General features: G+C 40.5%; 2 protein-coding genes across 10 annotated transcripts in view; both read right to left on the bottom strand.

The window, feature by feature from the left end:
- Positions 1 to 12370: 12370 nt before the first annotated feature.
- Positions 12371 to 60686, bottom strand: UMPS (uridine monophosphate synthetase). 2 transcript variants are annotated; one of them, XM_065942948.1, is made up of 6 exons: positions 60558 to 60686; positions 41207 to 41360; positions 38726 to 39397; positions 36538 to 36713; positions 34606 to 34720; positions 12371 to 12900 (listed from the first exon to the last, which is right to left on the bottom strand). In XM_065942948.1, the coding sequence occupies exons 2-6, from the start codon at positions 41238 to 41240 to the stop codon at positions 12731 to 12733; spliced, it is 1167 nt and encodes a 388-aa protein (XP_065799020.1). In that variant the 5' UTR covers positions 41241 to 41360; positions 60558 to 60686; the 3' UTR covers positions 12371 to 12730. The 2 variants fall into 2 exon arrangements, with proteins under 2 accessions (XP_065799020.1, XP_065799019.1); XM_065942947.1 differs by having other exon boundaries at positions 60442 to 60662.
- Positions 60687 to 62301: 1615 nt separating this feature from the next.
- The window catches only part of KALRN (kalirin RhoGEF kinase), a 678650-nt gene continuing 668862 nt past the window's right edge, over positions 62302 to 72089 (bottom strand). For all 8 annotated transcript variants that reach the window (XM_065943374.1, XM_065943379.1, XM_065943376.1 and 5 more), the window contains 2 exons: positions 69548 to 69686; positions 62302 to 69003 (listed from right to left, as the gene is read on the bottom strand). In XM_065943374.1, the coding sequence (XP_065799446.1) occupies positions 68458 to 69003; positions 69548 to 69686 (685 nt within the window). In that variant the 3' untranslated portion in view covers positions 62302 to 68457. The remainder of the gene's footprint in view (positions 69004 to 69547; positions 69687 to 72089) is intronic.

Genomic DNA, 72089 nt, shown 5'->3' with positions numbered 1-72089 from the left:
GCTAAGGAGCTGAAGGTCTCTTCTGAAACTTCTTCCTGCTGGACAGAGGCTCCAGTCCCTACCCTGCCCTAGAGGTGTAGAAGTCCTTCACGTAACTGTTTCAGGAACCTCTAGGGAACTGAATCATTTTCTTCTGTAATGGACTGAATTCCTTGAGCCATCATGATCCTTACTTCAAACTACTGGAACCTGAAAGATGCAAACTTAACCAAAAGGTTAAACAAGGGCTAAAAAGAACAACAACAATAGCCATTAAAGAGCCTAGAAAGGGAAGGAGCCAGGTGAATTTTGGACTTCCTTAGCTGTTGGCCAGACAAAGTTATTAATAAAATTGTCTGCCAAAATTATGAAGCCACTCTGTCTGAGCGTATATTTCCTTAACATTAACTTTCATCTGTCCTGTCCCATTGATCCAAATGCAGCAGGAAGTATTAGTTATTGTGCAAACTCTTCTCTGTTCTGCCAGAAGGCAGTCAAGGGCAGGATGATTGTCAAGAACCACATCATCCAAGGTAACAAGAGAGCTCCCAAGTCCCATTAAGGCTTCAACTTGGAGCCAGCCCGCTACATCATTTTACTTATCGGTTGTTGGTGCCTGCCTTTTGAATAGGTGTCTCAGGTCTTTCACTGGCTCACAGGTATACTGTTCTTCTCTTGTGATCCGAGGGGTTTCTGGAGGTAAAAACTTTAGTCTGGACAAATGTGCACAGCTGGATATCCCTTGCAGAGAAGGACATGGCAACCCACTCCAGTATTCTTGCCTAGAGAATCCCATGGACGGGGGGCCTGATGGGCTGCTGTCCATGGGGTCGCACAGAGTCGGCCATGACTGAAACGACTTAGCATGCATGCATGCATTGGAGAAGGAAATGGCAACCCACTCCAGTCTTCTTGTCTGGAGAATCCCAGGGATGGAGGAGCCTGGTGGGCCACCATCTGTGGGGTCACACAGAGTCGGACACAACTGAAGCGACTTAGCAGCAGCAGATATCCCTTGCAGTTTGACAGCAGTGGGGGTGGTTAAAAGTACTTTATAGGGACGCTTCCACTTTGGCAATAGCTAATCTTCAGGAGACCCCTCTTTCTAGGTTTAAAGAACTTGGTCCCTGGGTTTATTTGTGCAGAAACTCCTCCTCCTCTGTATTTTAGTGGGAGTTGGAAGTGTCTTGTGGGCATAGTCCCGGACTGCCTTCTGAACTTGTCCTAGATTAATAATCTATCTCAGGGCCTGATTCACATCCCCATCCAGTGGGATGGCAGTAGTAAGACAAGGTCTCAGACCACGCCTGGGGGTGACATGGACCCTGAAGAGTGCAACAGGAAGCAAGTTGGTCCGGGGTTCATGAGTTTCTTGGCAGAGGTTTGCTAAGGTTTTCTTTAAAGTACAGTTCATTTTCTCTATTTTCCCTGAGGACTAGAGATGTCAAGAGGTATGTGGCTCATAGTCTATCCCTAGGGCTGTTGTGAGCCCCTGTGTGATTTTTGCTATAAGAGAAGACCTGCTATCACTCTGGAGGGACTTTGGAAGTCCAAACTAAGGAATTATTATCTTTTAAAAGGGACTTGCCAGGGCTTTCCTGGTGGTTCAGTGTTAAAGAATCCACCTGCCAATGTGGGAGACACAGCTTCAATCCCTGATCTGGGAAGATCCTACATGACTTGGAGGAACTAAACCTGTGCACGACAACTCTTGAGCCTGTGCTCTGGAGCCACAGCTGCTGAAGCCTGTGTGCCTGGAGCCTGTTCTCAATGAGAAAAGCTGCCACAGTGAGAAGGCCGCCCACCACCACTAGAGAGTAGTCCTTGCTCTCCACACCTAGAGTGAAGTCCATGCAGCAACGAAGACCCAGCACAGCCAAAAATAAATAATTTTTTTTTAAAGGGACTTACTGACTTCCATAGCCTTTTCAAGTGAGGTGGGGAAGGTTTCAAACTATTCTGTGAAAGTATCAACAAACACCAGAAGATATATATATACTGGTTGTGGGGGCATGTGAATGAAATCTAACTGCCAGTCTTCCCCCAGATATGTCCCTTGGCATTGAATTGCCCTGACTTACAAACAGCAGATTGGATAGGTCTGTGGGTTATTACGGGCACATAAATCATAGGAAGCGTTACTTGTTTTACTGTTCTTTTAAGCCTCTTCCCTTCCCTTAAGCTTTTTGCATCAAGTCCCATAGTGCGTCCCTCCCATAGTGGCTGGCATCATGTAAGCTCTTAGTGAATTTCCGTTGTTGAGTTTCAGGGATTAGAAGCTTATCCTTCTCTTTATACCAACCTGTGCTTCTCTTCTCATAACCCCATTTTTACCATTTTCTTTTTCCTGTGGGAAATACTAGGGAAGGCCAGGGAGTTCAGGGGGATTGATCACTAGAGCTATAACTTGTTCAGCTTCCTGCAAATTGTCTGTTTTGCAATTTGATCACCTTTGCTATTCCCTTGGCTCACAAAAGATCCATCCCTCTGATACATCCCACTGTAGGGTTACAGAAGCTACACTGCTTCTGAAACAGCCAGATCCAAATCTTTGTGTTTCATGGGGGAATTTCTAGCAGTTAATGTTCCTCTTTATTTCCAAATGGGAGTATGAATCTGTAACATGGGATACCCATCATTTAGAGTCTGTAAAAATATTTAATTTCTTATCTTTCCCTAATGCAAAGTTCTTGTTAGTGCAATTAGCTCAGCCTTCTGGGCTGATGTCTAGGTTGGCAGGCCCTTGGCTTCTATGACTTCATCTAGGCTAACTATGGCCTACTCTTTGGGTTCCCATTTCTACAAAACTGTGCCTGTCATTAAACCATTTGACCTCAAGACTGTCAAGAGGCTCATCTAGAAGGTCAGACCTGCAGGAGGAAGTTTGTTCTAGGGTCTCCGTAGAAGTCTCCTCTCTTGACTGCTGGAAGCAGAGCTGCCGGGTTAGGATCTTGCACACTTTTAAGGTAATGTTTGGGGTGTCCATCAGGAAGGCTTGATATCTTACTAACCTTCTTCCAGTCAACCAATGATGGCCTTTGACTTACAGCCCAGATTGTACCTGATCAGGGGTTAGCACATCTAAGTGTTGTCCCAGGGTGAGTTGGGAAGCCTCATTAACCAACAGGGTTGTGGCTGCTACTACACACAAGCAGCGTGACCAGCGCAGGGCCACTGAGTCCAGTCATTCGAAAAGTAAGGGTCTATCTGGTCCCAGTTTTGGGGTCAGGACTCCAGTACTAGCCCTGTCCGCTTGTGGATGTGTCGCTAAAGGGCTTGTGTGGATTTGGAAGCCCTCAAGCTGGTGCTCAACTCAACTCAGTCTTCAGTCTTAGAGGCCCGCTGGTGATCTTTATTCCATCAAAGTTGTTCATTTCTCCTCCTCTTAGAGCCTCATATGGGTTTTGCTCTAAGGTCATAATGGAATCCAGATAAAACAGCCACCCTTCCCAAGAAAGCCTTGGAGTTGCCTCTTTGCGGTTGGAAATGATAATGCACTAATTGCTGGTTTTTGATCAATGGCCAGGGCTCATGCCTCTGGGGTCAAAACAAATCCTAAATATTGAACCCCCTGCTGTGAGATCTGAGCCTTGTTTTGAGAGACTTTATATTCCCTTTTATACCAGAAAATTTAGGACCCTAAGAATATTTTGACCTAAATCTTGTTTGGTCTCACTACTTATAAATAAATCAACAGATTTATCAACAGATTGTAGCAGAGTTCCCTTGCTAATGCATTTCCAGAAAAATGGAAATTGTCTTGAAAACCCTCCGGAATCGCTGTCTAGTATATTGGATAGCCTCCAGGGTGTCAGGGTCCCTCCTTTCAAAGGCAAAAAGGTATTGAGAGTCTGGATGCAGGGGAATACAGAAAAATGCATCTTTGAGGACCAAAACACTGGGCGCTCCCTGGCACTTGGATGAGGAGGGTGAATGGATTTCTGGCACCTGTGGGTGAATAGGGATGACTGGCCCATTCACTGTTTGTAAGTCTTGCACAAACTGATGCTCCTATTAGACTTGTAAACAGGGAGGATCGAGGTGTTACAAGGGAATTGGCAGAATGTAATGAGTCTGTGTTTTAGGAATTTGCTGAATGGCAGTTGGACTCCCCTCAGGGCCTCAGGCTTTTAAACGGTATTCTCTTGGATAGCAGCCAGCCTGACTGGCCTGTAATGGTACCTCATTGTGGTTTTGATTTGCATTTCTCTGATAATGAGGGATGTTGAGCATCTTTTCATGTGTTTGTTATCCATCTGTATGTCTTCTTTGGAGAAATGTCTGTTTAGTTCTTTGGCCCATTTTTTGATTGGGTCATTTATTTTTCTGGAATTGAGCTGGAGAGGGTGTGGAGAAAAGGGAACCCTCTTACACTGTGGTGGGAATGCAAACTAGTACAGCCACTATAGAAAACAGTGTGGAGATTTCTTAAAAAAACTGGAAATAGAACTGCCATATAACCCAGCAATACCACTTCTGGGCATACACACTGAGGAAACCAGATCTGAAAGAGACACGTGCACCCCAATGTTCATCGCAGCACTGTTTATAATAGCCAGGACATGGAAGCAACCTAGATGCCCATCAGCAGATGAATGGATAAGGAAGCTGTGGTACATATACACCATGGAATATTAAAAAGAATTCATTTGAATCAGTTCTAAATGAGATGGATGAAACTGGAGCCCATTATACAGAGTGAAGTAAGCCAGAAAGATAAAGAACATTACAGTATACTAACACATATATATGGAATTTAGAAAGATGGTAACGATAACCCTATATGCAAAACAGAAAAAGAGACACAGAAGTACAGAACAGACTTTTGAACTCTGTGGGAGAAGGTGAGGGTGGGATGTTTCGAAAGAACAGCATGTATATTATCTATGGTGAAACAGATCACCAGCCCAGGTGGGATGCATGAGTCAAGTGCTCGGGCCTGGTGGGCTGGGAAGACCCAGAGGAATCGGGTGGAGAGGGAGGTGGGAGGGGGGATTGGGATGGGGAATACGTGTAACTCTATGGCTGATTCATATCAATGTATGACAAAACCCACTGAAAAAAAAAAAAACACTATAAAAGTAAATAAATAAATAAATAAAGGGTATTCTCTGTTCCAGGGGTATTTTTCCCGAGGCCCTAACCTTATTTTTATTAGGAGAACTTATCTTGCCCTTCCTGGCACCAAAGTATCCCAAACTGCAGGGTCTACTTGTTCTCTGTTTCATGGGAGATATTTTGATGCCCAATAGGTAGGTCATCTGGGGTTACTAATAGATGTGTTCTCAGTTCAGATGTTTTACCTCCTTGGACTTCACCCTGCCCTAAGAATATACTAGTTCCTAACAGATCTCTCCCAAGGAGGGGGACAGGGCATTCTAGCATATACAAAAAGGCATGAGTAATAATAATGGACCCAACTCCTCAGGCAAGGAAGAGATGTAAATCGCCCTCCCTTTGGCTGTCAACTCCTGCCACAGTACACTCCATGGATGGAGAGGGAGCTGGCTGGTCAAGTCAGAACACAGCAGGCACGTCAGTGTCTACAGGAAATTCAGTTCTTCTGCCTGCCACATCGAGGGTGACCCGAAGCTCCCCTGGGATAATGAGGATGGATCGAGTGGAATCTGGAGCCGGGCACCACTTGGGTCCCATCAGTTGGTGTTCGAGAATCTCTCATCCAGGGGATTCACAAGGAACTGGGGCCAGTCAGGGTTGCCCCTCGGGCATCCCGGAGGAGGGCGCTCAGGCCATTTTCCCTTCCAGCGGCACCCTTTCTGACAAAGATACACAATGGATTTGGGCCCAGGCAGATCCTTGGTGGTCTGTCCAGCCTTCTCAGCCCCCTAGGGTGCTCTCGAGGTGAATCAGAGCAGCCAGAAACTGTTTCATTAGCCTCTTATCCTTATTGTCCATTAAGTCTTGGTGGTTACAGACTTTGAAGGCCTCCTCTACCAAGGCTGACAATGGGGTTTGAGCCCAGCCTCAAGCTTCTGTAATTTTCTCCAGATACCTGGAGTAGCTCAATTGTAAAATGCCTGGCCAATAGTTTCCTCCCTTTGGCAGACTCGGGGTCTGTATTGGTGCATGTCCCGAATGCCTCTTTCACCCAGCTGAGGAAGACTGCCGGGTTTTCACCTTCTTCTGGTGTAACCTCTCAGACCTCATCATGGTTTACAGGCTTCGCCATGTGCCTTTTCATTCCTTTTGATAGATAAGTAATGTCTCACCCTAGCCTGGCCTCACACAGTCCTCTAGTCCCAGTGAATCATGTTCTGGGATTGCATCCCCACCTGCCTGATGAGTTGGGTGTGTGGATTGGTGGCCAGGAAGCCATCTGTTCCCTGGCCTTTGTGAGTATACTGTCCTTTTCATCCCTGGTGCAACAATGGACCAGAATAACCATGATGTCCTGCCAGGTGAAAGAGACTGCCAACCCCTGCCTGACAAATTCATCCCTAAACTCGTCAGGGTTCTCTGAGAACCTAGCAAACCTCTCCTTACAGATGAACCCAGTTAAGTTTAAGATCTCTCTTTGGGATGTTCTAGGGGCCACTTGAAGCACCCCAAAGTTAACTGGAAGTCAAGAGAATTTCAGTTAGATTTTTTAAAAAAACTTCCACACAATGATTTTATTTTCTATTATTTTTTAAAATAGTAATTATTTGGCTGTGCCAGTTCTTAGTTGCAGCACACGGGATCTTCAATCTTCATTGCAACATGCAGGATCTTTAGTTGCGGCTGACCAGAGATTGACGTTTCCTGACCAGAGATTGAAACTAGGTCCCGGCATTGGGAGTGCAGAATCTTAGCTACTGGACCACCAGGGAAGTCCTTCAATTAGAATTTAATATTTGGGAAGTCTGTCAAAATTTTTTAAAAGTTTCAAAACACCTGGTCAGGTAGGAATTAGGTTTCTGTGAAACAATACTTATTCATTGAGCTAAGGTGTGGGGGAAAAAACAAAAGTAAATGTAGATCACTTAAAGGCACAGGAACTCAATGTTATCAAAAGCAGCATTCCAGGACAACGTTGTTCTCTTATGAGAGAAACCAAATCCAGTCTTGCATCAGCCTACTCATAATAAAATCCATTTACCTCATTAAATTTAATCCAACCTTTGAAAATTCTGACCACATACAAAATTCTTTTCTCAATGTTCCTCTTCCTCAAACCCGCAACTTTCTATAGCCATACTTTCCCCATTCAGAATAGCCAGCTCTAGGACAAAATCACCCTTTTCCCTTTCAACAAAATATATTTGCATTCTCATACCTTCTTTTCTGAAAACACACATCCTACTTTCCTAAAGCAACATGAACTGTTCTCTACATTAGCGTACATCTCAAGGTGGCAGCAGCATTAGTTTCTTTCTCTTTGTCAGGAAGACAAAGTAGGTAAATTTAGAATAGACCTGCTTAGCAATTAATGTTCCAATATTTTATCTTATTTGAAATGATCTGGATATTCAGTGAATTCCTGTCATTTAGCTTAATTTTTAAATTTACCAAAATTTGGACTGTTTTACATGGGTGTTTCCAAGACATAATTATTCCTGTACAGTTTACCAAAACCAATACGTGGGACTCTCACCCACTAGTACACCACTATATAGAAATCTGCTGCGTCAGCCCGTTCCCAGTGAACTTCTCTTGGTGGTCGGAAAAGAAAGGCGAGAATATTGGGACAATCGGACTTCAAGTAGTGACACAATATGAGGTTTGAAGCTCTATCACTCATAAGTCTTTGGTCAGGGAGAGCCCCTGGACCAAGGTCTACATGGTGTGAGGCCAGCCTCTCCCACCTCTGCTTGTCACTATCAAGGGAGCCATTACTGCAGAGAGAGCAAGTCTCACAAGTTGGGAGGAGCGATGCTGTAGCTGCCGACGTCCAGGGTCTCAGAAGCATGGGACAGAGGGGGGAGAGGACAGACAAAAGACACGGAAGAGAGATTTCAGGAGACGGGAAGGGAAAAAGGACAAAGGGGAGGGGAGAAGTGTTGCCTGGATGAGGGCAGGAGCCCAGACTTACCGAACATGGTGACACCGAAAGAAGAGGTTCGGTTGGTCACTTGTCACCCACGGAGAAGCTGCGTTCGGTGTTCCCAGAGGTGCCCAGATCCTCTCCCCAGAAGGGGACAAGCCCCACGCTGGGCACCACAAAATATGTTACCAGCTAGGGTTCTTGACCTTCTGAATCAATAGAAATTATTCAGAGGCCAGACAAGAAATTCAGGCAAGGCTTTGTTGAGGTACCTGCTGCAGCAGGGGCAAGTGAGAACAATCAACAGGCTCTCTGGCTTGCTTGCTTCCGGGTGGGGTGTGATGGAGGGTGAGGGCAGGCATGTGTCCAGGGGTCGAGCTTGTTTGCCCACCCCTTAGGTGGCATTGTGTGCAGGGGCCAGGCACAGGTCCCTGCTTTAGCTCCTGACCCCCTGCTTTTTTGCTCCAGGCTCTTCAAAAGTGGCAGGTGGGTTTTTTGGTCCCTTTGTATCTTTTGTCCATAATTTGCTCCAACTGCACATGTGCTCAGTCCCATACAGTTTCTTGGTTTCTTTGTATTTTGTTGCTTGAGGAGAGCTGTGTCTGGGTGCAGATATTGTAGCACTGCAGCAAAGGGTCCCACGTCCCAGTCTTTGCAGTGGAAGGAAAGACTAGCTATGTGTCTCAGGATGGTATGGAAGTACCTTTGAACCTTTAGTAAGTTCCTTAATGACTGGGATGATGTATATTGGGTTCACTCTGTGTTCAATAAATTGAGTCTTTTCGACCCCATGGACTGTATAGTCCATAGAATTATCCAGGCCAGAATACTGGAGTGGGTAACCTTTCCCTTCTGCAGGGGATCTTCCCAACCCAGGGATTGAACCCAGGTCTCCCACATTGCAGGTGGATTCTTAACCAGCTGAGCCACAAGGGAAGCCCAGGTTAAATGATAGAAGAATCTTATATAGTATATATCTGCATGTTGACAGAAAAGGGAGGAAAGTTGAATATATCTACTTTACAGAAAGTGTAAGAAAAAAATTACCAAACTGAAGGGTAAGGACAGGGATTCTAATTCTTACTGCCTGTAATTGGCTCTTCTGTAACCTTGGAGTGGGTAGCCGTTTCTTCTCCATGGGATCTTCCCAACACAGGGATTGAACTCAGGTCTCCTACACTGCAGGCGGTTTCTTTACCATCTGAGCCACCAGGGAAGCCCAATCATTTTCCAGTGGGCTTCAACTTTATCTGTGAAATGGGGTGATCAAATTAGATGACCTCTAGAGAGCTTTCAAACTCAAGTTTCCTAAGATTCTGGGATATATATAGTCACTGCATCAGAGGCTGACTGGTCCCAATATTGCCAGATTTCTCACCCACCCCCACCAACCTGTGCACTCCCAGCCTCCCCCAAAGAGCCTTTTCATGAATCAGAGCATTGAGGTGCACCATGAATGCTCACAGCCAGGCTGCCACAGCTAGATGGATCGTGTGGCTGACCTCAGGATTCCTGGTTGTGATGGGCCTTTCTCAAGCCCAGCTGGATTCCTTCCCTTTCAAGGGATTATTCCTCTAGATGCTTATAAAATTTTCTATCCTTGAGATTCAGTCATATTGCCAGGATGTGCCCACGTGTATACCTTTGTCCAAACACCCGCCTGGGACTTAGTGGGCCCTTTGCTTCTGCAGACGCAAGTATTTTTTTGTAACTGTGGAAAATCTCCTCAATTATGTCTGTAATTATATTCTGTCCTTCCATTGTCTTTTCCTCTTTATATTCGTGAATCTGTTCTCTAAGCCTCTCATCTGCTCCCTCATTATTTCCATTTCTTTGTCCCTTTGTTTTGAATTTTGGTATGTCTTCCACTTGATCTTCCTGCCCACAGATAGTAGTTCTCAACATTATCATACCATCTTGAAATTTTTCCACCTAATGTTCACATTCAAATCAAAATAGAAGTCTTCATTTCAGCATGCCCCCCCCCCAGGGCCCCCCAACACACACAAACTGTCATCCTGTTCCTGTTATCCTGCAGTGGGTCTGCTTTCTGTGGCAGCCCCCTTTCCCCAGAAGGCCCAATGCTCACATTCATTCAGAAGCACTTGCTGGGCCTGCTCCAGATGCAGTTACTGCACTGAGCAGGTCAAATCCCTGTGCTCTTAGAGCTACACCTATCACAGGTGGTTCTCTTTGCTTTCCTTCCCTGGTTGCTGCATTTCCTCAGGTACTTTCTTTCATCCCCTTGCACCACCCCCATCCCCCATCACTTGACCACCAGCACTTGACCCTCATGTAGCAGTAGACCTACCGTTGGTAGGAGGCCCACAGACTCCATCTGTGGGCCAGCATTGCAGTGACCAGAACGGGCTGTCAGAAACCTCGGCTCCTCCCAAGCAAGGGCCATCCAGCTGGTGCTCTGACGTACACGCACACACACGAGCATGCGTCCTAGTCCTGAGCCTCCCCAGTCTTGCTCCGTGTGTCCACCCACCTCAGAGGAGACAATGCCCCGTACCTGTCCTCTCCTCTCGGGATCCTGACAGACTGTGCTGGTGCTTCTGGGCCTTGCCTACATGGACCTAGCAGCATTAGGTTCAGAGGTAGGTGAGTGGGAGCTGCGTGTCCCCGGGCTGCCGTCCTCACCCTCTGGTGCCCGTCTTCCAGAGACTGATGACGATCCACATCAGTGTGAGGGAGCTGGGTCTGAGCCCCAGGCCTGTGTTGCTCACAAGCTGGTTGTGAACAGTGTCTGTACGCCTGTAGCTCTAAACTGAGGAGAGGACCGGGGTTCTGAGGCTCCTGCATCTCTACACATCCGCTGCCCGTTGAATGTAGGAGGAGGCCAGTGCTCATACCCTCCACCCCCGTTCCTCTTAGATGTTGTTCTGGGCGCCCTGTGAGGACTTACCACAGTCTTCACCACTGTCAAGTGTTTTCAATACTCCTTGACCACAAAAGGGCTGAACTATCAAAAATGCCTCTAAAATACTTCTAGGCTGAATAGCCTCCTCATAGTTCCTGGACAGCCAAATTCCTTGTCTTATCTTAGTCAATTTGTGCTTCAGAGTTTTATGATTCCAGAAGGTCTGTGCTGGGCTTAGTCTTGAGAAACATCAAAATCACCTTAAGTACCTGTTACAAATGCAGATTTCCAGGCCCCACCTCCTGTCTGCTAAAACAATCTCTGATGGGGGGGCCCAGGTGGTTCTTTGATGCTCCTGAATTCCCTTCATCACCCCTGAGAAGGGGCCTGAGTGAACTCTAGTACCAGAACTGCTTATGGCAGGAGTGGGTTTCTCAGCAGGAGGTGGAGACCCCAAGACCATCTTATTGCAGAATAAAAATGTGACAAACCAGGGCGGTGATGCTCTAAGTGTGGTTCCTGCACCAGCATTAGCATTGCCTGAGAACTTGTTAGAAATGCAAACTTCCATGTCCTGTCCTAGAACTACCCAGAGTCAGAAACATTGGAGCTGGGCCAGCATCTGACTGAATGAGATTCTACGTGATTCTGATGCATGCTGAAGTGCAAGAATCTCAGCACATACTGTAAAGGCCTCTCAGCCTTGAGGTCACCAAGACTTTGAAGACAATTCCTAACTTTTAGCTCCTCCAGAGTAGCCCTGAGGTCACACCTCTTCCATTTGCTTCCAACCTTATTCTGTGATCATTTCCCTTTCCCAGAGGAGACTTCTCTGTAGCTGCAGCACTGGGACCCAAAGCTGAACTGGACTTTAGGGCAGAGGCGATTAAGTGTAGACTCTAAGATAAACCTTAAATGTGTAATGGGGCCATTTCAAAATGATCATCTGAGCCCACATCATGCACTCCCCTCTAAGATGCTTCCTGAACAGACCAATTTCTTTGGAGGACAGGGATCATCCAGAAACTGAGAATTTCTAGGAAAAAGTGCAGTTGTGGCCAGAATAAGAGGGCTGCCTAACTGCCGCATGTGTGAAGAAAGGTGGACGCGCCCAGCCCTACCACCGTGGTAACCCAGGTGGTTGTCACTACAACTTCAACTCTGTTGCTGGGCTCCTTTCTGTCTGTTTCTGAATCTGAAGGCTGACATCCCTCTCTAGCAATGCTCTTTGAGACAATCACGTGGGATCCTCTGACAAACTTCCAAGTGAAACCTCAGACCTCTTGACACTTGTCTTTTTAAATAAATGAAAGAGCAGCTGCTCCATTTGTAATAAAGAAAGAGAGAAGCCCTCTCTCCATGTTGAAATGAAAGTCAGATACTGGCTTCAGGGGCTCATCTCCAGCTTCCCTAGCAGGCCCTCTCCAGTGAGTGAGCAGCAGCAGTGCTGGGAGCTAGCACCATTTAGACACCTGGACTATTACTTTTAGGCAGAATGGCTAATATACCACATTAGACACAGAATAAAGGACACAGAAATGTTGTACTAGTTTTAGGCTCTTCATGACCTAAAATTTGTCTTATGGCAGTTAAAAGAATCAAAAGGTCTGATCTGGAGAGGGCGGGGGGCACAGTCCTCAAATGTGACATTCTAACAGAATAGGGTTTGATTGCCTAACCAACATCAGTCTCAGTAAAAGAAATCTTGAACTGATTATAGTGACAGTGCAGTGATCATAAGTCATTAAATATTTCCTGCAGACCGTGGTAACTCCAGTTCCACACAGGACCCATGGAAAAATCCAAGCAGGATTAAAGGCTGCTTATTGTTTCAAGCCAGTAGCATCTCAGGAGTCCATGTATCTGTCTTCAGAGCCATCCCAAAAGCATATCCAAGAGGCTCAAAAAGCAAGTCTACTCAAGTAAGCTTCCCAAGCAGCTTTTCTGTACATCTCGGCTGCTTCCAGATGATTAGCTGATGCTATTATGCCCCGGCCCACAATGATGATATCAGAGCCTCGTTTGCCGATGACTTCTTGTGGGCTGTGGTACTGCTGGCCGAGATTATCACCTACAAACACACAGAAGTCTGTTTAATACAGAAAATGAAAAAACCTGTCACGTCACCTTTCTGAGAAGTATCTAACCTGATTTAAATAAGAATATGCTCTTGTTCACCATGCCCCTTCTACACAGCAACTGAATAAAGGCAGGTGAAGAGACTCTTAAACTGGTCAGAGACCTCCACAGTGGAAACAGGCTCACTAATTCCTTTTTGATGTCTAATTTTAGAGCATTTACACTTTAACAGTGTCAAAAAAAATTATTTTGCCCCAAAATGTTCAATAGTAAATATAATGCAGCAAAAATTGCCTCACAGTTGAAGACTATTTAGTATATATTTTAGAATCACTGTGCCACGCTTTTGGAAAAGTCCTCATAAGGCATCTGGCCTGACCACAACCACGTGCGAGAAGCTTTCCCTGCAACTCTACCAAATGCTTAGATTATGTACAGATCCTCATTCTTAATTCTGGCTCTTTTTTTAAGAATTTTTTTTTTTTTTTACTGAAGTGTAACTGACACACGACATTAGTTTCAGGCGTACATCATGATTCAGTATTTGGATACATTATACATTATGAATGTATACATTATATACATTATGAATGTATTTGAACATTCAGTATTTGGATACATCATCACAGTAAGTCTAGTTAACATCTGGTACCTTATATAACCACAGAATTTTTTTTTTTTCCTTGTGATAAGAACTTTTAAGATTTACAACTTTCACCTTAGCAACATTCAAATAGCAACAAATTTGGCATGCTGTACATTACATCCTCATGACTTACTCTGTAACTTCAAGTCTCTACCCTTTGACTCCCTTCATCCATCCCACCCTACAACTCTGGGAGCAACCAATCTGTTTTGTCTATGAGCTTGTTCCTTTGGTTTTTAGCTTACATACATAAGCGATCATATAGTATTTGTTTTTCTCTGACTTATTTCACTTAGCATAGTACCCTCAAGGGTATCCATCCATATTATCACAAATCGTAAGGTTTCATTTTTTTAAAATAGCCGAGTCATATTCCATTGTGTGTATATACTACATCTGCTCATCTGCTCACCCATCAATGGGCACTTAGTCTGTTTCCATATCTTGGCTGTGGTAAATATTGCCGTGAACATGGGGGTGCAGATATTTCTTCGAGTTAGTGTTTTTGTTTTCTTTGGATAAATACCCAGAAGTGGAGCTACTGGATCATATGGTAGTTCTATTTTTAATTTTTTGAGGAACCTCCATACTGTTTTCCATAGGAGCTGCCCCAATTTACATCCTCATATACAGTGCACAAGAGTGCCCTTTTCTCCACATCCTCACCAACACTTTTTATTTCTTGTGATAGTGGGCATCCTTGTTTCATTTCTGATCATAGAGAAAAAGCTTTGATAGTAGTCATTCTAACAAGTAGGAGGTGGCATCTCATTGTGGTTTTGTTTTGCATTTTCCTGATGATTAGTGATGCTGAGCATCTTTTCATGCATTTTTGGGCCATTTGTATTTTTTGAAAACTGTCCAGATCCTTTGCCAATTAAAAAAATATTTACTTATTATTTTTATTTATTTGGCTGTGCTGGGTCTTGGTTGGGGCATGTGGGATTTAGTTCCCTGACCAGGGATCAAACCTGGGCCCCCTGCTTTGGGAGCATGCAGTCTTGGCCACTGGACCACCAGGGAAGTCCCCTTTGCCAATTTTTTAATCTGCTTGTTCTGTTGTTCTTATTGAGCTGTATGAGTTCTTTATATTTGTACACTAACCCCTTATCAGACATGATTTGGAAATATGTTCTGTCATTCAGTAAGTGAAAGTGTTAGTTGCTCAGTTGTATCCAGCTCTTTGTGACCTCAAGGACTATAGCCTGCCAGGCTCCTCTGTCCATGGGATTCTCCAGGCAAGAATACAGAGTGGATTGCCATTTCCTTCTCCAGAGGATCTTCCTTCCCAACCTAAGGATCAAACCCAGGTCTCTTGCACTGCAGGCAAACTCTTTTACCGTATGAGCCACCAGGGAGACAATCATTCAGTAAGTTGCCTTTTTGCTGGTTTCCTTTGCTGTGTGGAAGCTTGTAAACTTGAAGAAGTCCCACTTGTTCATTTCTGCTTTTGTTGTTTTGGAGTCTGATTTTTAAAAAATCATTGAGAAGAGTGATGTAGCAATGATTACCACATATGTTTTATTCTAGTAACTTTATGGATTTAGATTTTACATTCATGGCTTTAATCCATTTTGAATTAAGCTTTGTTTATGGTATAAGATAGTGGTCCAGTTTCATTCTCTTGCATGTGGCTAACCAGTTTTCCCAACACCACTTTACTGAAGAGGCTGTCCTATCCCCATTGTATATTCTTGGCTCTTTTAAAAAATTAATTGGCCATATATGTGTGGGTTAATTTCTGGGCTATTTTGTTCCATTGATCTAGGTGTCTGTTTTTACATTTTTAATATAATTTGAAATCAGGGAGTATGATGCCTCCAGTTTTATTATTCTTTCTCCAGACTGCTCTGGCTATTTGAAACCTTTTGTGATTCCAAAGAAATTTTAGGACTCTGTTCTATTTCTATGAAAAGTGCTATTGAACTCTTAATAGGGATTACACTGAATCTATAGTTTGCTTTGGGTAATCCAGACATCTTTACAAGATTCTTCTAGTATATGAGCATGAAATACCTTTCCATTTCTTTGTGTGTGCTCACTGTCATTGAAAAATTATTTGTCTTATGGTTTTTAGTGTACAGATCTTTCACCTCCTTGGTTAAATTTACTTGTATTTTTTCTGATGCAATTGTAAATGGGATTGTTTTCTTAATTTCTGATTGTTAGTCTGTAAAAATGCAACAGCTTTTTGACCTTGTATCCTGTAAACTAACTGAATTTGTGTATTAGTTCTAACAGTTTTTTTGAGTCTATAGGGTTTCCTATATATAGTAATATGTCTTCTACAAATAGTGACAGTTTTACTACTTCCATTACAATTGGCATACTTTTTGTTATACTTTTTCTTGACTGACTTCTCTGGCTAGGATCTCCAAAATTAACTTGAATAAAAGTGGCAAAAGTTGGCATTGCTGTTGTGTTTTTGATTTTAGAGGAAAACCTTTCACCTTTTTTGGTTGGCTGTGGTCTTAATTATGTTGAGGTAAGTTCTCTCTATAGCCACTTTGTTAAGAGTCTTTCTCATAAATGGATGTTGAATTTTGTCAAATACTTTTTCTGCATCTATTGAGTCTCTCTCCTTCCTTCTGTTGTTTTCTTCCACTTGCACATGAGTTTCTTTAGTGGTATGCTTAGATTCCTTTCTCTTCATCTTCTGCCTATCTGCTATAGGATTGTGCTTTCCATGTGGTTTATATACTCTATTTTCAGTCGATAACTTAAGTTTGACTGCATTCTAAATCTCTACATGTTCATTCCCTCCATAAAGTTTTATGTTTTTGATGCCACATTTTACATTTTTTGTCTTATATGTTCTTTAATTAATTCTATAGTTGTAATTATTTTCACTACTTTTGCCTCAACCTTTTAAGTGGTTGATCCACTGCTGCTGCTGCTGCTGCTGCTGCGTCACTTCAGTCGTGTCCAACTCTCTGCAACCCCATAGATGGCAGCCCACCAGGCTCCCCCATCCCTGGGATTCTCCAGGCAGAAACACTGGAGTGGGTTGCCATTTCCTTCTCCAATGCATGAAAGTGAAAAGTGAAAGTGAAGTTGCTTAGTCATGTCTGATTCTTAGCGACCCCATGAACTGCAGCCTACCAGGCTCCTCCGTCCATGGGATTTTCCAGGCAAGAGTACTGGAGTGGGGTACCACTGCCTTCTCTGGGTTGATCCACTCACTACCTTGACTATATATTTGCTTTTTCAGTGAAACTTATTCTTTCCTAAGTTTTCTTGTACTAATTAGCACCCTTTCTTTTCAGCCTAAAGAAGTCCTTTTAACATTTCTTGTAAAGCCAGTGTAGCAATGCTTGAAACTCATTTAGACTTGCTAATCTGTAAAAATCTTCAATTCTGAATAACTCTGCTGGGTAGAATTCTTTCTTACAAGTTTTTTTTTCTTCACACTTCTGCTATATTATGCTACTGCTTTCTGATCTGCAAAGTTTCTGCTGAAAAATCTGCTGATAGTCTCATGGGGGGGTCACTTGTATATAAGAAGTTTTTCTTTTGCCGCTTATAAGATTCTCTCCTTATCTTTTAGCTTTTGGTGTTTTTAATTATAACATGTCTTGATGTGGGTCTCTCTGGGCTCATCTCATCTGGAACACTCTGGGCTTTCTGTGTCTGGATGTCCATTTCCTTCCCTCGAACAGGGAAGTTTTCAGCCGTTATTTCATCAAGTAAGTTTCTAGCCTTTTCTCTATCTTTTCTTCTTGGGACTCCTAAAATGAAAATGTCAGTCTGCTTGATGCATCCCATAAGTCTTTTAGGCTATCTTTACTTTTTTCTTTTTTTGGTTTCTGTCCTGATTGGGTTAAGTTCCACTGTGTTTCCCTCAAGTTCCTTTGCTTCACCTAGTCTACTACTGAACCACTCTAATGTATTTTTCAATTATGTTATGGTATTCCTCAGCTCTGTGACTAGTATTTTCCAACTCTCTTGAGGTTGAGTTTGGGGAGCATCTTTATGACCATTACTTTGAACTCATTATTAGGTAAATTACTTATCTCCATTTTCATTAAGGTTTTTTCCCCTGAGGCTTTTATCTTGTTCTTTCATTTGGAACACATGCCTCTGTTTCTTCATTCAGCTTTTCTCTGGATTGGTTTCTATGCATTAGATGAAACAACTGTCTCTCCCAGTCTTGAAGGAATAGCCTCATGTATGAGATGAACCTTGGCATTCAACCCTACCCTAGCTCCTGGTTGTTTCTCAAATCTTCTGATTGTCAAAGCAGCCTATTATATTTGTAATAGCTCCCAGTAACTGAGGGTGTGCCAAGACTTATCAGTGTCCCAGAGAGAAGGGGGTTTCAGTTAAACACCTAGATACATTCTCTGATTGCCATGGCTAGGACTTTCAAATCTATGTTGAATAAAAGTGGCAAGAGTAGACATCCTTGTCTTATTCCTTATCTTAGAGGAAATGATTTCAGCTTTTCACTGCTGTGATTTTGTCATATATGGCCTTTAATATGTGGAAGTAGGTTCCCTCTATGCCCACTTTCTAGAGTCTTCATCATAAATGGGTGTTGAATTTTGTCAAAAGCTTTTTCCACATCTATTGAGATGATCATATGGCTTTTATTCTCAATTGGTTGACGTGTTATATTACACTGATTGATTTGTGGATACTGAAAAACCCTTGCATCCCTCGAATAAATCCCACTTGATTGTGGTGTATGATCCTTTTAATGTATGCTTGGGTTCAGTTTGCTAGTATTTTGTTAAAGATTTTTGTGCCTATATTCATCAGGATACTGACCTGTAATCTTTTTTTTTTTTTTTTGTGGTATCTTTGTCTGATTTTGGTATCAGGGTGATTGGCAGCCTCACAAAATGAATCTGGGAGTGTTCCTTCCTCTGCAGTTTTTTGGAATAGTTTCAGAAGGACAGGTAACTTTTTCTAAATTTGATAGAACTCAACTATGCAGCCAAGCCATCTGATCATGGAATTTTGTTGGGAGTTTTTTTACTCAGCTTTAATTTTAGTATTTGTGATTGGTCTTTCATATTTTCTATTTCTTACTTGTTCAGTCCTGGGAGCTTGTACCTTTCTAAAAATCTGTCCATTTCTTTTAGAGTGTCCATTTCATTGGCATATAATTGCTTGTAGTAGTCTCTCATAATCCTTTGAATTTCTGTGGTGTCTGTAGTAACTTCTGTTTTCTTTTGTATCCATTCAAGCAGTCTGTGTTTTCTGGTTGGAGCATTTAATCCATTTACACTTACACTTTAATTATTGATATGTATGTTCACACTGCCATTTTGTTAATTGCTTTGGATTTGTTTTTGTTCGCAGGCCTTCTTTTGTGATTTGATGACTATCTTTAGTGTCTGGATTCCTTTTTCTTTCTTTTTCTTTTTTCTTTTGTGTGTGTATCTACTGTAGATTTTCGGTTTGCCATTAACATGAGGTTTTATATAGCTCTCTCTCTCTCTCTATATATATATACACACACACTCACAAATTAAGTTGTTAGCCTCAATTTCAAATGCATTTCTAATATCTTACATTTGAACTCTTTTCATGATTGCTGGTTTTGATATCAGATTTGTATATGGATGATTTCCTATCTTTATGTGTGCCTTTATTGGTGAATTTTCCCACTCATAATTTTCTTGTTTCTAGTTGGGGCCTTTTCTTTTCCATCTAGAGAAGTTCCTTTAGCATTTGTTGTAAAGCTGTTTTGATGGTGCTGAATACTGCAAAGCTTTTGATTTCTCTAATGTGAATAAGTGCCTTTCTGTTTATTCTTGGTTGTAGGTTTTTAATCTTTCATCATTTTAAATGTATCATGCCACTCCCTTCTGGCCTGCAGAATTTCTGCTGAAAAGTCAGCTGATAACCTTATGGGGATTCCCTTTTATGCTATTTGTTGCTTTTAATATTTTCTCTTTCTCTTTAGTTTGATTAATGTCTCTCAGTGTGTTCCTCCTTGGGTTTATCCTGTATGGGGCTCTGTGCTTCCTGGACTTGAGTATCTCCTTTCCCATTTTGGGAAAGTTTTTGGACATTCTCTCTTAAAATGTTTTCTAAGGTCCTTTCTTCCTCTGGGACCACTATAATGTGAATGCTGGTGCATATAATGTTGTTCCAGAGGTCTCCGTCCTCGTATCTCTTCATTTTTCTTTCTTCTCTTCTACAGCAATGATTTCCACTAATTTGTTTTTCAGTTTGTTCATTTGTTCTACTGCCTCATTTACCTGCTACTGATTTCTATGTATTTTTCATCTGTTTGTTCTTCAAAGCTGCTGCTTCTTTTTGGCTATTCCATGCATCTTAATTCCCCAACCAGGGATCGAACCCATGACCCCTGCATTGGAAGCACAGAGTCTAAATTACTGGACCACCAGGGAAGTCTCCTAGCTCTTTATTAAACATGTCTTGTATCAGTTTGTGCCTCCATTCTTTTTGAGGTATTGGATCATCTTTACTTTGATATTCTCTGAATTGATATACTCTGAATTCTTTTTGAAGTAGACTGCCTATCTTCACTTCACTTAGTTGTTCCTAGGTTTTGTTCCTTCGTCTGGAATGTATTTCTTAGCTATCTGATTTTGTCTGATTTTCTGTGTTTGTGGTCTGTTTTCTTCAGACTGCAGGACTGTAGTTCTTGCTTCTGGTGTCCATTCTGAGGTTGGGTGAGGTTGCTCCAGGTGTTGTGCAAGTTTTCTCATGGGAGGGATGGGCGCCTGCCCACTGGTGGGTGGAGATATCTCGAGAAGTACGTTTACAGGTAGCTGTGGAGTCAGGAGGACTTTAAGCAGCCTGTTCGCTGATGAGTGAGTCTCTACCCTACAGGTTGTTTGGCCTGAGGCGTCCCAGCACTGGAGCCTACAGGCTGTTGGCGCCAGGCCTTGCCAAAATGGTGACCTCTGGGAGAGCTCACACTGATTAATATTGGCCACTAGTTAACTTGCCCCCACAGTGAGCCACAGCCAACCTGCACCTTCTCCCAGGGACCCTCCAAGATCCACACGTAGGTCTGTCCCAGGCTCTTATGGAGTCATTGCTTTCCTCTGGGTCCAAGTGCATGTAAAACCTTGTGTGTGCCCCCCAAGAGTGGAGTTTCTGTTTCCCCAGTCTTATGGAGCTGCTGCATTCCACTGACCCCTGCAGTGGAACTTCAGAATTGAAACCACTGGACCACCAGGGAAGTCCTCCAGCTCTTTACTAAACATTTCTTGTATCAGTTTGTGCCCCCATTCATAGCCAAATGCTTTGGGGGTTCCTTGTCTAGCATCAGGAAAAGGAGGGGGGAGCTTCATGTGGGGGTCAGAACTCACTCCTATGGGAAAACCTCTGTGATATAATTATTTTTCAATCTGTGGGTCACCCACCTGGCAGGTATGAGACTTAATTATAAGCGCCCCTCCTACAGTCTATTTGTGGCTCCTTCTTTATCTTCGGGTGTAGAACATCTTTTTTGTTAGGTTCAAGTCTTTTTGTTGTTGACGGCTGTTCAGCAGTTAGTTGTGATTCTGATGTTTTTGTGAGAGGTGAGCTCAAGTCCTTCTACTTTACCACTTTGTCTCCACCCCTGACAAAATCTTTTGAAGTTTGCAGATATATAATCCTGCGGGGACTACATGCATTAAGTCCTGCTGGCCCCAGATAAGTTCTTTATTAGGTGATAACAGCTGCAATGAGGCACAAGGAGAGCACAAAGATGGTGTCCACCAGATTTTGCTCACCTGAAAACACCCTCTTTAACACAAAGGCTGAGCTCCTGGGTCTGCTGCCTGTTGCTGTGCCCTGGAGGCGGTGGCTATTTAAGAACTCACTCTCCAAAAAAAATAAAAATAAAAATAAACTAAAGAACTCACTCTCTGTTAATGAGAGTTCAGTGAAACCTGCAAGGGTAACCCTCACGGGTCACAAGAGCCAGCCCATGCAAATGTGTCCCTCAGTGGAAGCTGTAAAAACCAGGGTCCCAATCAGGGGTGTAGTTCCTTTTGGGGAGATAACAGTGAGCTGGAATGTGGCAGAGAGACAGCACAATGATTGTGTCCACAGCCTCTTTTCCCTGAGAGGACTTCCACAGGGCCACTACATATCTGCCCCACAGGCCAAAAGCCCCTGGACAAGCAAACAGGCCTCTCTCACACACCCTCTTTGTGGGTGCTGTCTGTGCAGTGTTGGGGGGTGCCAAGTACTGTCCCTACAGCTGTTATTATCATGGGACCAAACATAAGAACTCCTGACCTTCAGAGCCCAGTAATCAAGGGGTGTCCCTTGGGCAGCAGCTGCAAAAATCAGGGGATCAGACACACATGTAAGCGCTCCTTCCAGGAGATAATGGTGTTCATCGGCAGTTCAGCAAAGGGATAGTGTGAAGATGGTGCCCACTGGTCTCCATCCCTGGAGGGAATTCTCACAAGCTCTTGGAGGTATGTGTTAAATTAGATGCCAACCCCTTAGATCAACTCTTAAATATCAGCAATGAGCCTTTACTTCAAGTCTGAGGATGGGCTGCTTCTGAGTTGGGCCCTGAGCCAGGTGAGTCTCAGATCACTAGTCTTGTGAGTCTCGTGGAGACGAGCCCAGTTGGGTTTCAGAGCTAGATGTTTTTGGGGCTCATCTCTCAAGTTCAAGTTTTTTAAAAGTTGGGATGCCTGATGTGTAGTTCAAACCCTTTGCTCCTCAGGAAAAGCTCTGGGTTTTGAGTTCCATTTTGAATCTGGGTCTCATACCAGCAGTGAGGACCCAATATCAAGATGGTTTTTCTTGTTTGCTTAATGTACAGTGCTCAGCCAGCTCTTAGGTTTTATCAAGAGGAAACTGTTACACAGGTAGCTACAGACTCAGCGTGTCTGGGAGAAGGTTGGCTCAGGATTAGCCTACACTGCCATCTTGAACCAGAACCCCATTTTTATCTTCCTTTTAAATTCTGCTGTTCCAGAAGCCTTCTGATAAGTGGCATATCATTATCTTTCAAATCCAAGATGCTTTAAAAATCTCACATCCTAACTGTACTATCTACTCAAAAAACTATGGCAGCTTCCAATAAATATTACTAATAATTAACAAGCCGAGTACTCTAAGCCAAGACATTGTGCTAAGTGCTTTACACACATTATCTCATTTAAGACTCTCAACAACTGAGGTGCAGAGTTGTTATCCACATTTTACAGATCAAGAAAATGAGACCTAAACAAGGGAAGTGATTTGTCTAAAGATACTGGAAGGGCTAGGAATCCAAATCCAACCAACTCGTAAAATGTTTAGCACAAATATAGCTTAAAAATTGTCAAGTACTTTCTTATCTAGTTGCTAAATTGTGTCCACCTCTTCTGCCACTGGCTGGACTGCAGTCCTCCAGGCTCCTCTGTCCATGGGATTTCCCAGGCAAGAATTCTAGTGCAGGTGGCCATTTCCTTCTCCAGGGGAATCTTCCTGACCTAGGGATCGACGTGTTTGGCAGGTGAATTCATTACCACTCACCCACCTGAGAAGTCCATCAAGTTACTAGAGCAACTCTTCACTCAGTTGTGTCTGACTCTTTGAGACCCCAGGGACTGCAGCATGCAAGGCCTCCCTGTGCATCACCAACTCTTGGAATTTGCTCAAATTCTGTCTATTGAGTCGGTGATGCCACCCAACCATCTCATCCTCTGTCGTCCCCTTCTCCTCCCGCCTTCAATCTTTCCCAGCATCAGGATCTTTTCCAATGAGTCAGTTCTTCACATCAGTCCTTCCAATGAATATCCAGGACTGATTTTCTTTAGGATGGACCCTTTCCTTGCAGCAAAGGGACTCTCAAGAGTCCTTTCCAACACCAAAGTTCAAAGCATCAATTCTTCGTTGCTCAGCTTTCTTTATGGTCCAACTCTCACATCCATACATGACTACTGGAAAAACCATAGCTTTGACTAGATGGACCTTTGCTGGCAATGTCTCTGCTTTTTAATATGCTGTCTAGGTTGGTCATAGCTTTTCTTCCAAGGAACAAGCGTCTTTTAATTTCATGGCTGCAGTCACTATTTGGGGGGACTCAAAAATTACTGCAGATAAAAGTCTCTGTTTCCCCATCTATTTGCCATGAAGTGATGAGACCAAATGCCATGATCTTAGTTTTCTGAATGCCGAGTTTTAAGCCAACTTTTTCACTCTCCTCTTTCACTTTCATCAAGAGGCTTTTTAGTTCTTCTTCACTTTCTGCCATAAGGGTGGTGTCATCTGCATATCTGAGGTTATTGATATTTCTCCTGGCAGTCTTGATTCCAGCTTGTGCTTCCTCCAGCCCAGCATTTCTCATGATGTACTCTGCATATAAATTAAATAAGCAGGGTGACAATATACAGCCTTGATGTATTCCTTTTCCTATTTGGAACCAGTCTGTTGTTTCATGTCCGGTTCTAACTATTGCTTCTTGACTTGCATACGGATTTCTCAGGAGCCAGGTCAGGTGGTCTGATATTCCCATCTCTTTCAGAATTTTCCACAATTTGTGGTGATCCACAGAGTCAAAGGCTTTGGCATAGTCAATAAAGCAGAAGTAGATGTTTTTCTGGAACTCTCTTGCTTTTTCGATGATCCAGCGGATGTTGGCAATTTGATCTCTGGTTCCTCTGTCTTTTCTAAATCCAGCTTAAACATCTGGAAGTTCACAGTTCATGTACTGTTGAAGCCAGGCTTGGAGAATTTTGAGTATTACTTTACTAGCGTGTGAGATGAGTGAAATTGTGCGGTAGTTTGAGCATTCTTTGGGATTGGAATGAAAACTGACCTTTTCCAGTCCTGTGGCCACTGCTGAGTTTTCCAAATTTGTTGGCATATTGAGTGCAGCACTTTCACAGCATCATCTTTCAGGATTTGAAATAGCTCAACTGGAATTCCATCACCTCCACTAGCTTTGTTCATAGTGATGCTTCCTAAGGCCCACTTGACTTCCCATTCCAGGATGTCTGGCTCTAGGTGAGTGATCACACCATCGTGAAGATCTCTTTTGTACAGTTCTGTGTATTCTTGCCACCTCTTCTTAATATCTTCTGCTTCTGTTAGGTCCATACCATTTCTGTCCTTTACTATGCCCATCTTTGCATGAAATGTTCCCTCAGTATCTCTAATTTTCTTGAAGAGATCTCTAGTCTTTCCCAATGTATTGTTTTCCTCTATGTCTTTGCACTGATCACTGAGGAAGGCTTTCTTATCTCTCCTTGTTATTCTTTGGAACTCTGCATTCAGATGGGTATATCCCTCCTTTTCTCCTTTAGCTTCTATTTCCACAGCTATTCCAGCAAGATGGTAGGCACTGGAGTGACTTTGAGGAGACACCCCATGTCCAAGGGCAAAGGAGAAGCCCCAGCAAGACAGTAGGAAGGCGAATCAAACCCCATACCCGCCAGAGACGTTCAGAGGGCTCAAACATACCTTGTGTGCACCAGGACCCAGAGACTGAGACAGAACTGTGTCTGAGTGTCTCCTGAGGAGGTGCGGGTCAGCAATGGACTGCCACAGGGGCTCTGCAGACAGCAGCCTTGGGTTTGGCATAAGTCCTCCTGAAGGAGGTCGCCATTAAGCTCACCACAGAGCTGCCAGAGCTTACACAGGACTGGGAAGCAAACTCTTGGCGGGCCCAAACAGAACCTTGTGTGCACCAGGAGAGAGGAGCAGTGACCCCACAAGAGACTGACCCAGACTTGCCCGTAAGTGTCCGGGAGTCTCCGCTGGAGGCGTGGGCCAGTGGTGGCCTGCTGCAGGCTTGGGGGCACTGAGTGTAGCAGTGCCATGGGACCTTTTGAAGAAGGTCGCCATTATCTTCATTACCTCTACCATAGTTTGGCCTTGGGTCAAATAACAGGGAGGGACCATGGCCCTGCCCATCAGAACAAGATCCAATATTCCCCTCAGTCAGTCTCTCCCATCAGGAAGCTTATCCTTTTCCATTAGAGGGAAGACAAGACTGAAAACCACAATCACAGAACACAGAAAACTAACCAGTCTGATCACATGGACCACAGCCTTGTCTAACTCAATGAAACTATGAGCCATGCCATGTGGGGCCACCCAAGATGGACGGGTCATGGTGGAGAGTTCTGACAAAACATGGTCCACTGGAGAAGGGAATGGCAAACCACTTCAGTATTCTTGCCCTGAGAACCCCATGAAGAATATGAAAAGGCCAAAAGATGAACTCCCCAGGTTGGTAGGTGCCCATATGCTACCAGAGATCAGTGGAGAAATAATTCCAGAAAGAGTGAAGAGACAGAGCAAAGCAAAAACAACACCCAGTTGTGGATGTGACTGGTAGTGGAAGTAAAGTCTGCTGCTGTAAAGAGCAATATTGCATAGGAACCTGGAATGTTAGGTCCATGAATCAAGGCAAATTGGAAGAGGTCAAACAGGAGATGGCAAGAGTGAATGCTGACATTCTAGGAAATGGACTGGAATGGATGAATTTAACTCAGATGACCATCATATCTACTACCGTGGTCAAGAATTCCTTAGAAGAAATGGAGTAGCCATCGTAGTCAACAAAAGAGTCAGAAGTGCAATACTTGGGTACAATCTCAAAAGCGATAGAATGGTCTCTGTTCATTTCCAAGGCAATTCAATATCACGGTAATCCTAGTCTTTGCCCCGACCAGTAATGCTAAAGAAGCTGAAGTTGAATGGTCTTCTATGAAGACCTACAAGACCTTCTAGAACTAAAACCCCCAAAAGATGTCCTTTTCATTATAGGGGACTGGAATGCAAAACTAGGAAGTCAAGAAGTACCTGGAGTAACAGGCAAATTTGGCCTTAGAGTACAGAATGAAGCAGGGCAAAGGCTAATAGAGTTCTGCACTGGTCATAGCAAATACCCTCTTCCAACAACACAAGAGAAAATGCTACATATTGACATCACCAGATGGTCAATACCAAAATCAGATTGATATATTCTTTGCAGCCAAAGATAGAGAAGCTCTATAGAGTCAGCAAAAACACAACCGGGAGTTGACTGTGGCTCAGATCATGAACTCCTTATTGCCAAATTCAGCTTGAAATTGAAGAAAGTAGGGAAAACCACTAGACCATTCTGGTATGATCTAAATCAAGGCAACTATTATCAAGTCTTAAATAGGTAAGTCATTCTGCTGAGGCCTACTCTGTAGTATATAAAACCTATAATGCGAAACTTGAGAACTAGCAGAGACCTTCAATATTCTCTAGTCCCAGGGGAACATCTACTTTTCTTTGGTTAACCTGCATTGGTTTTTGTTTGAAGTACTTAATTGAAAGCAAAACCCTGAAAAGGATGTCTTTCATTTTAAGTGTTATTTATAAAAAATAATTAGTTCTGTCAAGGTTAAAAGGTATCCAACAGTTAAAGTATTTCAGGATTTAAAAGCAACTGAGCTTTACCAAATCTATAATCTCATTCATTATGTTTTTAATGTTATCATTCCATCCACAGAAGCACCAGTTCTTGCATCTGCTCCTACATAGCGTGTTATCCATCCCTTCAACACTTGTGTATTTACAGAACATTTATGATGCACAGTGGTACTGTGCTAGAGTATATGCATTCTTCAGAAAGAGATCTCATTCTCAAGGAGTTTCTAGCCTAATAAAAGTGTTCCAAATACCCTACATGAGCAATATATATGTACAACAATGTTAAGTTTATAAAAAGTTCAAATGTATCCACAGTGAAATGACTGAACATACTATGGTCCAATTGTAACTAGGATACACTATGGGGTTGTAAAAAGGGTAACTCTAGATGTGGAAACACAGCAGCACATACACAAGTCACTTCAGTCATGGAAGACTCTCGTTTCGCCGTGGACTGTAGCCTGCGAGGCTCCTTGCAGCAAGAATACTGGAGTGGCCTGCCATTCCCTTCTCCAGGGGAATCCTCCTGACCGAGAGACTGAACCCGTGTTTCTTATGCTTCCTGCGTTGGCAGGTGGGTTCTTTACCGCTAGCGCCGCCTGGGAAGCCCCAACTCTGGATGTGGAAACATAATATAGCAGCACATACACAAACATTCTCCATACTCTATGAAGCAGAGTTGTTTTCACCCTAAAGTTTTGCTGAGAACCAGATGTTCATAGTTCCAATCTTAAGGAAAGAGACAGAAAGTGGAATAGAATAAACTCTCATACTTGTGATAAGAAAGGTTGTTCATACAATAACCAATTCAGGAAAAATATTTCCAGATCACCATTTCGTCCCCATTCAAAACAGAGTGATCCAGATGGAAGAATGTAAAGGTCGCCTCCTCCCACAAATACATCAAAAAATACATCTACACATGGAACAAGTCTCACAGAATACTTACAGAATGCTGGCAGAAGACATCACACTTCTGAAAGGACAAAAAGAATCTCCATATAACCAGGTAGGACCAAAAAAAAAATATCTGGGCAGGACCTTGCACCCCTTGGAGGGAACTGTGAAAGACCAAAGGCTCCCACACCCTCCTGGCTGGAAGAAAGGGGGACTGAAAATATATTTTGAAGTATTTCAGAAATCTTCCCAAACTAAAGAAGGAAATAAATCCAGGTATAGGAAGCACAGAGGGTCCCAAACAGAGCTACACCAAGACATAATTAAAATGTCAAAAGTTAGTATTTTAAAGCCAGTAAGGGAAAAACAATCAGCTGATTTCTCTACAGAAACATTGCAGGCCAGAAGGGAGTAGCAAAATATATATTCGAAGTCCTGAAAGAGAAAAATCTAAAACCTAGAATACTCTAGTCAATAGCATTATCATTTAGATATAAGCAGAGATAAAGAATTTCTCAGACAAGCAAAAACTGAAAGAATACAGTAATACTAAATCTACTATGAAAGAAATACTGCAAGGTCTTCCCTAAATAGAAAAGCTATATTAAAAGAAAATTAGTCAAAAAGTAAATCACTTAAATAAAGGTGGTATACAGATTAAAAAAAAAAATTCTGTGTGAAGGTTACAATAACCACAATGAACAGCAAAAGGATAAACATGAAGATGTAAAAGAGGACATCAAAATCATAAAAGGAGGGAGGAGATTAAAATGTAGGGTTTTTTTTTTTTTCAGAATGTGTTTGAGTCTATGATTACCAGTTTAAAGTAAGTAGATACATGAAGGGGTTAACATACTTGAAAAACAGGGTAAGCACAAGTCAAAAACAAAACAGATTCACAAAAGAGAACACAAGCATACAATAAAAGGACATCACCAAACTGCAAAAGGAAAAAGGGGAGAAAGCAAATACAGAATCAACTAGAAAGCAAGGTTCAAAATGGCAGAAAATATACCTATGAATAATGACTTGCTTCTGTGATGCATCAAGAGGGGTGGGAGGGAGGCTTAAGAGGGAAGGGATATATGCATATATATTGCTGATTCACACTGATGTACAGCAGAAACTAACACTGTAAAGAAGTTATACTCCAGTAAAAAAAAAAGTAATTACCTTAAATGTCAATGGGCTAACTGCTCTAATCAAAAGATGCAGAGTGGCAAACTGGATAAAAAAAACAGCATACAATACGTTGCCTACGGGAGACCCACTTTAGGGCAAAAGACACATATAGATTGAGTAGGAAAAGATATTTCCTGAAACGGAAATCACAAGAAAGCACAATACCTGTGTCAGACAAAACAGACTTTAAACCAAAGTCTGTAAAGGAAGATAAAGGACGCTATATAATGATAATCACTAAAAGAAGATGATATTTACTCTTGTCAACATATATGCATGCACCTAATAACAGTAACACTAAGAACAAAGCTAGTGGAGGTGATAGAATTCCAGTTGAGCTATTTCAAATCCTGAAAGATGATGCTGTGAAAGTGCTGCACTCAATATGCCAACAAATTTGGAAAACTCAGCAGTGGCCACAGGACTGGAAAAGGTCAGTTTTCATTCCAGTCCCAAAGAATGCTCAAACTACCACACAATTGCACTCATCTCACACGCTAGTAAAGTAATACTCAAAATTCTTCAAGCCAGGCTTTAGCAATACATGAACCATGAACTTCCAGATGTTCAAGCTGGATTTAGAAAAGGCAGAGGAACCAGAGATCAAATTGCCAACATCCGCTGGATCATCGAAAAAGCAAGAGAGTTCCAGAAAAACATCTACTTCTGCTTTATTGACTATGCCAAAGCCTTTGACTGTGTGGATAACCACAAATTGTGGAAAATTCTGAAAGAGATGGGCATACCAGACCACCTGACCCGCCTCTTGAGAAACTGTATGCAGATCAGGAAGCAACAGTTAGAATTGGACATGGAACAACAGACTGGTTCCAAATAGGAAAAGGAGTACGTCAAGGCTGTATATTGTCACCCTGCTTATTTAATTTATATGCAGAGTACATCATGAGAAATGCTGGGCTGGAGGAAGCACAAGCTGGAATCAAGACTGCCAGGAGAAATATCAATAACCTCAGATATGCAGATGACACCACCCTTATGGCAGAAAAGGAAGAAGAACTAGAGAGCCTCTTGATGGAAGTGAAAGAGGAGAGTGAAAAAGTTGGCTTAAAACTCAGCATTCAGAAAACTAAGACCATGGCATCTGGTCCCATCACTTCATGGCAAATAGATGGGGAAACAGTGGCTGACTTTATTTTTTTGGGCTCCAAAATCACTGCAGATGGTGACTGCAGCCATGAAATTAAGACACTTACTCCTTGGAAGGAAAGTTATGATCAACCTAGACAGCATATTAAAAGGCAGAGACATTACTTTGCCAACAAAGGTCCGTCTAGTCAAGGCTATGGTTTTTCCAATAGTCATGTATGGATGTGATAGTTGGACTATAAAGAAAGCTTAGTGCTGAAGAATTGATGCTTTTGAACTGTGGTGCTGGAGAAGACTCTTGAGAGTCCCTTGGACTGCAAGGAAATCCAACCCGTCCTTCTTAAAGGAGATCAGTCCTGGGTGTTCACTGGAAGGACTGATGTTGAAGCTGAAACTCCAGTACTTTGGCCACCTGATGTGAAGAGCTGACTCATCTGAAAAGACCCTGATGCTGTGAAAGATTGAGGACATGAGTCAATGGACATGAGTTTGGGTAAACTCTGGGAGTTGGTGATGGACAGGGAGGCCTGGTGTGCTGCAGTTCATGGGGTCGCAAAGAGTCAGACACGAGTGAGCGACTGAACTGAACTGAATACAGGAGCACCTAAATGCATAAGTACTAACAGGAGACTTTAACACCAAACTCACAACAATGGTCAGATCTTCTAGACAGAAAGTCAATAAGGCAACAGAGATCCTAAATGATACAACAGGATAGTTAGCCTTAACTGATATTTTCAGAACATTACACATTCTTTTCAAGTGCATATGCAACATTGTCTAGGCTTGACCACATACCAGGGAGTGCACACAAAAAAAGCCTGAACAAATTAAACTGGGTAAAGAGGGTAGAAATTATTTCAAGAATCTTTCTGACTACACAGCATGAATAACAAAAATCAACCACAGAAGAAATGGAAAAAAACAATTATATGGACTTCACACACAATCATTCAAAATCTGTGGGATGCTGGAAAAGGGGTTCTTAGAGGGAAGTTCATAGCAATATAAGCCTTCCTCAAAAAACAAGAAAAATCTCAAATAGCAGAACCTACTATTTAAAAGAATTAGAAAAAGAACAAACAAAGCCTAAGTCAGCAGAAGGAAATAATAAAGATCTGAGAGGAAAAATATGAAATAGATTAAAAAAAACAACAGATAAAATAAATGAAACCAAGACTTGGTCAAACAAAATTGAGAAACCTCTGACCTGGATTATTAAGAAGGAAAAAGCCCAAATAAGAAATAAAAAAGTGGAAATAACCACCAATACTGCAGGAATACAAAAACTGTAGGACAATATTATAAATAACTCCATGCTAACAAATTTGCCAATGTAGAAGAAATGAAAAGTTTCTACAAACATATACAGCTCTTCAAAACTGAATTAAGAAGAAGCAGATAATGTGAACAGGTACTAGAAGTGAAACAGAATCTGTAATTTAAAAAAAAAAACAAACACCTCCCAACAAACAAAACTTAAGGACCATGTGGTTTTACAGGTGAATTCAACCAAACATATAAAGAAAAACTTAAACGGATCCTGCTCAAATTCTTCCAAAAGGTTAAAGAGGAGGGAACACTCAAAGATGTTTTATGAAGCCACCATTACACGGATACCAAAACCAGACAAGTACACCACCAAAAAAGAAATTTACAGGTCAATATCTTTGATGAATATAGATGCAAAATTTCTAAACAAAGTATTAGCAGACCCAATCCAACAAACATAAAACAGGTCATACACCATGACCAAGTTAGATTCACTTCAAGATCACAAGGATGGTACAATATACGAAATCAATATAATACACCACATTAACAAAGAAAAGTCACATGATCATCTCAATAGATAGAGAAAAAAAGCAATGGTGAAAAGCCGAAAGCCTTCCTGCTAAAATCTGGAACAAGACAAGAATGCCAATTCTCATCGCTTCTATTCAACATAGTATTGGAAATCAGACAAGAAAAAGAAAAAGTATCCAAATTGGAAGGGAAGATGTAAAACTGTCAGTTTATGCAGATGCACACATGCATGCTAAGTTGCTTCAGTCGTGTCTGACTCTTTGCGACCCCATGGACTGCAGCCCGCCAGGCTCCTCTGTGCTTGGGATTCTCCAGGCAAGAATACTCGAGTGGGTTGCCATGCTCTCCTCTAGGGGATCTTCCTGACCCAGGAATCAAACCTGAGTCTCTTACATCTCCTGAATTGGTAGGCAGATTCTTTACCACTAGCACTGCCTGAGAAGCCCTTTATGCAGACTACATGATCCTATATGTAGAAAACCCTAAAGAACTGATAAATTCAGCAAGGTAGCAGGATACAAGATTAACATTGAGAAGTTGATTTCATTTCTTTAACAATATCAGAAAGGGAATGTAAAACAAAAAACTAAAAAACTTTTAAAATCACACAAAATAAACCCAAAATACTTAGAAATAAACCTGACCAAGGAGGTGAAAGACTTATAAGCTGAGAACTATAAAACGTTAATAAAACTGGAGATGATTCAAAGAAATGGAAAGATATCCCATGTTCTAGGATTAGAAGAATTAAGATGGCTATACTACCCAAAGCAATCTTCAGATTGCACCCTCACAACATACACAAAAATAAAATCAAAATGGGTTAAAGACTTAAATATAAGACATGACAATAAAACTCTGAGAAGAAAACACAGGTAAAACATTCTCTGACATAAATCATACCAGTGTCTCAAAGCAATAGAAATAAAAGCAAAAATAAATAAATGGGTACTTACCAAACTTATAAGCTTTTGCACAGCAAGAAACCATGAACAAAACAAAAATACTATATATGGATGGGGAGAAAATATTTATTTGCACACGTGACTGACAAGGGCTTGATTTCCAAAATGTACAAATAGCTCAATCAATTCAACAACAGCAGCAAAACCCAATCATGGACAGAAGACCTAAATTCTCTAAAGGAGACATACAGATGGCCAATAGGCATATGAAAAAGGCTGTTCGATATCGCTAATTACTAGAGAAGTACAAATCAAAACCAACAATGTGGTACCTGATGATAACAGATGTTGGAGAGAGAGTGGAGAAAAGGAAACCCTCCTACAATGTTGGTGGGATGTACACTGGTACAGTCTCTAAAGAACAGTAAAGAAGTTCCTCAGAAAGCTAAAAATAGAGTTGCCATATGACCAGGAATCCCACTCAAAAGACACATACCCTCCTATGTTCACAGCAGCACTAGTCACAATAGCTAAGACAGGAAGCAATCTCAGTGTTCAGTGAATAAAGAAGATGGGTGACACAAACATGCTCATGCACACTCACAGACACACACACACACACACACACACACACAGGAAAACTACTCAGCCATAAAAAGAACGAAATAATGCCATCTGTACAACACGGATGGACCTACACAGTCTCATACTAAGTAAGAAAGACAAACACCCTATGATACCACTTATACATGGAATCTAAAATATGACACAAATGAATACATGTATGGAACAGAAACAGACTCACAGACAAAGAGAACAGACTTGTGCTTGCCAAGTGGGAGGTACAGTGGGAAAGAGATGGAGTAGGAGTCTGGGGTTAGCAGACAGATTCTATTATATACAGAATGATAAATAACAAAGTCCTATTGTATACAGCACAGGGAACTACAATTTAATATTCTGTGATACACTATCATGGAAAAGAATATTTTTAAATGTGTATCTAGGACTTCCTTGGTAACGCAGTGGGTAAGAATCCAGCTGACAACGCAGGAGACACGGCTCTGATCCCTGGTCCAGAAGATCCCACGTGCCACAGCGCGACTAAGCCCTGTCTCACAGCACTGAGCCTGTGCTCTGGAGCCCACGGGCCACAGCAAGAAACTTGGGCACCACAATGAAGAACAGCCCTTGCTCGCCCTGACAGGAGACAGCTCATGCACAGCAACAAAGACCCAGCACAGTAATAAATAAATTACACACACACACACACAACTTAATCACTTTTCTGTACAGCAGAAATTAATACAACGTTGTAAATCAACTATATCTCAATAAAAAGGTAACAAAAAAAGCAGCTTTATTGAGTTCCATAGGACATTTATTAACCTAGATCATTCCTTTATTAACTCAAGACTATCAGTGAGAAAGTTCAGTTTTTCAGCCACTGCAATTGTATTTTAAGACTGCTAAAAGTGTTAAGTGTTCAGATAAGTTTGGAAGACATGACAGAACCATGTATGTCCACACTGAAAAGTCACAATAAACATTAGCACAACAAAGATTCCACAAAGTCCTAAACAAATGTCTGATTCTGTTTAGAAGACTCCTCCTTGAGCATAGAACACCTGTTTTTTGGCAGTATATTCAAAACATCAGTTGGGAAACAAAATTATCAGTTTCTAGGCATATTTCAATAAAAAGTAACCTTCTAGATTTTCATTCTAAAATTAGACTGCAAGCTATTTTTGCACATTTAGGTTTTATTTTGCTAACATGGAAAAAGAGGCATTTTAGAGGGATCATTACCAATCAATAGACTTACCTCCTGCTTCTAACTGAACTCCTGGAGTCAAGTGAAGAAATTCTGGTTTCATGCTTACTCGGGAGCCAGAAATAAAACCAACCACAAATTCAGAATGTTCTTCAGCCATTTTCACCTGAAGGGAATGGAATGGAATGGAATGGAATAACCTGTTTACATTACAATAAACAGGTTAACAGACAGTAGTTAACCACACCAAATGTAAGAAACTTTGCTATCTTATAGATGTATTTTCTCATGTCATATTAAACTCATATCTAAACAGGTAATCTTAGATATGAATCTACATACTTGCTCCACTAAGGCCCTAAAATAACTCCTCCTATCCCCTTCTCCCATAAGCAAACACTAAAAACACTAAAAATCCTATACTATTTGCCTCTAAAATCAAGATGCTCCATTATTACCTATTTTTAATAATGTTTAGAGGCCTACCTACTTCCCAAAAGGATATGAATCATACCCTAGAATACATTTATGAAGATATAAAGCTACACTGAAGTTTACTGCCCATCTACACAGATACCCAAGGACAGCCACCACATAAAAACAGCTGTGCTGTAAAGAGCTAGCTAAAGAAGTCTTACCTCCACAGCTTTCCCTGTACTTTAACATTGCCTCCACAATTTCTCTTCCATCACCTCACATCTTTAGAAGATTCCCTAGGTCTGCCTAACCTTTTTTTTGCCCCCTGCCTAACTTTCTAATTTGGGTCTTCCCTGAGGCCCAGACTGTTCCATTCTTGCTACTAAGTACTACCACCTACCAATAATCAATGTATTGTCCTTGAGCCAGATCCAGAATGCCAAACATTAACACTGACTCATGGACCCTCTGCTAAGACAGTTGGGAAATCACAAACATTTATGGTCAAATCAAGGGTGGGGCTATTTAAAACCTGGCCGTAGGGCCATGTGAATTTTTCACAGTTCCACAACCTCTGAAATATGAAAAATAAATTCCCATGTAAAAATTAAAATTTTATTAAAACAAAAGTTCCTACTACTTTAAAAAGTAGTCTTTAAAATATATGTAAAGGTAATCCATTCCATCTTTCTAGGTGACTATCCAACTATGAAACTTGCCCAGAGGAGAATGTGAAGAGGAACTTTATAACCAGATGATCATCCATCTCTTATTCTGTTCTGGTGTGCAGGGTGTGGGAGCTGGGTATGGTACATTAGAACATGTATGGTGCTATAAGAACCTCCCTGGCGGCTCAGTCAGTAAAGAATCCACCTGCAATGTGGGAGACCTGGGTTTGATCCCTGGATTGGGAAGATCCCCTGGAGAAGGGAATGGCAACCCACTTCAGTATTCTTGCCTGAGAATACCCATGAACATAGGAACCTGGCCGGGTGCAGTCCACGGGGTCGCAAAGAGTTGAACACGACCAAATGACTAAGCACACACATAAGAATTTTTAATAATGGGGAGTTACTAGAGGAAACAATGTGTCTGGACTCTAATTAAGAGCTCTCCTATACAACGCCAATTAATATCAAAGACTGAAAAAGATAACCCACTTTGTGGGCTGCTGTCACGAGAATGTGCATCTTTGTGACTCAGGAAGATTCCAAGAAACTGGGGAAAAGCTCTTCAATTTCAACTCATGATGAGATGGGAAAAACTCTATCTTAAAGGCCAGGTACATACAGACATATATGCTTATTTGACCCAATATCTGTGTTTCAATGTTTCTCTTATAGTACCATTCAAATCTCTTTTAGTGTCTGCTATAAGACATAAAAGGCTACTAACCATCAGTGCATTCCAGCCAACTAGTATTAATATACTGTCCCAGTAACAGCAGCTGATTTGTTTTGGGCAGCAATCCCACAGACCCCAAATGAAAGTATTTTCTTTCCCTGTAGCATCTAGTGTCACAGTCCTGGCCTTCTCTTGCCCCAGTCCCTCTCCTCTGTCACTTACTGCTGCCTCAGTGTAGCTCCCAGTAGCCAGGGTGCCAGCAGAGCTCATCTCTGCGATAAGCAGGCATGCCCGGTGCAGCGGCAGGCCAACTTCTCCCAGGCCTTTCACAACTCCTGCGCCGGGCACGACATGAGCATTGACAAGATCTGCCCAGGAAGCTATTTTAAAGACCCCACCTAAGAAAGGGAAAAAAAGATGTTTGTCAATTTTCAAACAAAAACCATTAACTTTTAAGTCAACCAACCTTCTACAATATGGAAATAATCTAGTAATATACTAATGAAACAGTGAAGCACTTCAAGAATTTTAGTAATTATCAGTGGACCTATTTGTGAAAAAGGTATCTTTCCATCTGCTTAGCTAGTTGAGAAATAACAAGGAGAAAAAAATCTTGTAAGCTCTATACTTAGTTTATTAGCAAAACTGGTAAGGCTGTTTTTCTTTGCAGGCTGATGCTTGTGACCACCAGTAAGATTTATGCAACTGGAAAGGGACTCCAGTGAAGACAGGTGTATTGAGGTCAAAGATAGCAAATTGAAATTCCTCTGAAGGTGGCAGATTTTCACCCTGTAGGGCTCTCTCAGGAACTTCAGTTCAGTTCAGTCGCTCAGTCGTGTCCAACTCTTTGCGACCCCATGAATTGCAGCACACCAGGCCTCCCTGTCCATCACAAACTTCCAGAGTTTACTCAAACTCATGCCCATCGAGTTGGTGATGCCATCCAGCCATCTCATCCTCTGTCATCCCCTTCTCCTCCTGCCCCCAATCCCTCCCAGCATCAGGGTCTTTTCCAATGAGTCAAATCTTCGCATGAGGTGGCCAAAGTACTGGAGTTTCAGCTTCAACATCAGTTCTTCCAGTGAACACCCAGGACTGATCTCGTTTAGGATGGACTGGTTGGATCTCCTTGCAGTCCAAGGGACTCTCAAGAGTATTCTCCAACACCACAGTTCAAAAGCATCAGTTTTTCGGTGCTCAGCTTTCTTCACAGTCCAAGTCTCACAGCCATCCATGACCACTGGAAAAACTATAGCCTTGACTAGACGGACCTTTGTTGGCAAAGTAATGTCTCTGCTTTTTACTATGCTATCTAGGTTGGTCATAACTTTCCTTCCAAGGAGTAAGAGTCTTTTAATTTCATGGCTGCAATCACCATCTGCAGTGATTTTGGAGCCCAAAAAAATAAAGTCTGACACTATTTCCACATCTCTTAAATCTTCTTCCTGTTCCTTAGGTCTCACTAGCTCTTCAAATTTCAATAAAGCAATTGTATTCATTTTAAAAGTAGAATAATAACTCAAGTAGATTTTTGAAAAAACTAAATGCAAATTTGCAGAAAGCTTGTATAACTCTTTCAACAGTCAATATCTTAAGCATATGAAGTCATTACAAACAAATCTACCCTTAAAGAAGTAGCTTAAAAATATGCATGTATTACTTTAAGAAAAAATGATCTTAAAAGATGCTTATTAAAGAACATAAAATGTCTGTTGTAAGGTTAAGTGAAAACAAAAAAGCATTAGATAAATATGACAGAAATTTGCATAGATGGATGGGTAAAAGAAGCACTTTTACTAATGTATGCTCTACTCTGAGTTCCTATTTAACACTTTTAAAAAAGGATGTGTAGCAACAGATCTTTTTCTGCTAAAAATAAATCTTACCACTTTATACTACTTTCTCCTTATTTCCGATATCTGCAGCTTCCATTCTCCAAAGATTCAGAGCTCACTCACCGTGTTTTGTTTTGCCAGGGTCAACGCCTGTCATTTCTGCCCGCCTAAAACCCATGCCCCTTTCTTCTGGCATCAGCACAGCCATTTTCTTTAGAATTAACCCTGTACCTCGGGTTTCAAGAAGTTTACATAAAGCTAATAGCCTCAGATCACCAGGAACAGGGTGTATTACCCAAGTGAGCTAATAAAGGTATTCTATACCCAGGCCTGAGTGATTGGTTTGGGGCAGGCATGAAGAATGTGCCTACCTGAGAAAGAAGAGAGAAGAAAGCAGAGCTGAGACTTGAAGAGAAAGTAAGCCCGAAAGATATCACTTGAGCTCCCAGATCCAACCACGCTTGACAGGCTGTTTCTACTGTTGGACTCTGTCACGTGAACCAATACATTTCCTTTTGTTCTTCAGCCAGTTTAGGCTGGATTTTGATTCTTGTTGGTTCCTGAATAATGCTTACCTTCATACTGCTTTTTCACTGTGTTTCCTATATCTGCAAATTTCCGGTCTTCAAATATTAGAAACTCATGGCGTTTTGCCAGAGTGGTTAACTCCTTCATCACATCCAGAGTAAAATCATTCAAAATATCTACATGAGTCTTAAGCAAGCAGATTCTGGGTCCCAAAGCATCTGCTAGCTGCAGTAGCTCTCTGGACTCTGAGATATCAGCAGACAGACACAGATTGGTCTCCTTCTTTTGCATAAGCCTGAGAAGCTTTGATGCAACCGGGTGGATCCCAGGCAGCTCTGCACGTGCACCAAAACTTAGTTCTTTGGGTTCTTTCTTCACAGAAGGGAGAGAACCATTAGGATTAGCTGCCACAAAAACATTCTCCTGAATAAATCTCTTCACTCTCTCCACCATTTCAGCATTGATTTTTTCCTGCTGCTCAAGAATATCCAGCATTTTGGACAATGTACACACTGGGTGGAGACGAATCCCATGGGCCTGCAACTTGTCCTTGCCTCCCTGCTCTCTGTCCAGCAGCACTATGGCATCAGTGACCTTCAAGCCTTCCTTCTGAAGAACCTCAGCAGTTTCCAAAACACTAGATCCACTGGTGACAACATCTTCAATGATCAAACAGGTTTCTCCCGGATTAACAGCCCCTTCTATAAGCCGTTTAGTACCTGGAAAAGAAAAAAATTATGTTGATTCTATTTTAAAATTATGTATTTCAACCAACTCAAGATGTATCTATAGTATAAATTTGGCATGTATTTATGAAAAGGTGGATAATCTAAATTATACTTTCTGATAATCCACTTTGGAAATTTTGTTCAATGTCTCCATTTCAAAACTGTCAAAGTTACATATACAGAATATTTACAGTAAAACTAGCAAATTATTTAACTTTGTAAAATATCACAATGTGTTTATGATCAAAATTTCAAATATGGGGTTTCTTTAGGCAAGATCACCTGGACTGATCAAAGTTATTAAATAGCACAATATCATCAATGAAATCATTCCTTTTTCCATTAACAATTTCATTATTCAAGATCAGCGAAACAACTGGCCTTTTGAGTATACAAATTTAGGAGGGAAAATATTCAACAACCATTTAGATGAATCACTACACCCTTATGAATTATATAATGTAATGGGACTAAATATACAGGCCCACTCCAATCCCTACTACAGACTATTTTCCGAAAACCTACAAATTGTAAATAAGTCAGGCTGTAGACTACAAAGACCTGTGTTTTCAGAGACGTATTTTTGTGTTTTCCACTACCAAATTTACCTTATTTTGATGCAGTATATATTTAGTGGGTGTTTTGCCCACTTTTAACTTTTCCACATGTACTATCTTTGTCTTTTCCCCTAACTCCTTTTCTTCCTTGAAGAATTGGCAAGTTTAACTTAGACCAGAACATAAGACTGTATAGGCATATTTTAAAATGAATGATCATATTCTAAGAAATATTTTTGAAGACACATAACAGGAAATAGAAATAATAGCTTCCTTATGGGAGAGATTCATATAGATAAAACACTGTGCCACTAAGTAGCAAAAATATTCTAGTTTTTTATAATGTTGAATAAACTAAAACTAAATAAGAGTATAACAAATCTCCATAAATACAGCAACTTGCCACCTAATAACTCATGGGCAATCTTGTTTCAGCTATAATTTCAATCCCACCCTCCCCCCAGTAATTTTTAGAAGCAAATCTCAGACAGCATATGATTTCATCATAAAAATTTTTAGAACACATTGGTAAAAAGGACTCATCAAAAAAGGCAACAAAACAGAAATAATACCAAAAAACAATAATTCTTAATGTAATAAAATATGAAGTCTGTCCCAATACTTTTAGATTGATGTAGCTTAAAAACATGTTTGAAATACCCACCTGATAACCTACTGCCATGAACCCATTAAAAAAAAACAACTCTATTTAGAATTCCATGTGGCATTTACATTGCCCTCCCCCCCCCCCCCTTTCTGCCATGCTTCATGGCTTGTAGGATCTTACTTCCCCAACCCAGGCCTCCTGCAGTGGAAATGCAGAGTCCTAACCACTGGGCCACCAAGGAATTCCTTTACATTGCTTTAAGGGAATAGTTTTATTCATGTAATTTAAACAGAGTACACTGGGAAAGTATGTGCTCTAAAAGCATTCTGCTGATGAGGAAAGTGCTGGTAAAAATGTTGGGTTATTCATAAATTTGGTGCACAAAGCACTTTTTTTTTTTTATTGTCTAATTAACATAAAGCATTTTATCCCCAGACTCTAAAGGAAAGGGAGCTGCTTTATAACAATAGTTAACAAAACAGCTTAAAAGGCTGATGAAGAATATTCAATGTGACTATCAACCTCAGTGCCTAGAAGAACAAATTCTAAAAGTGTCAGGTTATGAATCATAACTTATACTTAATAGTTATACTACTTTTACTTATACTACTTATACTTATACTACTTTTACTTTACCATAATCCTTTGTTTCCTTCCTTCTGATAAGCATTGGAATTTGGTGGGTTGAACAGATAACTGTAGCCAATGGTAAAGCTGTATAAGGTACTCCACACACACTGTCAAAATTGATCCCTGCATTTTGGGCAGTTTGAAATAAAATTTCTGCAACCTGTTAAAGAAAAAGAAGAACATATGAATGATCTATTATTACTATTTTTAAAGCTGTATATAAAACATTTAACAACATGACAGTAAAAACCTAGCAAAGGAAAGTCTCAAACTTGGGCCAGAAAAATATAAATGCCTTGTTGTTAAATTATCCTCTCCACAAATCCCAGTTTACAAAAATATATATATAAAAACACAAGAATTAATCTACTTGGCTAGACTCAGGGCTGCTTGAAGGGCAGCACGGAAAGCGTCAGGAAAGGCTATGATATTGACCCTGAGACTGAGCATGACACTTAGGCTTCACAGTTGTCCTCAGTAACTCATTATGCTTTGAGTATCTAAACCCATCAGCTTTATTTTCCCAACACAAGCTTTCAATTAAGAAGTTTTACAAGAGAAATTAAGAAAACAATTGCATCAGGACTTGTCTGGTGAATGAGTGGCTAAGACTTGGTGCTCCCAACGCAGGGGACCCAGGTTCTATCCCTGGTTGGGGAACTAGATCCCACATGCCACAGCTAAAGATCCTGCATGCTGTATCTAAAGATTCCACATGCTGCAACAAAGATCAAAGGTCCCATGTGCCACAACTGAGACCCAGTGCAGTCAAATAAATACATACAAACATTTAAAAAGAAAACAATTGCATTATGAAGAATAAAACACTTACAAATAAATTTAATCAAGGAAGTGAAAGTCCTGCAAAAATATTAGATTAAAAAAAAACTGAAGGTGGCATAAGCAAATGGAAGAATATCCCAGGCTCATGGATCAGAATTAAAATGTCCATACTATCCAAAGCAATATATAAACTCATACAATTTCTATATAATTACAATGGCACTTTTCACAGAAATGGAACAATCCTAAAATTGTACGGAACTACAAAAGACCTAGGATAGCCAAAACAATCTTGAAAAAGAACAAAAGTAGAGGCATCATGCTCCTTGATTTCAGACTACATTACAAAGTAATAGTAATCAAGACAATAGGGTATTGGCATAAGAACAGACACACAGGTCAATAGAACAGAATAGAGAGCCCAGAACTAAAGATACACATGTATGTTCAATTAATACACACTAAAGGAGCCAAGGATATAAAAAGGGAAAAGGACAGTCTCTTCAACAAACAGGTTTGGGGCACGCTAGACTACTATCTTATACCATACATAAAAATTAACTCAGAATGGATTATGACTTGAATGCTAAGACATGAAATCATAAAATTCCTAGAAAAAAACAAGTGGTAAGTTCCTTGACATTGGTCTTAGCAATGATTTTTTTGGATTTGACACCAAAAGCAAAGGCAACAATACCAAAAATAAACAAGCAGGAAAGTGGTTCAATACTGCAGAGTAAGAATATCCTGAACTCACCTCCTCTCATTGACACAATTCTATAACTCGCTATGAACAATTCCCTCTAAATGAACCTGAGAACTAGCAGAACAGCTACATCACAACAAAGGATAAAAAGGCCTATCAAGATAGGTAGAAGAGTTAGACACAGTCCCCTCAAAACTCCATCCCCACTTCAGCAACCCATAAGCAATAGGGAGCTCACAAAAACCGAACCTCCCCCTGACGCCCTACATCAGTCACCCTAACTGTGAACCTGCACCAGACAGATGAGCACTCAAAACACTTGGCTTTGAAAACCAACAGAGTTTAGATCCAGGAAAACCACATGGATGCAGGGAATGGAGATTTGCTCCTAAATGTATTGTGAGGAGACTCACTCACCCTGGGACGCAGCTAAAGGGCAGCAGTTTGAAAAGAGCCCAGATCAAATGAAGTAAATTCATTTGGTAATCTTAAAAACTCTGCCGGAATGTTACCATTGGAGCTCTCTCCAGGTATGGAAGCACTAGCAGGCATCATTTTTACACTCTCTCACTTGCTAGTGCCTTCCCCACACGCCTCTGCCCAGCACCCCAGAGGCAGCAGGGGAATGCACCATTTCCCCATGCTTCTGCAACAGCATAACAGCATGTTCCCCATCCCCACCAGTCCTGCAGCCATAGCAGCAGTGTGGATACACACCAAGCCAGCAGGCACATGCAGCCCAAACAGGGGACACTACCGGAGTGTGTACTCTGGTTGCAAAGGGGCATTTCATTTCTGGACTCCACAGGTGTGAAACAGTAGAATATACAGTTTGAGAAATAACCAAGAACTACGGCAAGGTTAAAGGGTAAGTAAGGTTCATTTCCAATGTGGGGCCACCCCATCAAGACTGGAAGAGATAATTGTGTCACCTAACACATGGAAACAAACACAGAGTCAAGCAAATTGAGGAAACAGAGATATATGTTCCAAACAACAGAAAAAGATAAACCTCCAAGAAAAATTATTAATGAAAAACCTAAGTCATTGACCTGATAAAGAACTTAAAGTAATGGTCATAACGATGCTCACCAAAATAGGAAAAAGAATAGATGAACTTGAAAAAAGAGAAAATGCAAAAATATACCAGAGAAATCAAAGAGCTGAAAAATACAATAACTTATCTGAAAAACACACTATAATGGGTTCAAAAACAGACTAGATAAAGCAGAAAGATTGGTAATCTGGAAGACAGGGCAGTGGAACTCACCTAAACAGGGCAGCAATAAACAAAACACCAGAATTTTAAAAAGCAAAAACAGTCTAGGAGACCAAGGAAATAATATTGAGAATAATGACTCCCAGTTTAAGATAGTGGAGTAGAAGGATGTGCACTCATCTCCTGTGAGAACACCCAAATTGTAACTAGCTGTTGAACAATCACTGACAGGACACTGGAACCCAGCAAAAAAAGATACCCCACGTCCAAAGACAAAGCAGCAGCAGCAGCAAGACAGCAGGAGAGGTACAATCACGATGAAACCAAACCCCATACCCGCCAGGTGGGTGATCCACAGACTAGAGAACAATAATGCCAAAAAGTTATCCCACTGTTATGAAGTTTCTGAACACCACTTCAGGCTTCCCAGCCTGGGGATCTGAAACAGGGATTAGAAATCCCAGGGAATCTGGCCTCAAAGGCCAGTGGGATTTGATTATAGGACTTCCATAGGACTAGGGGAAACAGGGGCTCCATCCAGTCTTGGAGGGCATAAACAAAATCTTGCATGAACAAAGACCCAGAAAAGGAGCAAAAGGAGCAGTGACCCCACTAGAGACTGAACCAAACTACCTGATAGTGTTGAAGAGCCTCCTGTGGAGGCGTGAGTCAGCAGGGGCTCACCACAGGGACAGGGGCACCAGTCTGGGAGGGTCCCCCTTGGTGGTTGCCATTAACCGTACCAGCTGAGCTATTTGAAGTACTAAAAGAAGATGCTGGTAAAGTGCTGCACTCAATATGCCAGCAAATTTGGAAATCTAAGCAGTGGCCACAGAACAGGAAATGGTCAGTATTCATTCCAATCCCAAAGAAGGGCAATGACAAAGAATGTTCAAACTAACACACAATTGCACATATCTCACGTGCTAGCAAAGTAATGCTCAAAATTCTCCAAGCTAGGTTTCAACAGTACATGAACTGATAACTTCTAGATGGTCAAGCTGGATTTAGAAAATGCAGAGGAAGCAGAGATCAAATAGCCAACATTCGCTGGAACACCAAAAAAGCAAGAGAATTCCAGCAAAACATCTACTTCTCCTTCATTGACTACACTAAAGTCTTTGACTGCGTGGATCACGACAAACTGGGGAAAACTCTTAAAGAGATGGGAATACCTGCCTCCTGGGAAACCTGTACACAGGTCAAGAAACAACAGTTAGAACCAGACATGGAACAACAGACTGGTTCCAAATTGGGAAAGGAGAATGTCAAGGCTGCATATTGTCATCCTGCTTATTTAACGTACATGCAGAGTACATCATGTGAAATGCCGGGCTGGATGAAGCACAAGCTGGAATTAAGCAATATGCTTAATTGCATATGCATATGCTTAATATCATCTCAGATATGCAGATGACACCACCCTTATGGCAGAAAGCAAAGAACTAAAGAGCTTCTTGATGAAGGTGAAAGCAGAGAGTGAAAAAGTTGGCTTAAAATTCAACATTCAAAAAACTAAGGTCATGACATCTGGTCCCATCACTTCATGGCAAATAGATGGGGAAACAATGGAAACAGTGACAGATTTAATTTTGTTGGGCTCCAAACTCACTGCAGATGGTGACTGCAGCCATGAAATTAAAAGACGCTTGCTCCTTGGAAGAAAAGCTATGAGCAACCTAGACAGCATATTAAAAAGCAGAAAGTGAAAGAGGAGAGAGAAAAAGTTGGCTTAAAGCGCAACATTCAGAAGACTAAGATCATGGAATGCAAGGAGATCCAACCACTCCATCCTAAAGGAAATCAATCCTGAATATTCACTGGAAGGACTGATGCTGAAGCTGAAGCTCCAATACTTTGGCCACGTGATGCAAAGAGCCAACTCACTGTAAAAAACCCTAATGCTGGGCAAGATTAAAGGCAGGAAAAGGGGATGAGAGAGGATGAGAGGTTAGATGGCATCACTGACTCAATGGACGTGAATTTGAGCAAGCTCTACGAGATGGTAAAGGACAGGGAAGCCTGGCATGCTATAGTCCATGGGGTGGCAAAGAGTCAGACATGACTGAGCAACTAAACATCAGTGGGCAGACACAAGAAGCAGAGTCCCACAGTGGCTAAAGGAAAAAACACATTACGGAGAGTTAATCACGATGAAAAAGTAAAAAGTTATGTCCCAGATGAAGGGACACGATAAAACCCCAGAAAAAACAACTAAATGAAGTGGAGATAGGCAACCTTCCAGAAAAAGAATTCAGAATAATGATAGTGAAGATGATCCAGGATCTCTGGAAAACAATGGAGAAGATGCAAGAATACCAAAGACCTACTAGAACTAAAGAACAAACAGATGAAAAATACACTAGAAGGAATCAGCAGCAGAATAAGGCAGAATAATGAGTAAATGATCTGGAGGACAGACTAGTGGAAATCACTGCTGTAGAACAGAATATAGAAAAAAGAATGAAGGAATTGAAGACATTGTAAGAGACCCCTGGGATAACATTAAACAACCAACATTTTCATTATAGGGGTCCTAGAAGGAGAAGAGAGAAAGGACCTGAGCAACATCTGGAGAGACAATAGCTGGAAACGTCCCTAAATTGTGAAAGGAAAGAGTCAACCAAGCCGAAGAAGCACAGAATCCCAAGCAGGATAAACCCAGGGAGGAACACATCAAGACATATAGTAGTCAAACTGACAAAAATTAAAGACAAAGATAAAATATTAAAAGCAACAAGGAAAAAAACGACAAATAACATACAAGGGAACTCCTATCAGGCTATCAGCTGATTTTTCAACAGAAACTCTACAAGCCAGAAAGGAATGTCACAGTATATTTAAAGTGATGAGAGGAAGAACCTACAGCCAAGAATACTCTACCCAGCAAGTCTCTTATTCAGATTTGATGGAGAAACCAAAAACTTTCCAGACAAGCAAAAGTTAAGAGAATTCAGGACTACCAAACCAGCTTTACAACAAATGTTAAAGGAACTTCTCTAGGCAGCAAACACAAGAGAAGGAAAAGACCTACAGAACATAAACCCAAGATAATTAAGAAAATGGTAATATGATCATACACATCGATTAATTACCTTAAATGTAAATGGATTAAGTGCACCAACCAAAGACATAGACTGGCTGCGCTGATGAAAACAAAGGCACATATGTACTTCCACTTCCCATATCACTCTGCCTGACCCCCCAAATTGTATCTATTTTATATTGTTAAGTTAATCATGTTCCCGTGTAATTATCTTCTATTTTTGGTCTGGCTATTGAGTATGAAAACTGATAAAATATCTTTTACTATTATGATTATGTAAGTATTACTCACTTAATACTACTGGATCATGATTAGTCAACAGAAAAAACAATAGAACTCTATATCACCAAAACTACAATTTAATAGAGAAACCTATAATCACTTTTCAAAATCCAGATGCATATCAGAATTATCTTGAAACTCTTTGAAAGATACAAATGCCCAGGTATTGCGTTTTTTTTTCTCGAGAGCTCCAGGTATGTTAAAAAAAAAAAAAAAAGTTCTGTCCTCTTTCCCAGGATATCAGCTCATTCGAGTCTCATCTTTGATAATTAAGAGTACGTAGAGACTTCCCTGGTGGTCCAGTGGCTAAGACTTCACCTTCCAACGCAAAGGGTTCAGGTTCAACTCCTGGTAGATGAGTTAATAATCCCACCACCAAAAATCCAAAACATAAAACAGAAACAGTATTGTAACACATTCAAAAGACTTTAAAAGTGGTCCAAATTAAAAAAAAAAAAAAAAAGAGTAGGTCACTCATACCTCTCTTAAGGAGGATTTCATCTATGAAAGTGAAACAACTGTCAATGGTTAGGTGATTCTTTTATCTCTTTCTATACATATGGAATTTGCTCACATGACATTTTAAAATTCTGCTTCAGTCCCACACATTATTCAAAATGTCCATCATACTAAAAAAGCTGAAAGAATCCCAAAGGACATATAACTTTAGGTGGGAAAAAACTGCACCGCTTATTTTAATACCAATGATCATTTTTTAGACACCAAGACCTTCTAACAGATTCTAATTCCAAGGAATCCCAAGCTCCCTAGAAGTCGTCCTGCCTCCTTTCTTGACTATCTTAATTAACGTAGTCCTCTCCTACCCAGAGGCTTGGATACACAAGGATTTCCTTTTCTCCCTGCTCTCAGTCCAGGGCCTCTGCCAGGGAGTTTTCACCACTTGTGCCACAAAGGGTGAGCCCAGATGCTTACTGTTTAGAGCTCTTCCTTTGCCCTTCTTGGATGTAACTGAGAAAAAAAAACTAAGGAGGAGACATCCCAGGGAGTGGATGTTTCTCATTTAGATCTAAAAAAATCTCCATCCCAATGAACAAGCCCTTCACAAACTACCAATCAGAAAAACTGCTAGCCATTGCCAAGCACATAGTAGGCACCTGTTCAATAATGAAGAAATGAATGAATGAATCTAAGAAAAAAAATACTGAGGAGAACATTCACATTATATGCTATATATATATAACAATTATAAATACCTATGTACCGAACATAGGAGCACATCAATATACAAGGCAAATGTTAACAGCCATAAAAGGAGAAATCGACAGTTACACAATAATAGTGGGGGACTTTAACACCCCACTTACATCAACAGAGATGGTCCAGACAGAATATCAATAAGGAAACACATGTCTTAAATGACACATTGGACCACACTGATTTAATTGATATTTATAAGAACATCCCATCCAAAATACACATTCTCAAGTGCACATGGAACATTCTCCAGGATTTATCACATGCTGGACCACAAAGCAAGCCACAGTAAGTTTAAGAAAACTGAAATCATATCAAGCGTCTTTTCCCATCACAACAGTATGAGACTAGAAATACATTAAGAGAAAAAACTGTAAAAAAACACAAACATGTGGAAGCTAAACAATATGTTACTAAACAACTCACTGAAGAAATCAAAAAATAAACAATTAGAGACAAGAGAAAACAAAAACACAGACTTCCCTGGTGTTCTAACGGTTAAGAATTCGCCTGCCACTGCAGGGGACATGAGTTGATCCCTGGTCTGGGAAAATCCCACATACAGTGGAGCAACTAAACCAGTGTGCCACGCTACTGAAGCCCTCACACCTAGAGCCCGTGCTCCACGAGAGAAACCACTGCAAGAAGAAGCCCGTGCAGCTCAGAGTAGCCCCCACTCACCAAAACCAGAGAAAGCCCATGGACAGCAGTGAAGACTTGGTGCAGCCTAAAAATATACAAATTAAAAAAAAAGATTCAAAGTCTATGGGACACAGCAAAAGCAGTTCTAAGAGGAGAAGTTATAGCAATACCATCTTACCTCAGGAAACAAGAAAAATCTCAATTAAATGACCTAACTTTACACATAAAGCAAACTAGAGTAAGAAAAACAAACAAAACCCAAAGTTAGTAGAAAGAAATCATAAAGATCAGGGCAGAAATAAATGAAATAGAGATGAAGACAACAATAGAAAAGACCAATGAAACTAAAAGCTGGTTGTTTGAAAAAGTAAACAAAATTTGATACACCTTTAGCCAGACTCATCAAGGAAAAAGGGGAAAGGGCTCAAATCAATAAAATTAGAAATGAAAAAGAAGTTACAATGGACACCAAGGAAATCCAAAGGATCATGAGAGTACTATAAGCAACTATAAGTTAATAAAATGGACCATTTAGAAGAAATTGAAAATTTTTAAAAAGGTTTCCCAAGACTGAATGAGGAAGATATAGAAAGCATGAACAGACCAATCACAAGTATTGAAATAGAAACTGTGAGTAAAAAGCTAACAAAAGTCCATGACCAGATGACTTCACAGGCCAATTCTTATTAAATTTAGAGAAGAGTTAACACCTATCCTTCTCAAATTGTTCCAAAAAATGGCAGAGGAAGGAACACTTCCAAACCAAACTCATTCAATGTGGCCACCATCACCCTGATACCAAAATCAGAGAATGATAACACAAAAAAAATAAAATTACAGGCCAACACCACTGATGAACATAGATGTAAAAATCCTCAACAAAATACTGGAAAACCAAATCCAGCAATACATTAAAAGGATCATACACCATGATGAACTGGGATTTATCCCAGTGATGGAAGGATTTTTGAATTTCTGCAAATCAATCAGTATGATACATTGCATCAACAAATTGAATACAAATGACATGATCATCTTAGTAGATGCAGAAAAATCTTCTCACAAAATCCAACACCTATTTATTTTAAAAACTCTCCGCAAAATGAGAATAAAGTGAATATACCTCAACATGATAAAGATCATATATGATCTTTATGTATTAAACTAACATAATACTCAAGAGTTAGAATCTGAAAGCATCTTTCTAAGATCAGGAACAAGACGATGTCCACTCTCACCACCTTTCTTCAACGGTTTCGGAAGTCCTCGCCATAGCAATCACAGAAGAAAAAGAAATAAATAGAATCGAAATTGGAAAATCAGTAAAACTGTTACTGATCTCAGACGACATATTCTACATAGAAAACTCTAAACATGCCACCAGAAAACTACTAGAGCTCATCAATGAATCTGGTAAAGTTGGAGAATACAAAATTAATACACAGAAATCTCTTGCATTTTTACATACCTAACAACAGGAAGTGGTGACCAAAACCACTCCCAAGAAAAAGAAATGCAACAAGCCAACGGTTGTCTGAGGAGGCCTTACAAACAGCTGAGAAAAGAAGATAAGTGAAAGGCAAAGGAGAAAAGGGAAGATATACCCATCTGAATGCAGACTTCCAAGAACAGCAAGGAGAGAGAAGAAAGCCTTCTCAAGTGAAAAAGACAAAGATCATGGCATCTGGTCCCATCACTTCACTGCAAACAGATGGGGAAACAATGGAAACAGTTACAGGCTTTATTTTCTTGGGCTCCAAAGTCACTGTGGACAGTGACTGCAGTCATGAAATTAAAAGATGCTTGCTCCTTGGAAGAAAAGCTGTGACAAACCTAGACAGCATATTAAAAAGCAGAGACATTACTAACAAAGGTCCATCTAGTCAAAGCTATGGTTCTTCCAGTAGTCATGTACAGATGTGAGAGCTGGACCATAAAGAAAGCTGAGCATTAAAGAATTGACGTTTTTGGACTGTGGTGTTGGAGAAGACTCTTGAGAGTCCCTTGGACTACAAAGAGATCAAACCAGTCAATCCTAAAGGAAATCAACCCTGAACATTCATTGGAAGGACTGATGTTGAAGCTAAAGCTCCAATACTCTGGCCACCTGATGCAAACAGCCAACTCACTCTGATGCTGGGAAAGACTAAGGGCAGGAGGAGAAGGGGTGACAGAGGAGAAAATAGCTGGATGGCATTACTGATACAATGGATATGAGTTTGAGCAAACTCTAGGAGTTAGTCAAGGGAAGCCTGGCATGCTGCAGTCCATGGGGTAGAAAAGACTCAACATAACTGAGCAACTGAACAACAACAAAAAATCAGGAAAAGAAATGAAAAAAAAACAATTGCATTTACCATCACATCAGAAAGTAAAATACTAGGACTTCTTTGGTGGTCCAGTGGTTAAGATTCATACTTCTAATGCAAAGGACACAGGTTCAATTCCTAGTCAGGGAACTAAGATCTCACATGCCACCTGGTGTGGCCATATATATATATATATATAGTCTTATTTTTGCTTAAAAATAAAAAGAATAAAATACCTAGGAATAAACCTAAGGAGACAAAAATCTCAACTCTGAAAACTAAGATGGTGATGGAAGAAATCAGAGATGACACATGCTCTTGGAATACTGTCAAAATTACTGTACTACCTAAAGCAATCCATAGACAAAGTGCAATCCCTACCAAACTACTGATGGCAATTTTCACAGAACTAGAACAAAAAAAATTTAATTTGTGTGAAGACACCAAAGACCCCAAATAGCCAAAGCAACCACAAGTACAAAAAACAATGAGGTCAGGCTCCCTGACCTCAGACTATACTACAAAACTGCAGTATGACACTGTCACAAAAATACAGATCAATGAAACTGGACACAAAATCCAGAAATAAACACATGCATTTATGGTAATTAATCTTTGAGAAAGAAGGCAAGACTATATATGTAATGGAGAAAAGACAGTCTCTTCAATAAGTGGTCCTGGGCAAACTGGACAGCTATATGTAAAGTGATGAAATTGGCACTCTCTTTAATACCATATACAAATATAAACTCAATATGTATTAAAGACTTAAATGTAAGACTGGATACTATAAAACTCTTACAGGAAAACATATGCGGAACACTCTTTGACATACATTGCAGCAGTATCTTTTTCAATCCACTTCCTAAAGTAATGGAAATAAATTAAAAATTAAATAAATGTGAACTAATTAAACTCAAAAGTTTGTGCACAACAAAGGAAATCATAAACAAAATGAAAAGACAACCCACAGAATAGGAGATTGTATTTGCAAACCATGAAACTGGCAAGGAATTAATCTCCAAAATTTACAAACACCTCATACAACTCAGTATCAAAGAAACAAACAACTCAATCAAAAAACGGGCAGAAGACCTAAACAGACATTTCTCCCAAGAAGATATACTGATGGCCAAGAGATACATAAAAAGATGCTCAACACTGCTAATTATTAGGGAAATGCAAATCAAAACTACAATGAGATATCACCTCACACCAGCCAAAACAGAATGGCTATCATCAAAAAGGTTACAAACAAAAAAAAAAACACAACAACAAAAAAATAAATATATATTAAAAAAAAAGGTTACAAAGAATAAATACTAGAGAGGGCTTGGAGAAAGGGAACCCTCCTATGCTTCTGGTGGGAACGGATATTGGTACAGCCACTATAGAAAACAGTATGGACATATCTTAAAAAACTAAAAATATACATAGTTATGACATTATCCAGCAATCCCACTCCTGAGCATAGATCCAGAGAAAACCATAGCTTAAAAGGATCCATGCACCCCAATGTTCGCTGCTGTGTTATTTACAATATCCAAGAAACGGAAGTAACCTAAGTGCCCATCAACAGATAAATGGATAAGATGCGGTACATACATACAATGGAATATTAGCAATTAAAAAGAATGAAATAATGCCATTTGCAGTAATATGGATGGACCTGGGATTATCATACCAAGTGAAGTAAGTTAGACAGAAAAAGACAAATCACATGATAGACCTTATATTCAGAATCTAAAAAAAAAATATACAAAGGAACTTATTTACAAAACAGACTCACAGACTACAAAACCAACATATGATTATCAAAGGGAAAGATGAGGGGAGGGATAAACTGGGAGTCTGGAATATATACACCCTGCCATATTTAAAATAGATAATCAGCAAGAACCTACTGTATCGCACAGGCAACTCTGCTCAATATTCCATAATAACCTAAATGGGAGAAGAATCTGAAAAAGAGCAGACACATGTGTACATATATAACCGAATCACTTTGCTATACACCTGAAACTAGCACAACACTGTTAATCAACTATGCCACCAATATAAAACAAAAACATTAAAAAACAAAGGAAGAATGACTGAAAGCTTTCTTAACTCGGGGATGGAAACAGACATCCAGAATTAGGAGTGTTTGAAAGAAGATGAACCCCAAAAAACCTGAACATAATTAAAATGTCAAAAGTTAAAGACAAGGGGAGAATCTTAAAAGTAGCAAGGGAAAAACAACTTATATGCAAGAGAACAACACCCCTACCCCATTAAGGGTAACAGCAGATTTCTCAGCAAAAAACTTTGCAGGCCAGAAGGCAGTGGCATGATATATTCAAAGTGCTCAAAGGAAAACACTTCCAACTAAGAATATTCTAGACCAGATGGACTTAATAGAGAACATTCCATCCCAAAGCAATAGAATACACATTCTTTAAGTATACCTGAAGGATTCTCAAGGATAGATCACATGTTAGACCACAAAACAATTCTCAAGAAATTTAAGAAGACTGAAATCATATCAAGTATCTTTCTGACCACAATGGCATGAAACTGGAACTCAGTTACATGAAAAAAACAAGAAAAATCTCAAATATATAAAGATTAAACAATATGCTATGGAACAACCAGTGGATCAAGAAAGAAATCAAAGGATAATTAAAAAACAAAACCCACCCTTAAGTCAAATGAAAACTAAAAGAAAACATACAGAAGTCTATAAGATTCAGCAAAAGCAGTTTTAAGAGCAAAGTTTATAATGATACATGTCCACCTCAAGAAATAAGAAAAATTTCAAATAAACAACCTAACTTTATGCCTAAACAAAGCAGAAAAAGAAGAACAAATGAAGCCCAAAGGTAGCAGAAAGAAGGAAATAAAGATCACAGTGGAAATAAATGGAGACCAAAAAGACAATTTAAATAAATGAACTAATAGCTGGTTCTTGAACCAAAATTGATAAACCTTTAGCTAAAGTACCAGGAAAAAAAGAGGACTCAAATCAATAAAATCAGAAATGAGAGAGAACACACACCTGATACCAAAGAAATAAAAGGCTCATAAGAGGTTACTATGAACAACTATAAATCAATAAATAACCTGGGAAAATGGATACGTTCCTAGAAATATACAGTCTCCCAAGACTGAAACATAATTAGAAAATATGAATAAACAGAGATAATAAGGAGAATTAATAATAAACAAACAGACAGACAACTCACAACAAACGAAAGTTTAAGACCGGATGCCTTCATTGCTGAATTTTACTATCCAAAAAAGATTTAATTCCTATCCTCCTCCAATTCTTCCAAAACATTAAAAAGAGGAGGGAATGTCCTCAAATTCTTTTACAAGGCCAGCATTACACTGATACCAAAACCAGACAAGGACACACACAAAAAAAGTACAGGTCAATATTGATAATGGATTTAGATGTACAAACCTTCAACAAAACATTTGCAAACCAAATTCAACAATGCATAAAGAAGATAATAAGCTATGATCAAGTGGGATTTATCCCAGGGATACAAGAATGGTTCAACACTACAAATCAATGTGATAGATCACATTAACAAAATGAAGGATAAAAATCATATGGCCACCTCAATAGGTACAGAAAAAGCCCTTGATAAAATTCAACCACCATTGATAAAGACCAAACAATGGGTAGAGATGGAATAATAAAGGCGATATGACAGGCCCACAGCTAGTCATACTCAATGGTGAAAAGCTGAAAGCTATTTCCTTAGAGTCAGAAACATGACAAAGATGCTCATTCTTGCCACTTTTTATTCAACAAAGTACTGGAAGCTTCAGTCAGAGCAATTAGGCAGGAAAAAAGAAATGAAAGGCATCTGCATTGGAAAGGAAGGAGTAACTAGTGGTTACTCCTACTCCTAGTAACTTAGTGGTTTAGTCACTAAGTCAGTTCCGACTCTTGCGACCCCATGGACTGTAGCCTGCCAGGCTCCTCTGTCCATGGGATTCTCCAAACAGGAATACTGGAGTGGGCTGCCATTTCCTTCTCCAAACTAAGTGGATGACATGATTTTATATTTAGAAAACCATAAAGACTTCACAAAAAATTGTTAGAATAAATGAACTCAGTAAAGTTGCAAAGTACAAAATCAATATACAAAAATCTGTTGTTTTTACAGACTAACAACAAACTATCAGAGAAATTAAGAAGACAATGCCATAAACAATTGTCTCAAAAAGAACAAGGTACCTAAGAATAAATTTAACCAAGGAGGTGAAAGACCTGTACGCTAAAAAGTATAAGACACTAATGAACAAAATTGAACATGACACAAATTAAGATATTCCGTGCTTATATTTGGAAGAATTAATATTGTAAAAATGTCCACATTACTCAAAGCAATCTGCAGATTCAATGCAATCCCTATCAAAAATCCAATAGTACTTTTCACAGAAATAAAACAATCCTAAAATTTCTTTGGAACCATAAAAGATCCTATTATAGCCAAAGCAACCTTGAGAAAGAAAAATAAAGGTGGAGACTTCACACCCCTTGATTTCAAACTATATTAATAAAGCTATCGTGGTCAAAACTAATTGGCATAAAAACAAATAAACAGATCAACAGAACAGAGAGCCTAAAAATAAACCCAAGCACATATTTCAATTAACTTACAAGAAAGGAGCCAAGAATGCACAATGGGAAAGGACAGTCTCTTTAATAACAAACTGTTGGTAAAACAGGACAACTACATGCAAAAGAATGAAACTGGACCACTATAATACACCATACATAAAAAAAATAATTCAAAATGGATTAAATGTGAATGTAAGACCTGAAAACATAAAACTCCTAGAATAACACACAGCTGGTAAGCTCCCTGACATCAGTCTTGGTGACTTTTCTTTGGATCTCACTTCAAAGGCAAAGACAACAAAAGTAAAAATAAACAAATGGGACTATATCAAACTAAAGAGCTTCCACAGAACAAAGGAAGCCATCAGCAACACTCCCTCCCCCCAAAAGAGTACCCTTCCGAACTGCAGAAGATATTTGCAAATTATATTTCTGAAAAGGGATTAGTATCTAAAATATATTAAAAAATTCACATAGCTCAATAACAAAAAATGATCTGATCAAAAAAATGGGCAGAGGATCTGAATAGACATTTTTTCCAAACAAGACATACAAATAGCCCAGAAGCATATGAAAAGATGCTCAAAATCACTAATAATCAGGTAAATGCAAATCAAAACCACAATGAGATATCAAATGGGTATTACCAAAAGAACAAGAAATAGTAAGTTTTGGTGACGATGCAAAGGAAATAAAACCCTTCTGTACTTATGGTAGGAATGATAATTGGTGCAGCCACTGTGGAAAGTAATATGGAGGTTCCTCAAAAAGTTAAAAACAACTCCCATGTCATCCAGCAAGTCCACTTCTGGATATTTACCTAAGGGAAATTAAAACACTACCTTAAAAAGATATCTGCACCCCCATGTTCACTGGAGCATTATTTACAATAGCCAAGATGTGGAAACAACCTAAGTTGCAAAACAACCATCAATGAACAAATGGATAAAGAAAATGTGGTATGTACATACACACACACAGTGGAAAATTATTCAGCCACGACAAAGTGTAATACATTGCCATTGGCTCAACACATAAGGGCATTAAGGGGCTTTAAGTAAAACAGTTAGGTGGAGAAAGGCAAATACCTCATGATCTTATTTATATGTGTAGTCTTATAAACACAAAGATAAATCGGTAGATATAAAGAACTGATTGGTGACTGCCAGAGGCAGAGTAGGGGAGAGGCAAAATGGGTGAAGGAATTCAAAAGGTACAAACTTCCAATTATAAAATAATAAGTTATGGAAAAATGTATTATAATACACAGCATAGTGACCATAGTTCATAATACTGTTTTGCATATTTGGAGGCTGCTGAGAGATCTTTAAAGTTCCCAGCACAAGAAAAAAAGTGCAATACGTTAACTACACTTACTGTGGCAAGGATTACGCAATATATACAGTCATTACACACACCTGAAACAAATGTAAAGATACCTGTCAATTATATCTCAATTTTTAAAAAAATCAACAAAAGACTATACACCAAAGTATTTTTGAAAATTGTCATCTTTTCCCACATAAATCATCACATTTTAATAGTAGAATGCATACTCCCCAAACACCATCTTATTTTAAGAAGAAAAGCAAAGAATTACTAAGTGACCTATATCAGAGGTGTTCAAATTTTTTTGTTCCTGTATTTCTAAAGATCTGAAAAATTTATGAATATTTTTAAGCGGCAAAATTGTAACTTCTGGAGTACTGAAAAAATTAACATATTATCCTAGAACTGTTACATCATTCTTTTAAGTGAACACAGTAAGATCCAAATACCATATTGATCTGATACGCAACATCTGCTTTAAAAAAGAGAGACTTCCCTATTGGTCCAGTGGCTAAGACTCTGCATTCCCAATGTGGGGGAAGTGGGATGGGGCGGGGACTAGATTCCACATAAGGCAACTAAAGATCCTGCATACCACTACTAAGACTCCAGGGAGCCAGAAACAAAACAAACTACAACATGAATATGCTTAACTATGAAACCTGGAAAAATTTACACTTTCTTGAACTTATACTCTCATTTCATTATCTCCAGAGAATTTTATTCTAATGCAATATACATTTATGCTTGAAAAATCTCTACTGATCATTCTATGATACTTCTCCAAAACAAAAATGTATATAAACTGAAATTTTAAATTGTTTAAATTTAAAAAATTTCCCATGACCATAGTCTCTAAATGTTAAAACTTCTATGTTATTATTACAATTGTTATGAGCATAAAATGAATTAAAACATAATCTGCAAATTTCAATAGAAACATAAAACAGATTGTTTTGAAAATGCATTGCTTAGTGACAGGAATAGTAGTACCTGACCCTGGCAATTAATTTATGTATCTAGTATAACTGACTATTACTTACTACTAGGAAGTCAGAGTTCAGTGTAAGTTCCATTGCGTCTTAGGGGTTGCAAATAATAAGAAACCCTATTTACATACACAAGCAGACATGAAAGAGTTCTGTTACAGCCAGAGCTCTCAGTGTTTTGAACTCCTGAGTAACTACCCAAAATAACACACACACACACACACACACACACACACACACAAATCTCAACATCTAGTATCAAAAAATAATTTTTAGTCATCTGTAAACTGATGACTTCTTCAAAAATAAACCAATTTTTCAAAATAAGATCCCTAATCATTCACTTTCTTAGCACTGATGAGATGCACCATAGCAAGATTCTGGATGGCAAGAACATTCTAACCCACTTCAACTAGTGCTTCAGTCCCTTTTGTAATAACCTCATAGAGTAGGGCTCACAAGGGGCGAACATAAACCCTTAGTGGTGGAGAAAGCTTTACACTTGTCTTCCAGACACAACTTCTGTGGCAGTGGCAAGGTTCTACATCTTCACTGTGCAATAAGGTAGCCACTAGTCACATGTGACTAAATTAAAAAATTCCCGGGACTTCCCTGGTGGTCCAGTGGTTAAGAATCCGCCTGCCAATGCACGGGACAGGAGTTCAACACCTGGTCCGGGAAGATCATACATGCCCCAGAGCAACTAAAGCCATGTGCCACAACTACTGAGGTCAGAGTGCATAGAGCCTGAGCTCCACAAGAGAATCCACAGCAACAAGAAGACCAGGTACAAAAGAGTAGTCCCCAGTGACCACAACTAGAGAAAGATCATGGACAGCAACGAAGACCTAGCGCAACCAAAAAAAACCCAAAAAATCCCATAATGTTGAATATTTACAAGCGGCAAGGAAACCCTATTAAACAGCACATTCAGACCCTTCCAGGACTTCCCTCGGAGAAGGCAATGGAACCCCACTCCAGTACTCTTGCCTGGAAACTCCCATGGACAGAGGAGCCTGGTGGGCTGCAGTCCATGGGGTCGCTAGGAGTCGGACACGACTGAGCGACTTCACTTTCACTTTTCACTTTCCTGCATTGGAGAAGGAAATGGCAACCCACTCCAGTGTTCTTGCCTGGAGAATCCCAGGGACGGGGAAGCCTGGTGGGCTGCTGTCTATGAGGTCGCATAGAGTCGGACACGACTGAAGCGACTTAGCAGCAGCAGCACCAGGACTTCCCAAGTGGCTCAGACAGCAAAGGGTCTGCCTACAGTGCGGAAAACCTGGGTTCGATCCCTGAGTCGGGAAGATCCTATGGCGAAGGAAATGGCAACCCACTCCAGTATTCTTGCCTGGAAAATCCCATGGACGGAGGAGCCTGGTGGGCTATAGTCCGTGGGGTCACAAAGAGTCGGACACGACTGAGTGACTTCACTTTCACTTACACTGTGATCTGCAGCTTTGATCCGCAGCTTGTGAGGAAAGCATAACCTCCCATCCTGCCTCAGATGTACTCAGTCAATCAGATTACCCATTTTAACAAAATTCCAGGTGATTCATATATACTCAAGAGTTTGAGAAGCATTGTGCTAGAAATCTCTAACTTCTACACAGTTTTTCCCTTTTATTCACCAAAGAACTGCCTCCATGAAATGTCCACCCTCTGGCCTTAATTCTTGCTCCTGGCCACAAAGTCCAAAATCGAATCCCCTTTACCTAGCAAGAGCCTTTCCAAGTATTTAAGCAGCTACTAAATTCTTCCCTCACCCGCCTTTTCCTCCCCGTCCCATTTTCACGAAGTTGAATACGTGGAACTTCTGCAACTACTTCCGTGCGAGCCAAGGCCCCCAACTGGGTTCCCCGACTCGGCTGCAAAGCACGTGTCAAAGCCAAGCGAGTCTACGAGCAGGCTGCCTCTAAGTCCTAAACAGCCTAACAGTTCCTGGTCTCTGGGTTTCACAAACCGACTCCCGGAAGTCGAAGCAGGGTCGACCCTCCTGCTTGGCTCTTTTGATCTCACCCAGAGCCCAGTTTCTTTCACCCCACTCCTCCTGGTCCACATTCACGCCACGAAACCCTGTTCTTTCCTTTCCCCCGTAGGTACCTGACTCAGAATACGCGGTCGAGACACGATGCCCCGCAGATCGATGTACACGGGGGAAGAGAGCCCACTCTTCAGCACGAAGTTCCCAAACTTGAAAGCCTGCACGTCGTACAGACCCGTTACCAATGACCCCAAAGGGGCATCAGCCGCCGCCATCGTCCGGGTCTCCCAGTTCACTCCTAACTCCAAACCTCAGCTTGCCGCGGCGCCAGATGACGCCACCCGAGAAGTCCCGCCTCTTCCGGCCCTTTTTCCGGCGGCTTGGCGGGCTCGCTGCGCGCGGCTCCGGGTTCCAAGTAACGAGGAAGATGAACTTATACTTTGGTATTATCAAGGTTATCTAGGAGGAATATCATGCCAGCCAGTGTGAAAATCTAAATATATTTTGTATTCACAAATCAGTTCCTTAGAGGAAATTCCCATTGTGGGTAGATGGCAATACTTTAAAGGTAATTACCGTTAAAACCATAAGGCTTATAGTTGTCACTCATCAAATTGATTCTGACTCATTTGAAGAACTGACTTATTGAAAAAGATCCTGATGCTGGGAAAGATTGAAGGCAGGAGAAGGGGATGACAGAGGATGAGATGGTTGGATGGCATCACCGACTCGATGGACATGAGTTTGAGTAAGCTCTGGGAGTTGGTGATGGACAGGGAGGCCTGGCGTGCTGCAGTCCATGGGGTCGCAAGAGTCGGACACGACTGAACGACTGAACTGAACTGAAATTGATTCTGCTGTTTCTGTTTTATTTTCTTTATGTATGTCTGTGTTTTCTGTGAAGACAAGATTACCAGCCAGTGTGAAGGAGCCCATGCTTTTGACAGTTCTTGTTTCAAATAAATGCAGTAAAATCTTGATGAAATAGAAACCAAACTTTAAGATATTTTTATTCTTGTTTGCAAAACAAACTAATCATAATACTTCAATCCCTAATACTTGTCAACCTAAAGAGTAAAATGGCCAGTTACTGTACCAGCCAAATGAGTTTTACTTGGGAATGGCAGAGGAATTGCATTATCGGCATGGAAACTGGAAAACCATAAGCAATCCTGGAGAACATAGGAGAGGAATGCTACTTTATGAAGATGCCAGGGAAGTTGGGAGGGTTTGCTTTGAAGGAAAGTTCTTTGGAGTAAATCAAGAGTTCAGGGTGGTGACAGTTTCTTATGGGCCTGACAGTTTCTTGGTTGCTTTTCATTGGCTGCATTGTTGGTGGGCAAGGAAAATCTTCCATCCTCATGCTAAGGAAGTTAAGTAAACCTCTTCCTACCCGGGGAGGTAAAATAAGGTGCACAGGGTGGTATGTGCTGGTGTGTGCAACAGAGCTCCTCCTTCAGGGCTTCCTCCCTCCACTTTAAATGAGATTTTTCCTTTACAGTATTAATTTTAACACACTCTAGTTAATTGACAATATACTATGAATTAGTTTCATTTGCATTTGGGTGGCACACACAGACTCTTTCAAAACCTGATTATGTCTGCATAGTCTAATCCAGACTCCTGGAGTTCACAATATATTGTGTAAACTTGTGAGATCCATCCCATATGGCCTAACAATTTTCTAACAAAGTTGCCAAATGAAACACCAGAATGAAGTTAACAACACACATTGAGGCTTATTTGGCATTTTTAGATAGAGAAATGCCTTAGAGTATTCAGGCTACAAAATTGTTCTTTTCTTTTCAAAATACTGGGCAAAATGTGATTTAATAAAACTGCAATATTTTCATCTTGTCAAAGGCTTTCGTATATTTGAAGGAAGAACAAAAAAATTATTCTTTTCTTTTACTGGACATTTTAATTCGAAAGAACAAAAGACCACCAGAAGTAATCTTTAATATAGTATATTTATAGGAATGCATAACTTGAGATGTACATTTTGAAGCTTCATCCATAACTTAGAACATTTACTGTAATGATAATAACAAGACAGCAATTCATCACTTTACAACATTACACATGAGTGATTTTGACTTACAAATAAAATATTTACAACCTACCTTTACAAAACGACATTGTGTGCATACAAAATGAACAACTGCAGAAAAATTTAAAAATAATGAGACAACCAAAAACCCAGAAGATACACTTAAGGCAGACCAGCAAGACACTGAAATAATTAAGGCTGTGGAATTCTTCTGCACCTTGAAAATATAGAGCTATTTATCAATACTGTGGAGTGATTTTAAATCAATTGTTACAAGCCTGATGGAAGTATGTACTTATATGTATATGTGTAATGGTCCCTATGGGGAAACCTGTCCACTTATGGATAAGGCCCTTTATCTGAATGGCCAGAGAAGCCCACCCCCAAACTCTCAAAAGACTTGGTGGGGAGGAATCACTCAAAACCAAGAGGTGCCAATAAAATTTGCAAACCAACTGTTAAATATTCAAATATATTCTTCTGACTCTAGGCAAACAATAACTTAAATGATGGTCCCATTATGTTTCAAGCTTTGTTCGTTTGGCTTTGTAGCATCAAAAGACAGCAAATAAATCCCCAATGAGTAGACTCTAACTCTACCCATCAGCCCTAATGGTTTTGAATGGCCCTAAATGGTTTTCTACTAGAAAACTGATCCACCTGGGCTGTCTTCAAATGGATAGATTTCTGCATATGAGCAATAACATATACATACATATTATACACTATATACATGTACAGATGTACATATATCCATATTTTCCAACAGTTTGCACTTTGATCACTACTGTTCTCTGACTAGGATCTCGTTCTTAAGAACATGTTTAGTTTTTTCACAGTCTTCACATTTGTCCTAACTACTAGTTTTACTTACTCACCTTCCCCATAGAGTAGGCCAAAGTTTGGCAGAAACAGAAGTAAAAGCACCAGGGTCAAAAAAAATCAATCATAGAGATGACATATATGGCTTAAGTTAGTAAGAGAAGATGTATGTTTTGTTACCTTCAAATTCATAACCACAGTCTTTGAGATCATAGTGACAGTCCCCATAATACTCCCAAGATGTGGCTTCATTTCTTGATGGAAGTCAGGCATTGATGTAACTCTTACACTAGCTATTCCTCAGCTAGTAAATTCATTTGCACTCTTTTCCATTTCTTCAGCTATCCTCACTATCCAAAATAACAGTTATCTGAATAAGCAGTTAATCTTGTTCATCTGAATAAAAACAAAATCTGACCACAATTTAGAATCTCCTAGCAAATAGGCTAACAGGAAACACAATAGCCCATGAGTATTAATTTCAATCTTTTCATAAATGTCCCTTAAAAATGAAAATTTGTCTTAGAGTAATTGTTTTTTCCTCTCCTCTAACTTCTGCATGTATTGAAAATAAGGGATAAATGTCTTTCATAGAAAATATGGACTGTATTCTACTATTTTTGTTTATATTTCTCACATGAATAATATTCTCTATTAAAGACATCTAATGCTATGGACAAATTTCAGCTGTTTTTAACCCTCTAGAATTAATGAAACAAAGAACCTTTTAGTTTTTAGAAAATGTATATTAACATAGTAGTTCCCCTTTTCTTAGTAGAGAATGGGTAAATCTTATCTTTTCTAACCTTAGTTATTCATTTCCTAATGATCCCTAGATTTTAAATAGCTAAGAAAACTGTAATGCAAATAAACCCACTGAAAGCTCACATGCTGTGGTTGCCTAACCCAGACTCCACAGAGATGCTACACAGGAGGGAAATAAATAAGCCCCACATTTCTCAAAACTGAACAAGGATGTGGTGAGTTTGCACTTTTTCCCTACTATGAAGACCCTCACGTTTGAAATATTTCCTCCTCTTTCAAATTTATGGGACAAAGTTTTACTTAATATACAGAAATAACCAGCATCTAGTTTATATTTGCCCCTTCGTAGTCTCGCAAATCTAAATGTCCATGCTCTTCCACAAGGCAAGAAAAAAGTAACAACTGACTCACCAGCACTAAATCATGGAGACTATGGAAAAACAAATATGCTACTTCCAGAACATCTAATTATCTAAAAAAAATGAAAGAGATCCAAAGTTTTCCCTCCAAAAACTAACAGTTCATTTCTACACCTGTGCATTTAATTTGCCTCTTATTATAGAAACCTGTGAGATTCTAAAGAAATGAGTTGTGATATCAGAAAGTATTTTATTCTCCTCTCTGCCCTCCCAGTGAGGAAAGTGGCTATTTGGGCTTTTCTCTTTATAAAGCTTGAGAAGAGAGTCGTGGTTACTTTGGAGGGCATCTTACTCTGTGCTTCTGCCATAAGACATACTCGAGAAAACAGTTTACTGACAAACACTTCATCAGCCCTCCTAACCTTTTTCTGTAAATAAGTTTTTAAATTATTGAAATTACAGGCTAAGATAAAAAAACATTCAGACAAAGAGCACCTAGTACTTCCAATTAAAATCAATTTACAGAATTTAATCTCATGAGTTTGTAAATGGTATCTAAAGACATGAATATTGAAATCTTGGAATGTTCAAAGTTACCATCAAAAAAATTCTTAGCACTGGCAGTGTGTAGCACTTTTTAAAAAATCCAAGTATTTTCTAGACATCCCAACTAAGGTATTTTCCCCACATTCCTATGAGATTAATTCCTCCCTCCTTCCCCCCAACTCCCATTTTCACAATGGGGATATTTGGGGCAGAAAAAAACCAGACTTTCTGTAAGAAAGGACGAATCAGGAACAGTTGAGGTTGAAACTCAAGAATTCCTGGGCTCACCCTATGTTCAGATGGTTTCATTTAAAAGATATTTTAAAGAAAAAATGCTGCAATATCAGTCAATCTAAATACAATGAACTTCTTTATCTCCCATCCTCCCCTCTGAAAGGCACTACTATTTATAAAGACTTGTGAGCCACAAAGCGCTGCAGCCAGCTTTTCCTCTGCTTCCTCTGTTCCCCCAAGAGTGTTCATGGCTCTGAGAGGCCTGAAGGACACCTCCAACGCTACAACTTTTTTTCTTAAAAATTTTCTCACATTCAACTGTAAGTGGATATAAATCTGTTTAATTTGAAAGCGATGTAAAAGATGTAGTAAATTACTATATATACCTTTAAAAAATTATTGTGAGTTGTCCCTGATCTTTTCCTTCTTTCTGCACCCCACTCATAAAACAAAAAAACCCAAAACCCTATACAATGGATATAAGCCAAGCAAGAAACTTGTGACTTTAACCAATGTTATTTTTCCCATTTCAACTGGAAGTTCATTCTTACTGATTCCTAGTTAAGTTTTAATTGCAAAAATTACCATAATAAGAAGGGGACTATTTTCCCATCTCTCCCCTCTTCTCTACCACAAAGTAATAAATATCTCTGCCAAAACAGGTACAAGAAAGGGGTTCCTAATCCTTCATTCCTTACCGCAGTTGCCCACAGAGCAACTAGAGTATATTTCCCAGCCCCATCTTCTGGGATTCCTTGTTATTTCCAACTTGCCAAAGAGAATTCCTGAATCAGGAACGCAATCACCTTATCCTCATTGGGAAGGACCAGGAGCTTTGCAGATACGATGTCTCCCTGTTAGCCTTCTTTAGTTATCAAACCATATAAAATATATACCCTTTCTCTTGGGGCCCCTATTAAATTCATTCTATTCTAATGATTGTACTTTGGCTCCAGTTAACAAAACCATACTAGCCTTCCATCTGGACCATTTCAACTCTGATGTGAAAGCTGTTATAAACGCTTTGGCTCTAACATTCTTGCCCTCCCAACAGCATGATTTCATTAATGCTCTCCTTGTAGTCTGGACACCATTGTCCTTCTCAAGCAAAAACTCAGCTTGTCTCCTACATGGTCATAAAAACTCATAAAGATTCATCAGGGGGCTTTTTAGTCGTCATCCACAGCGGACGAAACATAACTTGCCAAGCCATACCGTGCAGATATTCGGAATCCTCAGTGCCTGTATCTATCCCATGATGAGCCCGAGGGACCAGGCTTTCTTCTTTTATGTTGTATCTTATAACAAAGACATGCTTACTAAAAGAGTTTTTAGTAAACTTGCTTAAACTTTCAAAATATTTTATCATATAGTATTGGTATAGAACTATGGGTTTAAATGAAGAATACGAAGGGTTAGTCAAGAGAGAGCTCTGAGAAAGTAGCCTTGGTGGCCCAGGGCCATTCGAAAACTAGGAAACAAATACAGTCAGAACCAGTTTCCACTTATTTGGTTAATCCTGAAAATACATAAGTGCTATATAGTCTTATTGCTTGTACTTTCTACTAATTTATTAGTCTATAATCTTAGATGGGATGAGGTGGAGCATGGATGAAGAAGTTGACTTTGAAGTCAATGGAAAAGAATGATGAGCATTTTTAATTCTACATTTCCACTGCGGGAATAAGTATTTTTATATATTAAAGTTCAGGCTTAGTTTCCATCATTCTTCTACATTAAGATAGGATTGTAGTCCTATTTATCCTTCGTAAACTCTCTGCTTGCACTTCTGTGCTGCATGATTTTAATTTTCTCATCTTTTTATGAGAGAAGCAATGCCATTAAACCTGATTTGAACAGACACTTAAGTTATATTTTTTAAAATAGCATTTGCATAAGAGTAATTTTAAAAACTAGGAAACAAAGGATGGATCATGTACAAAAACACAAAAATAAAATCTCCCAAAAAACAAAAAAAAAAAAAAGGGGGGGGGAGAAAGAAAGAGACCATGAAATGCCCAGGTTTAATTTTTTTTTCCACCAGTGGAAAAAAAGGCAGTTCATAACCATCTTGTATGGAGAATATATACCAGAAAGCAGCATCAGCCTCAGAATGCAATTAGTCCTTTTAGTCCAGGGAAATATTGGTGGCTGAGCAGTGATAGATATTGCATCGCAGTTAAAACTCAATGCTCTGCTAGGATGACGTATCAGATTTTATACCATGGCTTCGAAAAGGACTTGGGACCAGGCCTTTGAAAGGCCTATATGGCTGCTTCCTTTTGGTAAGCACCCCTTCATTTCTATAAGGGGTTAGAAATAAAGCAGGCTAACTTTCTGAGGACTGCAATCTACAGCTGCAGAAGACATCAGAAAGTGTTGTTACGTGTTCACAGGAACTGCAGGAAAGGTTTCTATTTGCACTTTTGTATGAACCTGTTTTATTCGTTACCTATTTCAAACCAAGTGTAGACATAAAAAATAGCCCCACAACTCATTCTATATTTGGACTTATTCCCTGGCCGGCTTTCCTGCCAGAGGAACTCTGAGCTGCCAGTGAATCTGGGGATAGCATTTCATAAATAGAACCTAGGTTAGTCAAGTACCTGTGACCAAGAGAAAAATCTTCTCACTCACAGATTGCAAAAGGGTAACATTGCTTTCTCTTAATGCACAGGTTCTGGTAAAAGAGTTCTATACAAGATTTATAAAATGCTCTAAAAAAAAAAACAAAACTGTCATCTAATTGTGCTTAATCAAAACAATGTAATGCTTCGGTACATAAGTTACTGTCTTAACTGGAGCACTCAAAGTTACTTAAGATTGATTTCATATATATCTCTATATTATAAAACTCTGAAAGTTGAATGTGATATATTTTTACCGTATGTGTACATGTATCCTATTAAGAAACTATATGTAAGTAATCTAAACCAGTATAGTTGACATACATGACATCTTTGTTAAATAGAACTTCTTGCTTAAGATTTCAGCAAAGGCAGGAACCTTTATACTTTCTTCAGTGATCTTATATTTTGCCAAGTTAACCACTCATTTTGGAACACAATTAAAATTTCATAACAGCTGCTATTCTTGTTATCGCTGCCTCTCTTCTGAATACTTTCCATGACTCTGTACATCTGTATCTCTTCTGAACAACCTTCTGGAAAGTCCCTGGATTTAGAGTGATTTCACTGCTGCTCAGACTTTGAAAAACCACTGAGGAGGTTTAAGAGGTACATCTCTCAATCCAGAGAACCACATGGAGTGAATGATGGACAGAATTATCTACAGACACATTCAGTCTAACTTTGGTTCACACTGCACTTCCATGTGAAACCACGAGGGCTGGGGGATGGCTACGTGCCTTGGTTTAGCCGATTGACAATGTAGCTCTTGACGTTCGGAATGGGGCGCACATCATTCTGATGCTTGCGACGCTCAATGAAGCACGCCAAGCGGGAGGTGTCCAGGGGGATCTTGGAGTAGCTGCCATTGTGGGGCTGCAGCCACGGATGCTGCAGGCAGGTGGCTGCCGTGGGCCGCCTCCGAAAGTCTTCCTGTAGGATCACATTGATGAAATCTCTGGCAGCATTGCTCACACCGCAGAAGTACTCATGGGGGAAGCTGAAGTCCACCCTGCACACATTGATACACGTCTCCTCCTTGCTCTCATCCAAGAAGGGGGAGACCCCACTCAGCATGACGTATGTCAAAACCCCGATGCTCCAGATGTCAGTGCCCAGGGATACAGGGATGCCCTGGATCACTTCTGGGGCAGCAAACTCGGGGTTCCCCAGCAGGTGGTGGATATGGAAGTGACCTGAGATCTGGACAGCATCCTCCAAGTCAATGAGCTTCACTCGAGGCACTGGAATCCGTAGGTCAATGAGCAGGTTTTCAGGCTGCAGAGATCCAAGGAGGTGGGGAAGAAAGAAGGCAAGTTCAGCTCTGTTTTGACTACCTGTAGGACTCCAGCCACTCCAACACGGTTCTGCTATTCTTTGATAAAGCCTGTAGTGTGTGGGATGTTCCCTATGCTTCAAACTGAAATAAACTCTGAGGCTGGATGGTACTTCAGAGAAGTTGGTTGACACTGAAAATCCTGTCTTAACTACCCTTCTGCACTGAAAAAGTAAATTATTTATTTGGGGGGAACAGGGCTTCTTTTAGAAAAACATAGCAACATTTAGTGATTCCTTCTATAAAGTTAGACAAAGTGGCTAAAGCCTACCTACCTTCTCTTACCCCAGATATTATGTGACTCTGATGTGTTCTCATTAATTCAATAATAACACACAAATTGTGTGACAACCCATTTTGTGTTTAATATTCATAGGGATTCTAATGCAAGAAAATAAAATAAAATGAGAATTTATATCCCTCAAGGGCAATGACTGGCAGGTTGAACTTAACCATTTCTCTGCTAGGGTTGCTATTTCTTATTACCTTTATGTCCAAATGTGCAACTCTGCAGTTGTGAAGGTACTGCAGGGCTTCCATGATGTCTCGAATGTAGAAAGCTACTTTTTCTTCCATCAGCTCATCATGATTCATAAGGTAGTCTAAGAGTCGGCCATCGTCCATCCTGAAAAAAGGGAAGAAAAGGCAAAGGAAATATGTTTGCAAAGAAAACAAAAAAATAGCACACACATGAATCTGTAAGATTGCTAATATTTCTCCTATTTCCTATTATAAATGAAGATCAGTGTTGCAAGACATGTGCATTTTAGTTAGAGTCCAAAGTTAGTACAATGTTCAGAACTTATATTAAAAAGATATATAGATAATAGATATGGAGGAGATAGAAAGAGATAGAAATAGATGGATAGATAAGAGAGAATGCATGCTTCAGGGAGGAAATCTGTATAATCTTAAGACACGTTGTGAATGCCTGTTCTGTCGCTTCAGTTGTGTCCAACTCTGCAACACTGTGGACTGTAGCCCGGCAGACTCTCTCCATTGAAATTGCTCACAAGGAAAGTTTGACATCCCTTTAAGAGAGATTAGATTGCAAAACAGAGAAAGGAAGGAGACAGAGAGATCTTGCAACTGTCTGAATAACTGGAATCTGGGGGCTTCAAGGAGCCTCACATGTGTTTTGCAAATTGCTTTTCCTTTGCCAGCTTTTAGTTGGGGAAAAGTAGCAAGTAGGCAAAATTTGACCTTGACATTCACGACCCCTTCTTGAATCCTACTCCTCCTGGGCAACTATCCAACTTTAAAAACTATGCCTGAGAGCCTGCTAGGAGGAACCAGCCAAACCTAGACTTGAGTCCTGGTTCTGCCACACACAGGCTGGGGGCTTGGAACAAGTCATTTAAACTCTGTGTTGGGAGGAGCCAAGATGGCGGAGGAGTAGGACGGAGAGACCACTTTCTCTCCTAGAAATTCATCAAAAAAATAACAGAACGCAGAGCAAACGTCACAAAACAACTTCTGATCGCTAGCTGAGGTCATCAGGCACCCAGAAAAGCAGCCCATTGTCTTCGAAAGGAGGTAGGACAAAATATAAAAGATAAAAAGCGAAACAAAAGAGCTAAGGACGGAGATCCGTCCCGGGAAGGGACTTAATAGAAGACGTTCCCAGACACCGGGAAACCCTCGCACTGGCGGGCCTGGGGGAAGTGTTGGAATCTCAAGAGTTTGAATCTGACTGGGAGGGATAGAATAAATAAAACCCACAGATTACGAGCCTAAAAGCAACTCCCAGCAGAAAAGTACCCCAGACGCCCGCATCCGCAACCAGCAAGTGGGGGCGGAACGGAGAGGAGCGGGCGGCATTACTTGGGGCTGGATCCGGGCCTGAGCGCCCTGAGGACAATCAGAGGGAGCTTTTGTGAGTTGCCAGCTTGAACTGTGGGAGAGCAAGAGAGAAAATTAACCGGCCGGAACACACTGCCGGCCGTTCGCAGAACAAAGGGACCGAGATTCTGGGCGGCCGAAGTCCGCCGGGAGGGTCGCGGCGAGACGGAGGGCGCGGGCGCCCGACCGGCGCGGGCGGGAACTGGGGCTGGGGACGCGGAGGGCAGAGGGCGCGCACGCCCGACTGGCGCCGGCGGGGACTGAGACTCGGACCGCGCAGGGCAGAAGACGCGCCGCACCCGGGGAGAGAGCGCCCGTCAAGCGCCTGGCTGCCTGGGCCGCTCGGGCGGCGTGGGGCCGGAGCGCGGGCCCAGCTTTGTGTGCCGCGCTTTTGTGAATCGCCTGAGGGCTGGAGCCGCGCGCAGCGTGGCGCGCGCTTCAGACAGAACAGCCCGGAGCCTGAGCAGCGCAGACCGAGAAAACAGCGCAAGCCTCTCCCGGGAGCGCCGGCCCCTCCCCGCACGGCCCTTCCCCGCACGGCCCCTCCCCGCAGCGCGATGGAACTAGCTACCTGAATAAGAATCCACCTCCGCCCCCTGTGTCAGGGCGGAAATTAGGCGCGGAAGAGACCGGCAACAGAACCCAAATAAACAAAGGGACCCGCTTCAGAAGGGACCGGTGCAACAGATTAAAATCCCTGAAGAAACCACCGACTGACTACACCGGAAGGGCCTGTAGATATCGAGAAGTGTAAGCTGGAACGAGGAGCTATCTGAAGCTGAGCCGAACCCACACTGACCGCAACAGCTCCAGAGAAATTCCTAGATATATTTTTTCTTTTTCTTTTCTTTTTTTTTTTTTAAGTAAGGGGAAAAAAAATTTTTTTTTTCTTTTTTCTTGGTTCTCTTTTATTTTCCTTTAAAAATTCCTTATTACTCCCCCATTACTCCTTAACTTTCATAGATTTTTACGATTTTTTTTAATTAGGCAAAACAATTTTTTTCTTTCTTTTTTCTTTTTCTTCTTTTTTTTCTGTTCTTTTTTCTTCTTCTCTTCTATTTTCTTTTTCTTTTTCTCTTATTTCTTTTAAAGCCCTCTAGCACTCCTTTTACTACGCCTTAATTTTCATTTTCAATCCACTATAACCTTACAGAAGAAAGGGAAAAAAAAAAAAAAAGAAGAAGAG

The sequence above is a fragment of the Muntiacus reevesi genome, chromosome 8 (assembly GCF_963930625.1).
Source record: "Muntiacus reevesi chromosome 8, mMunRee1.1, whole genome shotgun sequence".
NCBI lineage: Eukaryota > Metazoa > Chordata > Mammalia > Artiodactyla > Cervidae > Muntiacus > Muntiacus reevesi.
The sequence above is the reverse complement of the archived record's forward strand: the minus strand, read 5'-3'. Positions and strand labels throughout refer to the sequence as shown.

Coding starts and splice junctions, on each gene's coding strand:
- UMPS (XM_065942947.1), bottom strand. CDS start 60,597: ATGGCGGCGGCTGATGCCCCTTTGGGGTCATTGGTAACGGGTCTGTAC. Junction 34,721..36,537: donor GGAGCTACACTGAGGCAGCA/GTAAGTGACAGA, acceptor CATTCCCTTCAG/GTGAAAATGGCTGAAGAACA. Junction 12,901..34,605: donor AGTTCAGTTAGAAGCAGGAG/GTAAGTCTATTG, acceptor GTGTGTTTGTAG/GTGATAATCTCGGCCAGCAG.